A 72,089-nucleotide genomic window follows, 5' to 3' on the forward strand; every position below is an offset into this window, starting at 1 on the left:
GACCCATATAAAGGCGGGCCGGCCAATAACTTTACAAAATATATAATAAAAGATATTTATACTAAGTAGGAATAATAATATAAAACTAAACTCCCTAAATACTTCTATAAATTTATTAATATTTATATAAGAAATATAAAACCCAACGAACTACAAACCGCAATTATAACTACTATTATAATTCTCTTAGGACGCCTAAACAAGGATGCGACGGTCTACGAAGCCATCCTAGCCAAAATTACTAAAGGGGACGTATAAAAGTTCTACGAAAAAACGGACTATTTAACTAAAACCAATAAAGAAATTAAAATTAAACTTCTATAAAAGTATTAAAATAGGATTAAAGCTTTCTATAATTAGGACGCTAGAGAACTCCCCCCTTTATACATCTACAATTATAAAATCGAACTTACTCTAAAAGAACGGCCCCCCCATGCCTATTACCGAATAATATCTGTAAGCTCAGATTCGTAGAGGGTAGCCTGGAAGAGGGCGTCGAAAATCTGGGATTCCTTTTCTTGAGGAAAAACGAAGAGGAAAAAATGATCTAATCTTTCCGGGTGGAAAAAGATGGTGGCTTTGTACGAAATCGAATGCGTAGTTGACATGGGTGTATAGAGCGTTCAAAGACGAACAGAATGGTATTAGGTTTGTGTGCGTAGGTAGAAGAATGGTAGTAGTATTACTTAGTAATGAGATAGTTATAAAAATTCTATTCCTCGAAGGAAACCTTCCTTCTTATAGACTTTCTGGTCCTTCTGGTTGTTCAGTGAACAGTCCGTTTGTTCGGCTGGATTCTTTATCTTCTAAGGAATCTAAAGATAGTCTGTTCAGTACCATACGGTTCAGAACGACTAAGAAATCTATTTTAGAAGTTGGGGGTTTTTCAAGGTTAAAAGAACAAAGGGTTCCTTTGTTGACAAAGGTCCTTGTCTACCCTGGTCAAGCCACCACGGCAACCACGGCGCTAGTCTAAGCCACCCCGGGCCGTACCGGCCACCCCCCACACCCTCTACGAGGGTTAGGGTTATATATGGTAGAACCTCAACCACGTTTATTTATTTAAATAAAATTAAATAAATCCAACTAAAAATATAGGGTATATATATATAATAAATATTATTTATATATTAACCTCTTATACTAGTATAGTATAATGTGGACCCGTAAATCCGTTATATATATATAATATTATATAATATATAAGTAAGTCCAACACTCCCCCGTAAACTAGTTACGGTAGTAATTAGGTTATAGATATATAATATTATATAATATATATATATTTGAAAGTCTTTTATATAAGAGAAAAATTAAAAACTCTTATTAGATTATTTTAGGTAAAAAGTATAAATATTTATAATATTTATCAAAAACCTTTTTATAATAAAAGTTATTTTAATTTATATTTAATATTTTATTAAATAATAATATAAGGTAAAAAGGTAAATAATACCAAAAACCTTCAATATAGGAAAATCTTATTTATAAGATAAAAAACCTATAATTTTTCAATACCAATAATTTCCCGCCAGTTTGATAAATATTTATTATCCATTGGCTTAGTTAAATTATCAGCTAATTGATCTTTGGTTGGAATATATATAATTTTTGCCTTATTATCATTAATAGCTTCCCTTATAAAATGATACCTTATATCGATATGTTTAGACCGTTTATGAAATTCTGGATTATTAGCCAGTTTTAAAGCAGCCATATTATCTTCGTATATAGGAGGTATAAGGGTAGGAATATTTATTATATTAATAAATAATTTATTTATTAATTCTAAAGTAGACTTTAGATATAATAATTCCTTTATAGCTTCCGTTAAAGCCATATATTCAGCTTCACAAGTAGATAAAGCTACTGTTTTTTGAAGACTACTATTCCAAGAAATAATATTATTTCCTAAGGTAAAAATATACCCAGTAGTAGACCTTCTAGAGTCAAGGCAATTAGCATAATCGCTATCGCAATAACCTTTTAATATAAGGTTATTATTATATTTATTTTTATAGGTCATTCCTAAATCTGGAAATTTATTTAAATAACCAAATATTTGATCAACAGCTTTAAAGTGTTCAATACTAGGATTACTAGCATATTTAGCACAGTATTGTATTGGGAAAGCCAAATCTGGCCTTGTTTTTAAGGCTAGATATAATAAAGACCCTATATATTGTTGATATAGTTTTATTTCTTCTTTAGAAGCTTGGCCTTTATTTTTAACTAATTTTATTTTAGTTAATGGTATTGATACTGGATTAATATCCAATTTATTATATTTTTCAAGCATTTTTCTAGTGTATTTAGACTGGTGCAAATGAATAGAATTATTATTTCTATTTATTTTAATTTCTATACCTAAGAAGGTATTAACCTCCCCAAGGGATTGGAGTTTAATACTCTTAGTAGCTTCTTCTACTATTTTATTTATAGTAGATTTATTAGGGCCTATTATTATAAGGTCATCAACGTGACAGAGTATAATAATATTTAATTTAGTATTAATAAAAGCACCGTCGTCGAAGGGGAATACTTCGAATTCTAAGGAATTTAAAACCTTAGTTAAATATTTATACCAAAGTCTAGGGCTTTGCTTAAGGCCATATAAAGCCTTTTTTAATTTACAAACTTTATTATTTGGTAAATTATTATAATAACCAGTAGGGGGAATAACGAATATATCTTCATCAATATAAGCGTGAACGAATGCATTTTTTACATCGTATTGTAATAATTCCCAGCCATTAGTAATAGCTATAATAAAGAATATTCTATACGTTTCTGGCCTGCAAACAGTAGAAAACGTTTCTAGAAAATCTAAGCCTTCTACTTGGTTGAATCCTTGGACTACCCAACGGCTTTTGAATTTATATTCTTCTTTAGAAGAATTAATAATATTATTATTATTAATATTATTATTTTCTTTATTATTATTATTTTATTATTATTATTATTATTATTATTATTAATAATAATATTTTGGTTATTATTAATAGGTTTAATTTTATAAACCCATCTTCCGCCTAGAGCTTTTCTATTGGGTGGCAGATCTACTAATTCCCAAGTATTTTGTCTTTCCAATTCTTCTACTTCTATTTTCATAGAATTTATCCACTCTTGGCTATAAGGACTAGAAATAGCTTGTTTATATGTAGAAGGTTCTTCAATATTATTAATATTATTAATAATAGTTAATACAGAGTTATTTATATAATTTATCATTTGAAAGTCTTGGTAATATTCTCTGTCTTTCCTTGGTAGTAATACGCGTATATTATTTGATAAATTATTATTATTATTTGGAAAGTGATCACTAGAATCAATAATTCTAAGAGATCTGCGTAGACCTTGATTATTTGTATTATAATTATTCTTATTAGAATTACTATTATTATTACTATTATTATTAATATTTTCATTAATATTTTTATTAATATTGATTTCTAAATCATCTTCAGATTCAGATTCGGATTCTTTATAATTATTATCATAATTATTATTTTCAAAAAATTCTTCCGAAATATCTTTAATAGTAATTTTATTACTAGAATTATTATTACTAGTATTTATAGTGGATTTAAGGGTATTATTATTATTACCATTATAATATATCCCTTCCAATATTTTTAAATCTCTTACCCAGAAGGCTCTATTCTTCTGGAAATTATATATTTTATAATTATTATTATTTTCCCCAAAGCCTATTAATATGGCCCTTTCGGCTTGGGGGTCTAATTTAGAGATATTTGGTCCTTTTATTTTATAATATACGACTGATCCCCATATCCTAATATTATCAATATTAGGCTTTTGTTGATATTTTAATTCAAAGGGAGTTTTAAACCCTATAGAGCTATGGGGGGTTCTATTATATAAATATACAGCCGTATATAACGCTTCACCCCATAAATATTTAGGTAAATTAGCGTTAATTAATAAAGACCTTACTTTCTCTAGTAAAGTTCTATTAATTCTTTCAGGAAAGCCATTTTGTTCCTTAGTATAAGGAGCATTTAATTGCTGTACTATTCCTTTATTATTTAAAAGATTTTTAATTCTTTTATTAGTATATTCAGTACCATTATCAGACTGGAATATCTTAATCCTTTTATTATTAAGGTTTTCTTCCTTATTAATAAAATTATTAACGGCTTCAAATACTTCTTCCTTATCTTTTAATAAGGTTATTTCTAAATAACGAGTAGCCTTATCTATAAAGGTTATAAAGTATTTATAATTATTATAGGTTTTAGTAGCAAATGGACCACAAAGGTCACTACTAATTTTATCCAAATAATTATTATTATAATTTAAAGTATTACTTTTAATACTTTTATTCTTTTTATTCGTTATTTTAGCTTGGTAGCAAATAGGGCAGTCTTTTTCAATACCCTTTTTATACGTATAAGAAGTAATCGTATTTTTAATAATATTTTTAATATTATCATTACCACAGTGAGCAAATCGCTGATGTAATGTATTTAAATCAATTGATTTATTATTATTATTATTATTATTATTATTATTAATATTAATATTTTTATTAATATTTTTATTATTGATTTTTTCATCAATATTGTTTTCAAGAGTATTATTTTTAATACTCTTAATACGAGTCTTCTTAATACTACTAATACTAATCGTATTAATATCGCCAGTAAATGGTCGATTTTTAGGCTTAATAATTTCTACTGGTAGAAAATATAGGCCATTTATTTGCTCGCCAATACTAATAGTATTTGAACCATTTCTTAAATAAATATTATATTTATTTGTTATATTATAATAATCGCCTTCTAAGGCTGAATTACTTATAATATTAATACCCAGTTCTGGCATATAATAACAGTTTTTTAGAAGCATTTTCTTATTAGAATCTTTAAAATATACTAATACATTTCCAATCCCTAAAATAGACCTTTGAGTAGCCTTTCCCCAAGAAACTACTTTTTTAGTTTCTTTAAAAGTATAAAAGAAATCCTTATTACTAAATAACATGAACTGCAGACCCAGAATCAACTATGAAATTATTTTTATAGTTATTTTTATCGTTTTTATTAAACGTAGCCGAATAGTACAATTTAGGAAGGCTATTAAATAACCTTTTAATTCCTAGTCCTAAAACTTGGCTATAATTAGCTTCTGGTCCAGTATAAGGATTCTTATCAATAGTATTATTAATAGTATTAATATTTTTATTATTAATACTATTATTAATATTATTAATATTTGGGGTATTAGGGGTAATAGTATTTACCAATTTGATATCTTCAAAAATATCGTCAGCGAATTCGTCGTCTTCGACTTCGGAAATTCTAGAAGAATTATTAGATTTTTCTAAATTAGAAAAATCTATTAAATCTTCTTCTTCTTCTTGATCTAAAAGATCGTGGGGAGTATTCTTAATAAGAATATTATATTTTCTTCCCTTTCTTTTTCGCTGAGTTTTCTGGCTTTTCAAAATTCTTCCAATGCTTTGGAGCCTTTTCTGGGTGTAGAAAAGCACAATTTTCATGCTTATGCCCAGGCTTCTTGTAATAGGTACAGAAAATAACCTTTTTAGTTACTTTCCAAGGCTTCTTTCCTTTATAAGGCTTTGAATCCTTAAAAGGTTTAAAATTCTTATTAGAATTATAATTCTTTTTAGAATTAAAATTCTTATTAGAATTCTTAGAATTATTATTCTTATTATTAATAAAAAGAATATTATTCTGGTTAGAATCCTTTCTTTTAGATTCATCTAGTAAAGACGAAGCCAAAGTTTCTAGGGTATAAGCTTTAGAATCTTTTCTAAGCTCTTGGGTTATAGAAGAAACTAAGCCTTCATAACCTTCCCCTAGGTTAAATAAAATCCAGGATATAATAACCTGGTTGGGAAGTTCTATTTCCCTAGCTTTTAACTCGTTGGTTATAGCCTTTATTTTATTAAGGTAAACTTCCATATTCTCAAAAGAATTGGGAGTAGCCTCAAAAAATTCCTTAATAATAAGAAATTCGGAAGTAAAGCCTTGAGGGCTATATAAATCCTTTAATATATTCCAAGCCGAAAAAGCTGTTTTTTCGTGTTGAATATGAAGAAGAGGACCGTCCTCTACTATTAACTGTAGTTTAGCGAGGGCGTCTTGGTCGTTCTCAACTTCTTCTTGGAATTTATTCCAAATTTCTATAAGAGTAAAATAAGCTTTAGCTCTTATAGCCCAGAGGGTATAATTCTGGGTTCCCTTTAGTTTAGGGAGCTTATTGGTAGCAAGGCTAGCCATATTATATATATATATATATATATAATTATATATAAATATTTTATTATAATAAATATTTATTATAATATTTTATATTTATATATATAAAATTTCTTAAAGACTAAAGTCTTTAATATATATATATATATAGATATATATATATAATAATTATTTTTAAGAATAAAAATAATTCTAGGATCTTATAGATCTTTTAATCCTTATATATAAATAAGGATAAATATAAGACTTAATGTCTTAAAACCTTTAATAAGGTTAAAATAATTATTTTCTTTAAAAGAATATAATTATAAAAATCTTAAAGATTTTTAAATCCTTATTTATATATAGTATAAATAAGTATGAAAATCCACAAGAAAGACCCTATTCCTTTCACGATGGAAAAGATCCTTAAATATTTCTTAAAGAAATATATAAGTATATAGAAAAAGATTTTCAAAAGGGGTTTTTTATTTTCTGGTTTTTATATAGGTTTTTCTGGGTATAGTATAGTTATTTCTTTAAAGAATATAACTATAGCCTTTTAGGCTTGGGATTTTCTAAGCTCGTCGAACTTAGAGATAACCTCTTCGGTTTTTTCCCAACGTTCTGGATTAGTATATAGAGTTTTAAAAAACTCTGCTACTAGGTTATTATTTTCTTCTCCTTCTTCTGAGTAGCTAAAAAAGCTATCGTTATCCCAAAGAGAGGATTTATAGAAAAAATCCACGGCTTCCTTAATGGAATTATCAAGGCCTTCCCAAGAAGAAACGGTAGACTTGAGGACGCTTTTCGAAAATTGAGAATTAAAATAGAGATCCTCAATAAGGTTGGGGTAGGCTTCTGGATCCAAGGCTAAATCGAATTTATAGTAGGTGAAATTTGCTAAGTAAAAATCGGGACAATGGGATTTATTATCGAGGATGGTAGAAGGCTTTTGGTAGTTAGGAAGGATTACCGAAGTAAACCCGGGCTCATAACCTGTAAGCTTAGATTCGTAGAGGGTAGCCTGGAAGAGGGCGTCGAAAATCTGGGATTCCTTTTCTTGAGGAAAAACGAAGAGGAAAAAATGATCTAATCTTTCCGGGTGGAAAAAGATGGTGGCTTTGTACGAAATCGAATGCGTAGTTGATATGGGTGTATAGAGCGTTCAAAGACGAACAGAATGGTATTAGGTTTGTGTGCGTAGGTAGAAGAATGGTAGTAGTATTACTTAGTAATGAGATAGTTATAAAAATTCTATTCCTCGAAGGAAACCTTCCTTCTTATAGACTTTCTGGTCCTTCTGGTTGTTCAGTGAACAGTCCGTTTGTTCGGCTGGATTCTTTATCTTCTAAGGAATCTAAAGATAGTCTGTTCAGTACCATACGGTTCAGAACGACTAAGAAATCTATTTTAGAAGTTGGGGGTTTTTCAAGGTTAAAAGAACAAAGGGTTCCTTTGTTGACAAAGGTCCTTGTCTACCCTGGTCAAGCCACCACGGCAACCACGGCGCTAGTCTAAGCCACCCCGGGCCGTACCGGCCACCCCCCACACCCTCTACGAGGGTTAGGGTTATATATGGTAGAACCTCAACCACGTTTATTTATTTAAATAAAATTAAATAAATCCAACTAAAAATATAGGGTATATATATATAATAAATATTATTTATATATTAACCTCTTATACTAGTATAGTATAATGTGGACCCGTAAATCCGTTATATATATATAATATTATATAATATATAAGTAAGTCCAACAATATCCCTAATAGAAACCTCTATTATTAAAAAATAAATTAATAACTAATTTTAGAAGGGGTTTATCCGGCCCTCCCAATTAATAGCAGCCTCACTACTATTATTAATTAAAAAATTAGCCGACAGAGTCCGTATTTATTTTAATTACTATAATATTAATAATATAACTTTAAAAATTTACTACCCCCTCCTACTTATTAAAGAGATATTGGACGTAATTTACCGTACTAAGGTCTTTATAAAACTCAATATTATTATAGCGTTCAACCGCATCCGTATCTAGGAGGGCTACAAATAGCTTACTATTTTTATTATAAGGTTTAGCCTTTATAAATCCCTCGTTTTACCTTTCGATCTCTAAAACGCCCCGGGCACTTTCTAGAACTATATTAATAATATATTATATAATATTTTAAATATTTACACTACCACTTACTTTAATAATATTTTAATATATTCCGAAGACGAAATTAAATATATAATATATATAAATAAAGTATTTAAATATATAATCGACGTAAACTTCTCGCTAGATATTAATAAATACGAATTTAATATAAAATATATTAAATACCTTAGGCTAATTATTACGCTAGGCAATATTAAAATAGACCTAAAGAAAGTAAAGGCCGTCGCTAAATAGGAAATACCGCAATCGAAGTAGCAACTCCAACGTTTCTTAAACTTTACAAATTTCTATAGGCATTTCATTAACTATTTCTCTATTATCGCGGCCCCCTTATACAATTTAACTAAAAAATCAACTATATAATTTTAGGACAACGCCCAATAAACGGCTTTCGAGGAAATAAAAAAGGCGTTTACTATAGAACCAGTTCTCAAAATTTTCAACTAATTAAAATTAATAATCGTAGAAATAAACGCTTCAAATTAAACGTCGGGCGGTATACTATTATAATACAATAACAAAGGGGTCCTCTACCTAGTAGCCTACTTCTCCCAAAAGTATTCTATAACCGAATATAATTATAATATTTATAATAAGGAATTACTAACCATTATTAAAGTACTTAAAGAATAATCCCCGGAGTTCTAAAATACTTAGGACAGTTTCGAAATTCTAACGGATTATCAGAGTCTATAGACTTTTATAATGAATAAAAAACTCACGCCCTAATATATATACTAATTACACTTCCTCTCCTAATTCAATTTCACTATTAAATATCAACCGGGTACCCTCCAAATATAGCCCGATATATTTAATAATAAGCCGGAAAATATACTTAATAATATAAATAATAATCGACTACTAACTAGGAATAAAACCCTCCTCGACCCGTCTATATTTATAAATTATATTATTTCTTACAAATTTAATACTAAAGAAATATCTTCTAATAAATTGGTTAAAGTTAATTACCGCGGTTTTATATTCTACTAAAACATTATCGCTACTATTAATAATTTAGGCTACTATAAGTAGCCTAAAACTGTTTAATACGAAATAAGAAAAATAATATTTACTAAATATTATATTATTAATAAGCGGGTATATAAACGCTCAATAATTATCTTAAACCCTTCTAATATTGCCCTTTAATTATAATTAATCTAATACTATTATAAATCCGTATTAGTAAACTACTAAAAATAAAATAAAATATATATAATATTAAATAAGTCCTTTTATTAGCCGGGTATGAATAAGGTAGTATAATTATATTATAAAGCGTATTTACAATATATAAAGACGAAGTATTTTCATTTTTCCCTAATAGGCCTCTTAAAACTGTTATTAATATTATTCGTATTATAGAAGGATATTGCTATAAATTATATTATACTTATAATTCTATATAAGAGAAGGGGCCGGGAGTTTAAATATATTACTGTAATTATTAATAAATTAACTAAAATATAATACTATATTCTAATAGAAATATTAATAATTAATAAATTTATTAAATATTTTATAAATAAAATCTTTATTCTCTATAGTCTACCTAATACTATTATATTAAATAAAGGTTCCTAATTCGTATTACAATTCTAAAAAGCATTATCCGCAAAGTTAAGTATTATATTACAACCCTCCTCAATTTTCCACCAATAGACTAATAAATAGATAGAATATATTAATATAAAAATAGAACGCTACCTTTATACTTATATAAATTAGGCCTAGAATAATTAAATTAATTGGCTACTTCTCGTTAAATTTGTAAATAATAATACGAAATCGGATTTAATAAATATATTTTTTTTCTTCGCTAATTATAGTTTCTACCTACGAATAAGCGTCGAATTAGCGTAACCCTACCCCCTTAACCTCTTAGATTTACAACATACAGAATATTTTAAAGCCGGCGAAATTACTAAACGGTTTAGGAAAGTTCTTAATAAAATTACAGTAATAGTAAAATATATATAAACACATTACAAGGAAAATACTAATAATTATCGTTCTAACGTACTATAATACCGCCCTAGAAATAAAATACTTCTTAATACTACAAACCTTACTACCGGCCGCCCCTAAATAAAGCTATTGCTTCTATAGGAAGGACCTTTTAAAATAATTATAACTGACAATTACCGAATTATATTTAACCTATTATTAAATATAAAGTGTAGATATATTTTCTATATTAGTATAGTAAAGTTATAAATAAAAGTAAATATATTAAGATAGAATAATATATAAAACGTTTAGGCCAATTAAGGGAAGGTAATAAAATATAGAAATAATATTGAAAATATTATTAAATAATCCTTCGAAAGGATTAATACCTATTATTTCGAAAATAGTAGATAAAAGTATTATATTATTTAAAATAAGTTTTATATACTAATTTAAGAGCCAATGAATAATATAAAGTATTATATTAATATCCTCCGTAAATTTAATATTAATAACCTAAAATTGCTAATCCCCCTACAATAGTCTACTATAGAGAAAAGGCGTAAGTACGCCGCCTATAACCTAAATAAAGTTTATAATAACGTAGGACCGGGTTTATTAATAATAGTACTAACTATAAAACGGTCGCCCCGATACGCAATACCGGCCATAAATACCCTCGAAAAGGTTATAAACCTAGTAATAGAGAGCCTCGAATTCTTAAAGGAAGAGGATTAATAATTTTTCTTCCATATATTTTAATACCCAAAGGTATTTTAACCCCGGGGTAATATTATAGGGCTAACTTATAACTATTATTTAATTACAATATTACTATAGCTATAAGTACTAATTAATATACGCTCTCTAATTAGCTAACCCGTTTAACCTTACTACCGTTATAGCGGCTACTAGGCCTACGCGGGCCCTCCTAATTGGCTACACACTCCCGGAGGCTCCGGTCACGTGTGCCAAGGATGCGGCTTATCCTCGCCTATATAGGATGAGCCGCCACGTACAAATTCCATAGTTTTCCTTCTTCCTTGTGCAATTATATAAGTTATATTCTACCCCATGCGTTCAGTATCGCCTTGCCCCGTGACAATACCGGTATTATAATTAGTCTAATGGAACGTTAGGCCGTAAATTATTACGAAGGAGACGTTGAAGATACGACGGTTGATATAATTATCGGACTTATTCAAGAAGATATTAATAAAGCAGCTAGGTTCAATAATAGTATTTTTAAATTACTTTCTTATAGAATTATAAATCTTAAGTAACTACTCTTTATAAATTATTGCAGTATTTAGCGGAGTATATAGTAGGATTCGTAAGTAAAGAAATATCTTTATAGGATTGTTCTTAAAGAAGGTAAATCCCTGGCTATTAAGTAGGATTGCTTTAGTTGCGTAAAAGTCATCCCTCTCCTTTTATTCGTTAGTTAATTAAATAGCGTACTGGCGGATATTATTATAATAAGCGATTTATTATTAAATACAATAGATAGTATACCCCTTGTACTCTATCAAATATTAACGAAGGCGGGTAATATTCTAGGCGGTACAATAAGGATAGTAACGGTAGCTAATGATCTAGTTAACGTGACTTGCCTCTATTACGAAGTTGAATTCTTAATAGATGGCTTGATTCTGAGTTTGACGAACGGGGGCCATTATAGTAATTATAATAAGCAAATCGTTATTTAAGAATATAGTATTTCCAAAAGTTAACAAATAAAAGATTAACTAGAATTAACTACCATACTGTAGAATCTAGATCTAGTGTACAGACTGGTGCACGGACCCTGAAAGTGTAGTAAGACTCGTAAGTGGTAAGGTAAGGAAAAAATGCTATTTTTTCCGTATAGATCAAACACTAACGGTAGTAGTTTTGAGCCATTTTGAGCATTTTAGCCGTAGGCTGCAGAAGAATAACTAAGTATTACTATATATTATAAATCTAATAGAATTAATATGAATAAGTAAAGATATCTTTTATATAGAGTTTTCTACTCTGATTCTAATGGTAGTTTTCATTTTCTTATATAGCTAATATTTATCAAGATACAAAGCTTTAAACTTTAAAGCTTTTACACCCTCAAGGCTGTATTACCTTAATAGGTAGTCTATACTTTATAAAAATGGTACTATTAGAACCGCCTCATTGAGACCATTCTCTATATATAATTACTTTATTTATACAACTATTAATAAGGTTCGAAATGAAAAGAATCCAAAGGTGGAAAAATAGAATACTATTCCCCCAAGGTTATATTACTTTAATAGGTAGGCCGTATACTAAGAAAATTTTACTATTAAAATCGTTTCACTAAGGCTATCCTCTACGTACCATTTCGTTTATTATATAACTATTTTCAAACTTTAAATTAAAGAGTGTCTAAAAGTTCTTAAGCTATAGCTGCTAACGATGGTTTACCTTTAAAGTTGCATTACCATAATAGGTGGTCCGAGCTGTATGGAAAATATATATTTAGAAAGAACTCGAAAGGACTATCCTTCTAGTAATTTGTTTTATATTTTACTATTTTTCCTTACTTTATTATAAAAAGATATATAAAAAGTAAAATCTCTAGTTTATATAGGATCCACTGCGCTTGACCGTTGGAATGCTCAAAATTGATACAGACCTCCTCTCACAAAGTTTGAGGAGACCCACATTTGATGTGGGGCGGGGGTACGGAGGCAGAGGGGGTCAATGTAACAGAGACTAGACCAGGACGTCTAGTACAATACTGTGTTGGTGTACCGGATATTTCCCTACTTGTCCCTGCCCCTGCCCCTGCCCCTGTTGTCCCCGTTCGTCCACACATACGACATCCTATGATGCGTGTCGTCCGAAGTCAGTGTTACTACACTACTTGTGTATATGATAGAGGGAAGCTGCCTATGACAATGACCCCGTCGTCCTCCACCATGACTCGCAGTTCTTCCACCTTTGTTGTCTAGAGGTAGCTTTCCTCCACCCTGAATTCCGTGACAGCGTTCTGTTTTCTCCTTCCTCTCCTTCCGCCTGCCCGCGAATTCCTGGCGCCTCCAGCTCGCGACCACAAGTGCACACGCAGCCGCATCGTTGGCTTGAACCTAAAAAGCCCACATCCACTCGCGGCACCCACCTGCTCATCCACTCACATAGTCAACGAACTCCCTGACTCTCCGGCACCCGTCCGTCCGCCCGCCCTTCGACACAAAGTTCGACTTTCATCGCCAATCCCCCTTTTCCCTCCAAGTCACACATACGCTGCTGCAGCCAACCCCGCCATCGTTCACTTCTACACATCCCATACCAATCGACCAGACGTCATGGATTCTGCGCAGCAAAACAGTAGCGCAGCAGCAGGAGGAGGCAGCAGCTGGGGTGCCTTCCTCAAGGTCTGTCCTCTCCGTCGCAAACACACCGCGCATAAAATAATGGGTCGCTGACTCTTCCGGCCTTGACAGTCCATCGCTTCCTTCAACGGCGATCTCGCCAGCCTCACGGCACCCCCCTTCATTCTTTCTGGTACTAGTTTGACCGAGTTTAGCTCGTACTGGTGTGAGCACCCTCCCGTCTTCGCTGCTCCTGCCAAAGAATCGGATCCGGCAAAGAGAGCGCTCCTGGTTCTCAAGTGGTTCTTAACCACATTGAAGCAACAGTATGCCAGCCGAAGCGAGCAGTATGGCAACGAAAAGAAGCCTCTGAACCCCTTTTTGGGTGAGCTTTTCCTTGGCAAGTGGGAGGACGAGGCCGGCGTTACCGAGCTCATCAGCGAGCAAGTGAGGTGCGTGCATAATCAGCGTCACGAGTCCTTTGTGTTGACCAATGCTAATCACTCTGCATGTGTAGCCATCATCCACCCGCAACAGCCTACAACATTACCAACCTTCCGACCGGCGTCCGACTTGAGGGCTACAACGCCCAAAAGGCCTCATTTTCCAAGACAATCAACATCAAACAGATTGGCCACGCTGTTTTGACGGTCCCATCACCGACGTCGGACCAGCCCGACACCTTCCTTATTACCCTGCCATCTCTCCATATCGAGGGCTTGATCTTCGGCTCTCCCTTTATCGAGCTGGACGGTGCTTCTTACATCACTTCTTCTACTGGATATACCGCCAAGATTGATTACAGTGGCAAAGGTTGGCTGTCTGGCAAGAAGAACTCGTTTGTCGCCTCGCTGTACCCGACGGGCAAGGAGAAGGAGGTGCTTTACAATGTTTCGGGCCAGTGGACAAAGTCTTTCGAAATCCATTCTGGTGCGGCCAAGCACAACAGCAAGAGCACCCTCGTCGACTCCTGGGATCCCGAGAAACAGCATCATACTCCTCTCACCGTTGCCCCGATCGAAAAACAACACCCTCTTGAATCTAGACGAGCCTGGTCCAAGGTCGCCAACGCTATTCTCAAAGGAGACCTTGAAGCTGTGGGACAAGAGAAGAGCAGGATCGAAGTTGCGCAACGCGAGGCGCGTGCCAGAGAAAAGGCCGAGGGGCGTATGTGGCAACGACGATATTTCAGCGTCCACACAGATGCGCCTGATCGTGTATTGACCCTGCTTGGTCCTGCTATTGGACTAGCTGAGCATGGTGATGCGGATAAAACTGGTGGACTGTGGCGGTTTGACGCGACCAAAGCAGAGAAGGAACGTGAGCAACCGCAGCTTAGCGATGAGGAAGCCTCCAAGATCGCCAAGGAGCTCTTAGGGCAGTAAGGTTTTGTGACAACTGCGATCCTGGTGATTTCAGGACAGGGAGCTTTCAAACCCTATGGGGCGAGAAATCATTGGTTTGTTAATAAAATATATAGGGTCATGGGCATTGACATTTCTAGTAATTTGCAACAATTGTCTGTAGCTGTTCCTTCAGGGTTTTTCCCTTTTTCTTTTCTCTTTTTTTTTTTTTTTTTTTTTTTTTTCTTACTTTCTCCTTATTTTTGATCACTTGCAGCCGCAAACAGACTATCCCAGCCTCGAAGACAACGGAGATATGAACAAGTGAGCATGAGGTCATACATGAAAGGTCGGTACTCGCAATGGATGATAATCTATGTGGTTCACACCGAGTATGTTACGAAACGCGTGCGTACGTCTCGATGGGTACAAGTTCGCAACTCATGCTCCAACCCCGCGCTTTATTCATACACTTGATGTTTCCTCACTTGATAGAGGTCGTGATGCTAATAAACAGTCGCTCTGTTATCTGCTTACCGCTCATTGGCGCAGCTGGTATCCCGTGTCCTTAGGTTTGTGCGCTGAATTTAAATGAAAGGAGAATCAGATGTACAAACAGAATAAACGACACACAGGAGCCACACAGAGATCCAGCGTTCATTTTCATCGAGGCAGTGGAAGTTTATGAATTCTCTCGTTCAAGTTCATAGAACAGCAAGTAAACCTCTCGTTGCATGCCTAGTACGTCGCGAGTACTTGCTTCTTTGACTTTGTCGTCACTGATACGCCACCATCGGCTGCTTGATTTGTGCCGTTTGGATTTCACAGTTGTGTTTGGTGTCTTGCTGTGAGGTTTCGACCCGGTTATGTCCGGGCTGCCAGCGCGAGAGGATGGTTTTGAGGCAATCTTGATCAAGGTTGAGCGCGCACAGGCGGCCGCAGATCGAAGGCTGTTCGTGTCGGTATCTCTTTCCCGAGACGTAGATGTCGATCTAGGCTCGTTCGCAGGCGTGATACCGCCGTCTACTCCTGGTGTTGGAGCCTGTCCGGATCCTGGTTGAATGGCTTGTCCAGGATTAATGTTTGAAGGCGAACTGGTGTATATGTACGCCCCGGAAGGTTGAAAGGTACCGGGATTAGAGAAGGGTGGGTATATGTTTTGTCGTCTAAAGGATTCATAGTGCCCGCTATGGTGATTACCCTTGTGCGTCACAACGCCAAGAAGCTTGTATTTTCTCTGCTGCAGAAGGCCACCCAGGGGCAATAGTTCCGGAAATGTAACCTTCGCAAGATTTTTCTGAGAGAAATTGCTCATGTCGTATATCGACCGCGACAGATGGATGGCCAAGATCCTGGGAAATCCTGTCATACGGATGTGCCGAGCTATCTTCCGCTTGGGAGCATAGCGAGGATCCGGCAACTCGACACCCTCTGGTGCCTTCTCAGGATCCGTTTCGATAGCTAGCTCGAGACTGGCTAGAGCCGTGCGAGCTTTCTCCCTCGAGGACTCCGACGTTGACCGCTGAATATCTGCTTCGAGCACGGCCTTGGCATGTAACAACCGGCACTTTTCACATTTGAAATCCTCGATGTACTCGGTTTTGAACATGCCGTCGAAGCATGCGCTCAGAGTTGTTGTTGGGATATGTGGCACGTTTAGTGTTAGGGTGCAGAAGGTTGACTGAGTGGGCCTGGGTCTGAAACCACAAGTAAGGCATTCAATCTGAGATTCAAAGCTTCCTTCAAACGGAAACCCTTCTTCTGCTCTTTCTTCATCGGCGCCGTTCGGAACCGCGCTCGCGGCCGTTGCCGCCGGGTGGTCAGCGCCACTGACCTGCTCACTGGCCCTTAGAGGTAGAGGCCGATCCAGAGCTTCACTGTCTGATGTCTTGCTATCGAGAGACATCTTAGTAGTTGGTTGCTCGGCTCCACGCATAGCGTAGCTTCGCGCTCTCTGGCCAGCATGATACTCGTCGCAGAGCCTCTCAGCCACGACCTGAAGGAACTCCTGGGCGTCCTGTTGCTGTCTACTGATCCGCTGACCAAAGGCAATCTCCAGTGTCCTAACAAACGGCGAGGCCGAGATCGTCTTTTTGTAGATCGGTCTCTCGTTCAGGGCGTCAAGGATATCCTTTAAGCCCTTGGTGACGATACCCATCTGAAGTCCTTCGGCTTTCCACTCGGGAACACCACCACGGACTCGCCATTTGCTTGTCTCGTCGCCTTCGCCTTCGCCACCACTGCCCCAAACATCGCTCGGGACGGTCTGCGCATACACCCAGCCACCGTCCAGGCATCGACGATGAGTCTCCCGGATGAGGTATAAGCGGAGGTCCCCAAGGCCAGCGAGAGCCTGCAGAACTGAGTTGATGAAGCAATCGTTTGCCGGATTGATTAGGCCCACGGCACCATTCCTCTTGATCGAGAACACGCTGGTTGAGTTAGCCGATGGATCATGATCGAGAAAATAGGTGGGACCAAAAACGTAGATTAGCGTAATGGCGGCGAGAGAGGCACCAGCTGCGTAGGCGGCTACTGTGAGTGTCTTGTCAGGCATTATTTTGTGCGGAACGTAGTCCTTTACTGCCTTGCGGCAAGCGGTGGTAGGCTTAAGGCGATTTGTAAGTGCAGATTCGAGAAGCTGTTGTCATGCGTTAGACGGTAAGAAGTCGTGACCGGCCGGGGTGGGGCTAGTCTATCCAGGTCCCAAATTTTCCCACCCTAACGCCCAGTTCAGCTTAAACTAAGTATTTATAGAGCAGAATGGGATATTTAGTTACGTACCACCCCCCCCCCCCTCCTCCTCCCCCTCCTCCTCCTCCTAACAATTAAGAAAAAGAGTTAGATTAAGAAATTACTTACTAGCACTCCTTAAAAACTTACATGCACCTACTTCAGCCAGAAAAATAGTGCAGTTTAGTTAATAATAACTAATATAAGAAATCCTATTTTACTTACAAAACTTTTTCTTTTACAAAGTGCGTAGTATCCTCTTTAATTTAATTATTTCTTTTGGTCTTTTCTAGAGATAACCTCTCCACATGCACAAAAAACCTACATATACGCACCCCCACAAAGAAAAATGGGGCGGTTCAGCTAATGACACCTAACATTGAAATTCCCGTTTTTACCCGCAAAATTTCGTCTTTTCGATATTACACAACATCGCTCTAACTTAGTCATTTCTTTTCCCTTTCTTTCACACGGCCAATTACACTAACACTTTACATATAATTACACTAACTAACGCCAGTAAGTACTATAATTAATCTATATATATTTATACTAGTACTCTATATTTATTAACAATGCCTTTAACGTACGTAAAATTATTATATTTAATTAATTTTTATATTAATTAATTGCTATAAATATCTTCTACTAAACGCCCTTATCGTATATCGACCTCTTTAATTTCTAGTTTTGCTTCTAATACCTCTTCTATTACTTAGAATATAATATAGATTATACTAGCGGATAACCCCCTCTTTTGAATAACTACCGAAAATTATAATGAATTTTTTATTTACTTCGTTGCTTTTTACTATTACTATCGCTTTAGTATTGTAATTCAACGTGCTTAAAAGTTTAATAAACCTAACTACAAAGAGAACAGCTCTATTATTAAGATTATATACTGTTATAATTACGCCGACCCTCGTCCGCTACTAATATAAGATTTTAATATAAAGCGCCGGTCTATATTATGAAAGACTACCCGTTATTACCTATTTAAAATTATATGTTAAATTAAGAAGGCTACTAAGTGGAAGTAGATTGCCCGGGCAATAGATTTAATATACTAAGGCTATACTCCGTTACGCAAATTAGAAGGCTATATTATATTTTACTAAAAGGTATATAATAATAAGATTAATCCGGAAGTTAATACTTTCTTAAAGAATAACCCTCCGCACACCTACGCTATTCCCTATATATACCTAAAACCTAAAAATTATAGGACTATACAGCTAATGACACCTGATATTGTAAATTCCGTTTTCGGGTTATTTCTTTTACGCTTTTTTATATAGTTAATTATACCTATCACCGCCAGCTATTTACACGTCGCATACCAATAATATTGTATACCAATAGCGAACGTTGTATACTAATAACGAATATCGTATACTAACAACGAACGTTGCATACTAATAACGAACGTCGTATACTAATACCTATTACCATCCTTACCGTATCTAATCTCACTCAAATCATTCCCCCTTTACTTTACATCGTCTATAGAAGGCCTTAACTGCGTATAGAGAGCTAGAAATCTAATTAAAGTCCCTAAGGTAACCTACAATACGAGTAAGATTACACCCAAAATACGGTTATTTACATACCAGCTGCCTTGGGGATTTTTGGGTGTATGTAGGGAATAGGGTGGGTGTGCGGAGGGTTACTCTTCTTAAAGAACCTTCTTCTATAATAAAACCTTATAATATAAACCGTTCTTATTATAGTTAAAAGGAAATACCCTAAAATTCCCTAAACTTATAAAAACCTTTATTATATACGTTAGTATCAATACTACAATTTATAAAAGGGTTATAATAATACCTAAATATTTATTAAAAGAATTTATAATAATTATTAGAGTAGTAATCTAATATTTAAGTATAAGAAATTCAATAAGGATAATATATTACGCTATACGTTTTAGCTTACCAAATCCTAATATCGGATATAAATAAAATTCTTATATACTATTTTATTCGATGCAATATATAAAACCAACTATTATCATCTTCCCTTCGTATAAAGTATAGTCCTTATATTAGAAAAAACTTCTATACCTCTATTTTAATAGTATTTAATAATAAAAGAAATAAAGGATTTCCCTTTTTAGTTCAATTAATTAAGGACGCAACTAACGAGCTTGAACCCCCCTACCCTATAGTTGCTATAATTAATAGCGACCCCCAATTTACCTACGCTATAGATTAAACCTTCCCTAATATTTAAAAATAGCGGTATATATAGTATATTAATTATAACGTTATTAACTACTTGGGGGGTTCTGGGCGCCAAGCTTTCTTTCCCCCCTACATTCCATGTAGGGGGCGCCAAAAATTTGGGACAGTATTTTAATATGGGACAGTGCCCGAAATGACCCATGTAGATTTGCCTATTAACGCCGCGCAAAATCGTTCTTTTACATTGTAAATTTTATATAACAATAACGCTAACAATAGTGCCCAATTGCTATTTTTCGTCACATTACTTCGTGAAGCTATAAACCAATAAGATTTTAGTATATCTATAGATTAATCGAATTGCTAATTAACTCACTAATACTAGTGCCTATAAATTACTCCCTCGTCCCCTACGCTGGTGTGATTGGCGCTTAGTAGTATTTCAACGTACGCGATCGATACGGTTCTCTTGAATCTAGTAGTGGCTATAGGAAGCCGCCTTCTATAAAGGATATTATATATATAATTAGGCAATCTCGTAGCTCGATCGGTCCTTATACGAAGTCGCTACGGGAGATTAGTAAGCTAACGGTATTGTTATAATTACGAGGGCGCCCGCGGTTGCTAATATGTAGTAAGGAGGAGGCTATCGTTGCATATATAATCTTTTATTTTAGAGGTAGATTCCTTATATTGTAATCGATAGTAATAGTTACTACTAACCGTTTAAAATTAATAAGGGCGAACCTTCTAGCAATTAAATTTAATAGGTGTTAATTCAACCGGTTTATTACCGACTATCTAGAACTGCGCTCCATAACGTATTGTGCCGTAGATTTCACATACTGTTTTTAGGAATTGAATACTGAGTCTATAAATAACTAGTTCGGTAAGTATAAGGATATCGCCGTTGCCGTCCCTCTTTATGACTATTAGAATAGTAATAAGTATAGTGTCCGTATTGGCTGCGTATTAAATAGTCGTGTAAAGGTTATTGTATTGAGGGAGTTAATTAATGAAAGGAAGGTTAATAAAAGTATAAGAGATAGAGGGGGGGAGAAATACCCTTTGTTTAAGTAAAATCCCTTCTAATTATATAATATACCCTTTGATATTCACTATACTAATTATTAAATTAGTTAGAAATATTTAATTTAGCCAATAAGGAGTTATATACTCTAATTGTTAGAGTAATACTATTAGGCATTATATCCTTATTTACCTTATTTTTAAAACCGATTTAATAGAAGAATTTATTAAAAACGAGTTTCCCGGTAATGTACGCTTTATAAAGTTATTGACTAACTTCTCGAATATAGAGTTTACCTTCGATTAATTAAAGTACTTTAATATATATAGTTTTAAGGCGTTACTGATTTTTAAGAAGATAGAGTATAGTTTTATAAATTAGTTCGGTTATAATTAATATAGATATAATATTCATAATTATTAATTAGAGGATTATACTATTGGTATTGGTAAAAGACGGCTCCCTAATATAGACCCTATATATCGATTGCTTATAATTAATAAGTTTAGTAGCTATTGTAATATAGCGGTTAAATAGTATACTAAAGTATTTAATATTCAAATCCTTGCCTTACTGCTATATTCTATTTATATTATATAGCCGTTTAATATAAGAGTCTTCTCCTCATTTAAATCCTATTATTAGAAAGTTCTTTGTAAATTCGTATAGCGAGGGGAATATAATTTCAACCGTACAACGTTTATTGGAAAGTTTAACAAGATTGTAATTAATAGTTTTATAATTTATAATATAATGGATGGATTTGAGGATACTAGTTTTTAGCTAGTCAATAGATAAAGGTTATTATTATAAATTAAAGCTAAGTAACGCTCTTTTAAATTTGACCCTACTTATCCTTCTATAATACTATATAAGAACTGTTTTAAGAAGGTTATCGAGGTTGCTAACCGTATTACTGACCGTTTCTATTATATATTCAGCTCTCCTATTTGTAATAATTACTCTTATATATCTCAAATTATTAGAGAAGCTGTTCATAACTTTAATAAGATTCAATAATGCAATTAGTACGATTGTAAGAGGGAAGCTAACCTCGACCGTCGTATAAGGAAGAGAGTATATAAAGTCCCTACTAGTGGTCTATCTTTTTCCCTCTCTAAATATAATTTTAATACTATAATAATTGAGAGAGCTTAATACGGAATGTAAGAAGAGATTAGGCGGTAAGAGCGAATTATAAAGAAGATTAATAATATTATGTAAAAGTAGCTTAAAGAGTAATAGAAAGAGGATAAAGAGGGGGGGAAGCTAGCTAAAGTTATATAGAGTATATAGTTCGAAAAATATAAGAAGGATAATTAATAGGAGTATATCCCTATCTACAATAATAATATACTTAATATAGAGGAGAGTCTCCTTTATTAAATCGATAAGGAGGGTAAACCGCTAGTATATTAGTAAGCTTAATATTATATAGAATACCCCTTACTAATTATTTTTAATAATAAAAAGGATATTAAAATTATTATTAGTTGTTAGCTAGCCGCCTAGTTAATAATATAGCCCGCCGCCTAGTTAGAAACCTTCTCTCAAATTGTTAGAGACCCTTGTATATAAATACAATTCGAGGAGGATATAGATAAAATTCTTATTGAGGATTTCTATAAGGATAATATTATTATAGTAATGGGAGAAAAAGTTAATAATAAGGAGGAGGATAATGATAATAAGGATAAAGAAGATAGGGAGCTTCTACTTAGCGAGAGGAGGGGTAAGCCAATTAGTTAATTAATTGCCTAACTTAAACCTCCAATTATACTAATTCCTAAAAAATTTGAATAGTGTATACCCCCTACTATTAATATAACTTTATTACCTAAATTTAGTAGTCCCTCTTTAGTAGTTACCGCTATAATTCCCCTCTTTTTACAAGAACATAGATTTGAGGATACTATATAGGAAAGTACAATAAAGTTATTAATCGAAGGTATAGTCCGACTTAAAATAAAGTATTTAAACGGATAATAGCCGGGAGGAGCCTTAGTAAGGTAAGAAGAGGAAGTTTGAGGTATATACGAATAAGAAGGGGGTTTAATTCGCTACGTACAATACTATAATGTACTTCAATAAATAAAATAAATTATTAGATCTCTTATTATATATATATTCTTCCTTTTTAGATAATTTATTAGGCTTCCTAGTAATATTATATTAATAAATCTTAATTTGCAGTATGGGTGTTGAGTATGTAGATGGGTTACTTTGCTAGTAAATTTATATGTGGGGTGTCCTATATTAAAATACTGTCCCAAATTTTTGGCGCCCCCTACATGGAATGTAGGGGGGGAAGAAAGCTTGGCGTCCAGAACCCCCTAAGTATTTTAAGAAGGATTAAGCAAGTCTTCCCTCCTCTAATTAGAGCTAAGAAGTGGAGGAGCAGTGTAATAAAGAGGATTTCGAAAATTTAAAGCAATATTATACACGGATTTCAATAACTACTAAAGCTAAAGCTAAATTAGACCCCTTACTAAGGAAGGTCGCTAATATACAATTAGTACTATTATTGTTGTAGTGGTATATAATCTACTCTTCGAATATAGCAGATTTCAAACATACTTAATTTATTTTATAATATTAATTTAACTGTAACTAGGAGGATATCGTCTTATAAATTAGGGAGACGTTATTACTCTATAAGAAGGAATAGGCTAGTTATTTTACTAAATATTATTTTAATAAATAATAAAGAATTATATTACTAAATAAGGCTAACAACGGCTCCCTAAAGAATTATACACTTTTAATTCGTGATAGTTTAATTAAATTATATAAGGCTTGCCTCTAATATATAATTTACTATTATAAAGTTTATATAAACAAGTTAGTAAAGTTTAATACCTATTTACGTATTAAGTAGGTTAATTGTGAGTAGATGGGGGAGTACTTATATAAATTATTTATATAGGTACTTAATTTTTGGATTACTAGTATTATAAATTCAAAATTATACTACCCTCTAGTAATGTCCCTAGTACCCTTCTCGAACTTTATTTAATTAATTTTGGATTTTAATATAGGTTCCCTTATACTTATAAGATGGAGTTACTATTTAAAGAGGGTAAGATAGTGCTAGTGATCAAAACGGTTTATTACCCCTTTTAATATTTGTACTAACGTTGCGTAAATTACAATTACTATTTATAATCCGGTTACTCCTTATATTAATTCGTATATTAGGATATAGTAGATAAATATCTTAAATATAAATTAACTACCAAAGTAATATCAAAAGGCGGCCTATATAAGTAAGGGGAACTATTTAGTAACGAGCTAATATTTATAGTACTACCGCTCTTAATAAGGTCAAACAAATCTTCCTAACTAGTTAGGCTAAGGGATAAATTACGTAACCTAGCTACTATTCAAGCCTTAATGCACTACAACTATTCCCAGTATAAGAAGGGGCCTAGTATTAAGTAATTTAATATTTAGGATAAAGTACGGAACTATATTAAAGTAATTAATAATAAGGAGGAGGAGGAGGACGATAAATTAGGTAGATACTAGGAGATGAGGGCAGAGGAGTAGTTGGCGAGAGAGCAGGTGGCGGCTAGAGAGTTATTACTATCCTCCTCTAAACTCTCTGACCTACTAGACGTAAGCTTTGAGCTACTAGATATAAGTATTTTGAATAAAATAGAGTAGAGTATAATATAACCCCTCGATACTACGAGAGTATTACTAGATTAACACTATTAAATTTACTAATAAGACTAAGATTTATAGGGTATTAACTGGGTTGACCCAGCTCAAGATATGATAAATTGCGTTTTTTATAGCTAAAACCATCTAATTTACATAACAGCTGCTACCTGGACTTAAGTGCGTACCTCAAGGTTTTTGGTGCGTGTGGAGAGGTTATCTCCTTTTCTATACTATTATAGGGATACGTAGTATCTAAAATTAAAGATTGGGCTTTACTGAGCCTATTAAGCTAGGACCGCCCGTATTAGTAAGGATATAAGCTTTCTAGTTAGTTAGATCTATATATTTAGAGTTTACTTGCTGACACGCACCCAAAACTTACAGGCACGTACTTTTGAAATTAGATAACTAATATGTAAATATATCGTTTGAGTTGTAGGAATCGTGATTTTCAATGTTATAAGGTGGGTCAACCTAGTAAATCCCCTGTAAATCTTGATCTTCAGCGGGCGGGCAAGCAAATCTAACACTACCAATCTGATAGAGCTAATCTAGTAATACTTTCATGAAATTAATGGGTTTCTCTACTCTACTCTAGTCTAAATACTTATATTTAACAGTTTAAAGCTTACATTTAGTAGATTAGAGAATTCAAAGAGCTTGTTAAATAACTTATAGAGATAGGAGGAATCTAATAATAACTCAATAGCATTATCCTCCCTCTCCCTCTCTCCCTCCCTCTTCCTCTCTTCCTCTCCCTCTCTCGCTATTTACTCCCTTACCCTCACCTCTTAATATCTCCCCAACTCGTTATCCTTCTTCTCCTCATCGTCGTTAACTACTTCGATACAACTACGTACCTTATTTTAGGTATTAAGCTCCTCGATACTAGGCCCCTTCTCATATCGAGAATAGTTATAGCGCGCTAAAGCTCAAATAGTGCCTAGGTTACGTAATTTACCCTTTAACGCGGCTAGTATATATATATAGCCTTACTTAACCCAACTAGCGGGATAACGAATATAGGTTTATTAAGAGTTAACTTGCCGACACGCACCTAAAACTTACAAGCACACACCCCTACCAGAAAGCTGGGGCGGTTCAGCTGATAACACCTAACATCGTAATTTCCGTTTTTACCTGCAAAGTTTCGTCTTTTCAATGCACGCAACATCGCTCTACCTTAGTTATTTGTACCAACACTTTACACTACACTGCCACGTACGTTCAATCGTCACATTCGAGTTCTATCGCATTCAATTTAATTCTATCACATTTAATTGTAAAGTCTAATGCGAGTTGTTTTGAGCCCCTCAACACTACAGGAATATCACTATATTAGCGCTGTCAGATTAGCGCTATTAGATTGGCGCTATCAAGCTAGCGCTGTCAAACTAGCGCTATTAAACTTACTTGCCCGCTGAAGATTAAGATTTATAGGGGATTTACTAGGTTGACCCACCTCATATTATTGAAAATCACGATTTTTATAGCCAAAACGACATAATTTACATATCAGCTATCAGATCCCAAAAGGGCGTGCCTGTAAGTTTTTGGTGCGTGTTGTCACGGCGGTGGCAGACCACTACGCTAGCCAACTCGTGTTCCCAGCAAAAGGATACAAGTAACCGAAGCTGGTAGTTCGGTTACTCAAGTGGTCTTATATTGTTGCGACGGCGCATTCCGCTTCAACCGTCACACGTGTCGGCAAGTAAACTCTTTATTAAATAGCCCCCCTTACTTACGTAGATAGCCTTTAAGCATTACTCTAGCAGCTAACTTAAATTTTAGATATATATCTACCGCATTCTAATATAACAGTCAATATAAAAATTACTCGGAGTGTAAATAATAGCTTACACATCGTTAACGCAAGTGCTAGAATAGATAGTAAGCTTCCTTAATTACTAAGGCCGTTTTACCCTCCTCTTTTAATAATACTTCGATCTTATAGGTACAAGGCAATCCGTACTATGCTCTGAAACTCTCTATATAAGTGTCACAGGGTTTACTCAACCGTAACATCGCTATATAAGCGTGCATTAGATATTCTGTTCAGCGAATAGAATATTCTTTCATCTTTTGGTGGTTTAGCCTAGAAGTATTGTACACTTCTAGTCCGTGACACTATGTTCTGTTCCAGGGTGCGGATACCGTGGGTTTAATTCCGCGCAAATGACAATATTGGAAACGGTTTTCGAGCACACCGTCGCGACTGATATGTGTCAAGGACTGTCGCATTCGAAAGTGCATTACTTTGAGGTAGTGTTATATAGCCTTAGCGACCGCAAGAAGGCGGGAAGATAGCTAAGTCCTTTCCTTCCCAAGACGGGCCCCAGAGCGGGAAGGTCCCTAGAGCGGGATTTTAAGGGAAGGTAGTGTCATAGGGTTTGCTCAACCGTAACATCGCTATATAAGCGTGTATTAGATGTTCTGTCCAGCGAACAGAACATTCTTCCATCTTTTGGTAGTTTGGCCTAGAAACATTGCACGCCTCTAGTCTGTGACAATAAGGCTCGAGAGGGGTGCTAGGGAGCCTCAACCGTATAGAAGGTAGTAATATATTAAAATTATAGTATTAATAATCTATAAAACTAAATACCTATATAAATAACGTATATGGGTGGTTACCAATCTACTCGCGATTAACTCACTTTATACGTATATAACTATTAGACTTCGTTAATAGATCGATATACACCTTATAATAGTAAGAGTTAACTTACCCACACGCACCAAGAACTTACACGTACGCACCCCCACTAGAAAACTGGGGCGGTTCAGCTGATGATACCTGACATCGTAAATCCCGTTTTCGCCCGCAAAATTTCGTCTTTTCAATGCACGCAACATCACCGGCCATTTGCACCAGCACTTTGCACTGCACTGCACTACACTGCACTACACGCAATTACACTACACCCATCCAAACTATCTACATCTACTATATCCACTACATTAATGTACGTTTAATCGTCGTATTTAATTGTAAAGTGTAATACGAGATATTTTAAGCCCCCGGCCTCAATACTATGGGAGTATCGCCAGATTGGCGCTATTAGGTTGGCGCTGTTAGGTTGGCGCTATTAAATTAGCGTTATTAGATTAACGCTGTTGGATTGGCGCTGTTAGATTTGGTTGCCCGCTAAAGATCAAGATTTATAGGGGATTTACTAGGCTGGCCCACCTTATGACGATGAAAATCACGATTTTTACAGCCAAAACGACATAATTTACATGTCAGCTATCAAGTCCCAAAAGTGCGTGCCTATAAGTTTTTAGTGCGTGTCGGCAAGTAAACTCAATAGTAATTGATATACTAGAGATAAGCCTTATAGAACTTAATTAACCTACTACGAACTAATGAACTATAACTCTCAAAGGAGCTATTATTGAATTTGAATGGTAACGTTGTCCTTTGCTCTTAATTAAAATAATTCTCAATAAAGTAGCTACCCACTGTCACAGGCATTGCTGCCATGTTCCTGTATATAGATAGAGGGTGCTGTACTACATTAGTGCAGTCAGCTATGCAGCTGCCTAAGTGCAGTACAGCAGTTACGTGCACGTATTGGTGCAGTAGTTACGTGCACGTATGCTACGGTCCCCGGATCCACAGTATGCCCTATATAGTTCTCGTACGTACAGGATTCTCTTCCTGTTCCTCGTACAATAATTAAAGTCTTACCTTAGTATTTGCTCGCGCTCCGTAATACTTTATTATATTTAACCTTCGTATTAAAGTGTAGTAAGTAGTTTCGGTTAAACTAAGTTTAGTAGAGGTTAATGTAGTAAAATAGTTCTTACGAAATTCACTCTTTAGCGAATTGTATAATTATTAATAGTAAGTCGGAGATTCTAGCAACGTCGATATTATCGGCCTAGAATAATAAGTAAGTATTTAGAACAACGAGGGCGTATTTATTTTATTGCGTAATATAGTAAAGAATATCTCTTTTTCTATTCTAGTTATTGATAAACTATTAATTTAATTATTATATATATATATTGTCTTATCACGCTAACTAGTTATACTAGTCTACCCAAGGGGTATGCGGTACTGCTTCGTTCGTAATCTAAGGGAAAAACTGTATTATTGAAATTCGGATAAAAACCCTCAGCTTTTCTATATTCAACCCTAACCCTAACCCGAACCCTTCGTCCTACCTTACCGTAGGGGGCCCGGGGAGCCTTAGCTACTTTAATTTTTATTTTCTTTCGGTATATTTCTTTTAGTCTTAGGGACTTTCGTTACTTCTAATTAATCCTTTAAACCCTACTTCCCTACCTAATACTTTAATAATATTCTTTGTTCCGGAAGTAGGTATTCTTCTTTTATTCTATTTTTAGGGTAGGGGTAGAAAAGTAGGGTTTTACTTTCTTAATTGGAATCTTCGATTTTATTAGGATTGGTAAAATAATATAATTAGTTAATTATTATATTACCGGACGGGTTCTATCCGAGCGGAACTGTAGTTCTAGAATAGATTTTGAAGGTAGGGTTCCAATTCCTAAAACCCTATTAGCGGAGCGGGGGAGGCCGGCGCATCTTTAATTAGAATAAGATTTTTAATACGTGCCTAATTACGTACACTTAGGGTTTTAAATTAGGGTAGGCCCCTATATTTAATTTCGTTGTAAATGTTCTTCTTTTCTTAAGAGCGTTTAGTAGAGCGATAGCGGGGAAGATCTTTTATCCGATCCGGCCGAAAAACCGGATAAAAGAGGGGGGGGGAGCGGGATTCGAACCTACGACCTTTCGGATGAAACCGAAAGGGGGCCAAGCTCAGATCTTCCCAACTGAGCTATCCCCCCTAATTATTATATAGATAAAATATTTAGTAACCTAGATTATAATAGCGATAATTAAATCGACCTTACTATAGTATTCCCTTTATTACTTAAAGGTTTTAATATATTATTCGTAGTATATAGCAATAATTCTAATATTAGCCTTCGGGTTTTACTTAAATTTACAGAATAAATTAGGGGGTATAAGGAAGTTATAAAACTTCTATACTACTTTAATAAGAAAATTAAATTATTTAATAAGAATATTATAATTAAGTAGGAGAAGTTTAGAAACTACGAATACGATGCCGAGGCGTATATTAAGAAGACTAGTTAGGATATAAAAGTAATCATTAATTCTATGAATAAATTCGAGAATACTAAAAAATAGTTCGTAGATTAATTAAAGGTCCTCTAGGGCTAGTATAATTAAATTTTAAGAAATAATATTTCCTTAAAATATAAATTAATAATCGCTGAAAAGGAAAAGGTTATTTATAAAAATAATATAGTAAAAGTTATTAAGAGTAAGAAAATAGATTATTAAAATATGTTCGATTTATTCGATACGGTTAACGCTACGTTTAACGAAGTTAGAAAGGAATGTAATAACGTCCGTATTGTAACTAAAATTGCGTAGGAGGAGTTAATTAAAGTATAGAAGGAAAATAAGACCTTCTATAAGGACCTTCGCTTTGTAGAAGAAATAATTTTTATTATTAAAAATAATTTAAAGGAGGCCGAAATTGGAAGTAAAGCCAAATTCTAAGCTATAATCGAAAATAAAGTCGAGGAAATTATCTATAAAGTAGGCGGCGTTCCTAATAATAATAACCTTAGAGGATTGGGTAAGGGAATTGGCTTTAGCTTTAGTAGTATAAGTAGCAATCCTAATAATAGCGGTCTTAAAAGATTAAATAAGGGAACTAACTTTAATTCCGGAGAAGTAAATAGCAGTCCTAGTAGTAGAGGATTTCCGGGTAATAGAGGCAGAGGATTCCTTAGTAGTCCTAGAAACCCCGGCAATAAAGGTTCTAGCGGATTTAGAGGTCCTAGCGGCGCCCCTTTCCAACCTAACCCCTCGGATAATTATTATTATAAAGTACTTTATAAGGATTCCAAATATTTTAATAGTAAAGAGATAGATATAATTAAATACTATAATACTTATAGCGCTTAGAATTTAATTATTTATAATTATTGATTAATAAATAGATATAAATTCCCTAACGAGCTATCCAAATTCCTTTATACTATAGCCTACCTTAATAGTAAGGCTAAAATTAATATTAGTAATTATTATTAATTTATTTTAGAAAACCCTTACTATTCTATCTATTAGACGTGGAAAACGGGCGAAGAATTTTTGGTATACTTAAACGAGCGTTATAAGTAAGGAGATTTAGTAATTATTATAGAAAAGGAACTGTTAAACCTTAAGTAAGTTGGAAAGTATTTAAATTATAAGGATTTTGAAGTTCGGTTTATTTTATTAATAAATTACTATAATTATAATACAATTATTAAAATCCGTTTTTTATATTAGAAGGTGTTTAAATCCTTAGTAAACTTAGTCTCCTACTATTTTATCTAATCCGAACGTAACAATTGGAAGGGATGGTCGACCCTATTCTGCGGTATTATAAAAGTTTACGCTAAAGTATTATTTTGTAATAATATTATCTAAGTTACTACGAGCGGCGGTAGTGATAATAGTAATAATAATAGGGGCGGCTATAGTAATAATAATAAGTAGAAGGACCCCGACTTTATAAATATCGACCGTGTAAAGTTTATAAAAATTTATAGGGACGTCCTTTAAGAGTATTATAATAAGGGTAATTATATAAACTATAGTAAAGGAAAAAATTTAGTTAAGGATTGTAAAAATAATACTAATTATAGTAATTAAGGTAAGTAATCTAATTATTTAAGTTTAAATATTATTATATATTAAAGGTCTAGCGTAGGCGGTACCCCCGTTACTAATTGTACAATAGTAAATACGGTTAACCCGGCCTTGGCGGCCCTAGTAGCCCCGGTCTAAATTTTAATAGCTATTACGGCTGTAGCCCCTACCTAATAGGGAAATAGCGAACCCTAGGGCTAAATTGTACCCCGGGGTATTTAGGGATATAAAGAAGGAAGATGGGAATAAATAGATTTAACGTCTGTACTTTCAATTATTAGAGGATAGAACCGTTTAGATTAAGTAGTTTAGATGTGAGATCACCAACGAGATCAAGCGGTTGAATGCGATTGATTGAGTGTGTGCTATGGAGAGAGAGAGAGAGAGGGAGACTGGCAAAGTCTGGAAGGCTAGATGTGGTGCGGTCTGGGCAGGGCACAGAGTGGGGACTGGGCTGTGCCCAGCCCAGTGAATGCCCGGGACCCACCAACATTAGAACTTTATAAGTAGAATATAACCCTTTTTTCTATATACCTTTAATATTCCTAATATAATAATAAAATAGAATACGTATTACTAGTAGATTTAGGATATTTAAGTAAGGCTTTTATCGACTAATTATTTACCGAGAAAGTATATCTGGAATTTAAACCTTTAAAAAATTTACGATTACTATATTTAATAGACGGTGCTTTTCAATTCTTTATAGTTAATTTAATAGTAGACTACCCGGTTATTTTAGGATAGTTATAGATATAGTTTTATAATCTAAATATCAATTGGGTGGCTAATAGAATCGTCTAAAATGTCGGATATATAGGGATGTATATAAACTAACTTCTAAAAGTAGCAGCGCTCTAAAAAATTTAAAAGATAGAAGAATCCGAAGAATCCGAAGATAAATTCTGTAATTCTAGAAACGAATTTAAAGATGAAGACGGGTTTATAGAAGGATTTAATAAGGAGGATCTTTTTAATTAGATAACTAATATTATAAAGGCCCCTAAAAGAAGTTAAGTTATAATAATAGAATCCCTATCCCTACTAATATACGTAAGTGAATTTAAAGAACTATTAAATCTAAAAAGGAAGTTTGTATTAAAGAAAATAAAAATACAAATTAAAATTATTAACGGACGGAGGATTTAGATAATATTATAACTAAAAAGAATTAAATGTACAATATTCTACCCTTTTAAAGTTATAATTAATATAGTAATACGAAACCTCTTAGACTTTAAAATTATTAATACAAGAATATTTATATTTAATATAAAGTTGAGGGGGGTCTAAATAAGTTTAATTATTTAGGTAGAATTTCAAAAAGTATAAAAAGAGAAGAAAATAGTTATTTCAATATCAACTCTATTAAAAAACGTTTGGAAGGATATTATATAAAATAAGGGCGAACTTTACAAATATTACTTTAAGGATATTAGAATTTATAAATTTATTAACCTATATAAAAAAGAAACTGTAAGCGAAAATATAGGCGAATAATCCCTCTAATCCGGTAAAGCGGCCTGAGGCTTTATTAACCGTATCTATAAGATGGGGCTGAAGGAGGAGGGGTAGGAAGAAAAAGAAATTAGATAATTTACGTTATTGATTAAAACCGATAGAATTTGCGGTATTATAGAGGAGGACGTGCAGAAATTTATAGAAAAGTTTATAAAATCGAAATATATATTAGAATAGGTAAAGGCACGTTTCCTTAACGAATATAAGGACTTATCTTATATTGTAAATTTAATAGATGTTAAGGTGATTCCCGAATATTGGTTGTATGATTATAAAATAGAATTGAAGTTTGGGGTAGAGTTGTTACCTTATTTTCATGTAAGATTAATATTACTTTAGGAATTGAAAGTTATTAAATAATAGTTGGATAATAATTTAGTAAAAGGATTTATTCGATTGTCGATTTCGGATGTAACTTTCTTAGTGCTATTGGTAAGGAAGTTAGGTAGCGGTGTAAGAATTTATATTGATTATTAGGGTATTAATAATATTTCTTTAAAGAATAAATATCCGTTACTATTAATTAAAGAAACGTTGGACGCTATTTATAGAATAAAATAGTTTACAAAGGTCGATATAATTACGGTTTTTAACCGGTTGCGTATAGCGGAAGGATACGAATAGTTAACGGTATTTATTATACGTTTTAGGCTTTACGAATTATTAATGTGCCTATTCGGATTATTGGGAGTACCGGTATCCTTTTAGAATTTTATTAACGATATACTATATAATATCCTTAATATTTATATAATAGTTTATTTTAATAATATATTTGTATTTTCGGTTATAAAGACTATATTAAGTATGTACGAGAGGTGCTCCAACGCTTGATTAATGCGGGTTTGCAAATCGATATTGATAAATACGAATTTTATATGTAAAGAACTAAATATTTGGGCCTAATTATCACCCTAGGCGGTATTAAAATAGACCCCGAGAAGGTAGAAATAGTTATTGAATAGTAAATACTAATAAGTAGGCGCTAATTGTAAAGGTTCCTAGGATTTGCAAATTTCTATAGAAGATTTATTATTGGCTTTTTTTATATAAGTAAACCGTTCTATAAATTTATGAAATGGATAGTTGATTAGAAGTGGGAAGAAGAATATAATAATATTCTCGAAGTTTTAAAGATAGTGTTTACTTTTGTACTAGTATTGAAGATCTACGATTAGGAGAAGTTAATAATTGTTAAAATTAATACTTCGGATTGGTTATTAGGAGGTACGCTCTTTTAAATATACGAGGGTAAATTCTATCTAGTAGTTTACTTTTCCATAAAGTATTTAATAGTAGAATATAATTATAATATATATAATAAGGAATTGTTAGTAATTATTAAGGCGTTGGAAGAGTAGAGGTTAGAATTAGAAGGCTTTGTGTAACCTTTTAAGATTATTACGGATTATAAGAACTTTAAGATGTTCGGTACTACGAAGAAATTTACCCTTTAGTATATATGGTAATTAGAATTTCTATTAAGATTTAACTTTATAATTAAATATAGGCTAGGATTAACTAACGTTAGACCTAATACGTTAAGGGCGCGTTCGGCAAACCAGTAAATGCCGCCAGTAAACCTTACTGGCCGTTTTTACTGAACCCTGTTCGAAGCGGTCAGTAACAGATTTGCTAGTAAATTGCTGCAAAATCAGTTCCAATAAATTTTTTGCTCCACAACTCACAAATGACCAATTAAATCTATGTATTTCTCTGGAAATACTGTACTTCATTTTCTCTCCTCGAAATGGCTGGAAATGCTTAGAAATCCACTTTTTAACACTCAACGCAGCCATACCCCATATTTTAACGTATATCAACAACAACACTAGCAATCTACTATAATGCAGTCTACCGCACTGGAAGCTCGTCGTCGTTATTGTTTAGTACGAAGGAAGGTCGTAATTTTAGTGACGGCGCTTCTGATTAGCCTCCTTATTCTATAGAGACAACCAGTCCCTATAAATCTGTGCGGTTGGCGAGGTATCTTTGTAATAAAGTAGCTTCTCCATGGCCACCGGGGTCGATTTAAAGATCTGATCCGCATGGGACCTCGTACGTTCTATACCCTAGCCGAATAGCTTCATTACTATATTAGATTATATTCGTTGCGATATGTATCCGCCCATGAGAAAGTGTTGATCTTCTTGTTTATAATAGTTCAAGGCGTGACCTTCCGGATGGGATTTTACTTGCTCGGTCATAGTATTGATACTATTAGTAGGTTAGTTAATGAAGGTTATAAAAACTATTATAGCCTATTACTTACTAGTAAAGTAGGGCGTTTTATAAGGTCTTTAATACCTGCGTTGTCTTTGGGAACTATAAAATTAAATTACCCCCCGTATAGACTTCTAGTATTATAGAGGGTAACCTGAAGACCTTCCCTTACTTTCGTAAGGTTCTGGGTATACTCGATGGATCATACTTCGAAGTACGACCTAGTACTGGCACAGCGAGACCGTGGCGTAACCGTAAAGGTACGTACTTAACCAACGTACTAATTGCGTATGATTTTAGTAGTTGTATTATATATATCCTCCCTAGTTGGGAGGGTTCTACTAACGATATAAGGGTTCTTAATAGTGCCTTCATACAGTAGGGAGTAAGTAGGTTTTATATCCCTTAAGGCTAGTACTACTTCGCCGACGCGGGGTATACCCTTAATAACCGCCTGCTCGTACTGTATTATAGTGTTTAATATTACTTCTAAGAAACTGTAAGGGCGGGGCTCAGACCGGTAATAATAGAAGAGCTTTTTAACCTTCGTTATAATTAGATGTGTATTATCGTAGAGAAGGTTATTGGTAAATTGAAAGGTACATTCCGCATTTACCGATGTTCGCTTAACTTTAATATTAATATACAAGTGAAAGTCATCTTCGCGACCGCGGCAGTATTGAACTAGCTTCTTAAATACAACGAGCTCTTCGATAAGTACTACGATTTGGTAATAAATAAGAGGGTGAAATTCTATAACGTAATCGGTAAAGAAAGCGAGTTGTTTAGTAGAGTTAGTATATACTAGGATGATTAAGGGGATTAGAACTGGGATAACCGTACTGATAAGGCGTAGAGGGGAGGCGCGAATAGGTATATAGTTTAATTGTGTGATTGTATCGCGAGATAGATGTGGAGGAGTTATTACGACGAGTTTAATAGAAGGGGAGAGAGGTAGAGATTTAGATTGTGTAAGAGAGGGGGTTAAGTTTGGTAGTGGAAAGAGGAGGAGAGTTAATTTACTAGTGTAAATGAGGGTTTGGGAATAAATAGTTCAATCTAGTACCAACCGTTTAAATTACCCTTCAAAGTGCTTAAATTGATTATTATTATATATATTGAGCTATAAATTCAAATTACTAGATTACCCCCCCAAAGTGCCAGAGTGTGGCCTTCTTGAATCGAGTGCGTACAAGTGTAAAAAGTGTTAAAATATTTCAAATTTCAGATAAATATATTTAATATATTAAGTAATACTAGTACGGTCTTAGTTTCTCGACTTCCCTACTAACTGAGATCCTAAAATTATTAATAATATTTGCATCTCCCGCAATACTGCCTCAAATTTAATGCAAAGTAGATGCATTAATTCGGTTTATTCTAGCGATTATAACGGTATATTTTTTTCGTAGATGCGATTTTTTGTAGTGGTTTTGCTTAATTGTAGAAAAAGTACATCAAAAAGATAAAATATAAAAATCCAGGGTTGACCTACTTCCCGCTCCCTCCCGCCTGTACCCTACTAGTAAATATATTTCCAAATTTACTACAATTCAAGATCGATAAGATCAGAGTATTTAGAGTAAAAACTTCCTCTTCCAACAACTATACCGTTACCCCCCTTAATTCTCTCTTTCAATAATTAAAAGTATACCTCCTTCTTTTTATTAAATATCTTTATAAAATAGTACGCCTTTTTATTAAACTCCTCCCATTTACGAAACGCAATTTTAGCAATAATATTATTAATTCTATCCTCCTACTTCTTATAGAAGAGTTTAAACGCCTTATCGAACTATACGTTAAATTGCGGGACGGGGGCGGGCTCTTGAGTAGTCTCTCTTACTACTTCGGTTAATACTCGTATATATTTAGCGATTATTTCGCTAATAGTCTTTTTCTTTTTCTTCTTAGGATTATTATTAGAAGCGGTAACCTTCCTTTTACTATCGCGGACGTAGGTAGGGACGGGTAGGGGGGACTCCTTATTATCGTTATTAAATTCAAATAGGGGGGCAAGCGCCTAACTTTCTCTAATAATTAGCAATACGCCTAGAATCTTAATATACTTACCGGTAATACCCTGGTTATTAGTGAAAGCTTCCTCTATAAGTTTATAGTGCGGGAAAGGTTTATTCTTAAATTAGCCGACCTTTTTATTCTTCTATTAGTTAGGGTTAGTATACATAATCCAAATCCATGCCCGGTCAGTACAATATACTAACCTCGATTAATAGATCCTATACTTCGTCGGGAGTAGTCGCAGTACCGGTATTAAGATTAAATCCGAACCCTAATTACGAGTAATTCTTTAAAATTAGCTACGTATACTATTTACAATGAAATTAATCGACTTTATTACGGATCTAGTTATTACTCAATCTAATACTAAACCGCTCAACTATATCCCTTACAAGATTATTATATACTTAGTCTTTATAACTATTCTAACTAATCACCCTATTGTTCGCAATATCTTTCAAAAGGGTAAATAAGTAAACCTCCTATTCGCTATTCTATATCCAATTCTTAGTAACCGTACGGTTCCTCTTCTTACCTCTAATTTGAAACTAGGACTGGCTAGAAGGGGGGGTAGACTAGCTATAGGGAAATGGGCTGAGTTAGCTTGGGGGAAGCTGGCTGCCTTGTGACAACAGTTGAGACCCCATTGTCTGGGATTCCTCCTGTGTCACTTGCGAAACTTGGCTGTCACTCATTTGGGTGTAAAAACAAGCGGATTTCGTTCTTCAACAGACATAAAGAAGGGTGGTGACGAACGGGGAGCAACGAGAAAGAAAAAGACCCATATCGTTCAACAACAACACCAAGATTATATACAGATGACCAGATACGACCGCTTCCATATTTCCAGCGATTCGAACAGATTTTGGAAATCCCCTCAAGAAAGCACCAAAAGTGGGTCAACGCCAAGGCGGAGCTCACCGCCATACATATTTACGATCTGGCCAGTGCGTTACCCTGTAAAAGGCATTTACTGGAAGCCTTTACTGGTGCATTTACTGGTTTACCGAACGCGCCCTAAGCCGGAAATTAGAATACGTTCTTAGGGATGAAATAAATAATAGATTGAAAGTTAAGTAGAAATTATTTATCGATTTCAATTGCTTTAATTAGTTTTTCGAGGACGGCCTACTATTGGATACTAATGGTGAAGGATTTATAATAAATGTTATATCTAACGAAGGGGCTCCCTTTGCTATTTATATTTTAGAAAATAGTTTTAAGGAGGATAACGACGGGTTGGGTATTTATATAGACGATTTAGTAGACTGGGTTTATATTAATTCCCCTATAATAGCCGATATCCGGGAAGCAATCCGGTTAGGAATTCGATAGTTAAAATATTTTAAGAAGAAATTGAAGATTCTTTTCGTTGAATGCTATATAGTTAACGATAGGGTAATATTCTGGGATAGGTTAATAATTCCCCCGGACAATGAGAAAGTTTAACTGGAATTAATTTATTATACCTATTCGTCGGTATAAGGAGGATATTTAAGAAGAGATAAAACGGTAGTATTAATATATTGATATTTCTAATTAGGAATAATTATTATAGTAAATTCTTATTACTATGCGTAGATTCCTTATAGTAAACATAAGATTATTAAAATATTACTAGCGGGTTTCTTCAAGCTTTTGCAAATTTTATATATTTTCTAGAAGGATATTTCTATTAATTATATAACCTTATTTCTGAAGTTTAAATAAGTAGGTAGAGGCGTCGAATATTAATATATATTAATTGTAGTTGATAAATTAATAAAGATAAGGTATTTTATCTTAATAGAAGGATTGTTAATAAAAGAATTAGTAGAGAAATTCATTAACTATATTTATATGTTCTACGGTTTACTAAATACTATTATATCTAATAGAGGTATATAATTCGTATTAGTATTATAGAAATAGTTATTATAATAATTAGGTATTAAATTAAAACTTTTTACCCTCTACTATGAAGAGATAAACGGCTAAACCGAAAAGATTAATACAAAAATAGAGTAATACCTACGGACGTTTATTAATTAAGTATAAAATAATTGAATAAATTGGTTACCTTTAGCTGAATTTTAAAGGAATAACTTTGAATTAGTATTAACGGGGGTTATTTTATTCTTCGCTAATTACGGCTTTTACTCCTAGATAAGTATAAAACTAACTATACTGTTACTCTTAAATATTATAAATATATAATAGAAGTAAATCTTTAATACTAATTAGTTAATTATACGTTTTAAGGAAATTTAGGATTTTATTAAAACTTCCTCTTTATAAGTATAGGAGCGTTATAAGGCGGCTGTAAATAAGAAACGTATAGATGCCCCTAAGTATAAAGTAGGCGACGAAGTGATATTTAATATAGTTAACTATACGATAGGGTAGTTGTATAATAAATTGGCGCTACGATTTAAGGGCTCCTTCTATATTATAAAGGCTAATTTGTATATAGTAGAATTAGTTTTACCTTAGAATATAAGGGTTACCTATATTGTTAATATATTCTGTATTAAGCTTTATATAGTAGAATTCCCTAGTTAAAAAGAATTGATAATAGACGTTAGGGTAAATAAATGTATGCTTATTACTAGAATAGACGATTTTAAGGAAGATAGGCAGTGGGAGTTCGAAGAATTATTAAATTATTAGAAGATTGATAGATTTTAGAAATATTTAGTAAAATAATTGTATTACTTACTAAATTAATAACCTGCTAAGAACCTTAACGGCTATTAAGAATTGGTCTAGGAATTTTATAATTAGTACCTAGAATTAGGCCCTCCGTACCTAAATTTTAGAAAAGGATGGAAAATATAGTAAAAGACAAAAATACTCTTAAAATCGATAATGAAATTCTTGGTACTATCCCTGCTATAGTAGTTTTAACAATAGACAACCGGTAAATAAGGAGAAGCGCGAGATTAAATGATAAGTAAAAAAATAATAAGTATTAGTAAAAAAGAAAGGAATTTAATTTAATTTATTCCGCGTACCCTAATTAAATATTTTATAGCATATTTTTTATAGGGTAACTATTAATAGTACTGAGAGATAATATATTTTATAGCGGTCTTACGTCTCCTATACCCCTAAATAGCCTACTCCCACTACGGATAAAGATTAGATAAATTAGAATTAGTAGAAATAATAATTGGGAGAGTTAAAGGGGGGAAAATTAGTAAAAATAATTATAAATAATTATTAACAAAATTCAAATTAGAAATTCCTATACTATTTATATTAGTAACGGCTATAGGCGTCCGACGTAAACTGCTATACTACGGGCGTCCCTATAATACCCCCGGGGGGCTAGTAATAGTAAGGGTTATTAAGGTTCTCTATATACGATAATTAGGCCGGTCTATAGTATATAGATGGATTATTAAGGGTAATAATAGTTCTTATAGTAGAAAGGTTAAATTTAGCGATATTTTAACTAGTATTTTACCCCTGAGTAGGAATTCAAGTACCGACGAGCGCTAAGTAATTTCCCGTTTTAGTAAAAATTTTGCCGATATTTAATTGGCTGTAATTATAGGGAGACCGGGGGAGCCCCACTTTATTTATAATAAACGAAATATTAAAATTTCGAATAGGAGTATCAATTTGAGAAGGGGGTAGTATTACAGGCATTATTGCTATATTCCTATATATAGATAGAGGGTACTATATTGCATTAGTATAGTCAGTTGTGTAGCTGCCTAAGTGTAGTACAGTAATTACGTATACGTATTAGTATAGTAGTTACGTACACGTATACTGCGGTCCCCGGATCCACAGCATGCCCTACATAGTTCTTGTGCGTATAGGATTCTCTTCCTATTCCTCGCACAACAATCAAAGTCTTACTTTAGTGCTTGCTCGCGCCCCGTGACACCTACTCCTCTTTGTAAGGTAAAATTTTCTCTTTAATCTACGAAACTATATCTTCTTATATACTCCCAAATTGGCGATATAGAATAGATTAGGTATAGGTAAATTCTGTAATATTAGAGGAGTAGATTATATACTATTATATAAAGAATTGTACGGATTTTATATTAGCGACCTTATTTAATAAGGAATCGAATTCCGCCTTAGCTTTAGTAGTTATTATAATTCGGGTATTGAGTCGTTTAAAATCTTTAAAATCCTCTTTATTACGTTACTCTATATTGTAACTAGGGGAGGATATACTAGGAGAGGTAGACCGTTTATATACTACTTAGGTTTTTTTAAGATAGTTAATAACGTTGCGATTAATATACTATATACAATATTGCTGTTATATATTAAGGTAGGTCTTATTAGTCACTTTAGTAAGCTGGGGGTTACCGTCGGTTATAATTACCATGGGGTAAGGGATTCTAAACTTATTAACTACTTCTTTAATATACTAGGTTAAAAAGCTAAACCCCTCCTCTCTCTCGTTATTAAAGACTATTTGAAAAATTAGTACAAAAATTCTCTCTAGGGTAAAAATTACTCCGTAAATATAGGGGAGATAGTAACGGTTAATCTTATATATAGTATTGATTAGGATAGTATATAGGAACCTTATCTATGTTCGGCGCTACCGATTGACTATCTGGAATACGTACCGTAATATATCCTTATCCTTATCCTCGCCCTTAAAGCTCAAATGAATATAATAGAGGGCTTTACCATCGTAATTATTATTGTACTACTTAATAAATAATTATATATAATTGTGTCCCTACTTTATATTATAACGTACCGCTTAACGTATATTATCGAGGTCGCTATAAATCCAAGGGATCTTAGGGTGTCTTTCTATAACTATAGCGAGGATTATCCGTATTATACGGTCCTATTATAATAGGAAGTTACTAAAAAAGCGATTCGCTTCTAAGTTAACCTCACAATCCTATTGTCACAGGGCTAGCCTGTGATTGTCATCTGGTCGCGGCATTACTACGGCTATAATTGCCGGTTAATATACGCTCTCTAATTGGCTGATCCGTTTAGCCTTACTACCGCTATAGTAACTATTAGGCCAACGCAGGCCTCCTAATTGGCTATACGCTCCCGGAGGCTCCAGTTATATATACTAAGGATACGGCTCACCCTCGCCTATATAGAATAAGCCGCTACGTACAAATTCTATAATTTCCCTTCTTCCTTATATAACTATAGAAATTATATTTTACCGCATATATTTAATATCGCCTTACCCTATGACAATTAATTGTACTTTACTATTATACTACGAATATACTTTATTGTAAGGAAGATGTACGTAATTTCATACTATTCTACAATATTATTGATTGCCGGAAATCCTACTACCTATTGAATTGAATAGAACCTAGAAGTCTTAATAGTAATATTATTATTACCGACGAAGCTATTCTACTAAAGGTACTAAACGAAGATATTAACGTCCTAAATATTTTTCAGAATAGTGAATCCGAGAGCTCCGATCCGCTAATAAATAAAGACGTTTATCTGATTATCTTAGAAAGTATATTATATAGCCGAATGATTACATATTTTACTATTATTATTATAGAGGATAAGTTTAGATTTCTTCGAACCTTTAAAGGATCCTTCGTTAATACTACTATCCTTACAGATAATAGTACCTTTTATTTTTTAATTTCCCCGATTGTTTGAATAGTTTAAATATTTATTTTTTCTTAGCGATGGCTTTATAAATTAGTTTAGGGAATTCGAAGGTTAGTTTTATATTGAAAGAACAAGGAATAAAGAGTTCAGAATGAAATTCAATAAAGTTTTATTGAAATTAAGTATTACTATAATTAATTAGGGTATTAATAGGGGCGAAAATAACCGTACCAGCGGAGGATTTAGTACGGGAGGCGGAAGTTTATTAGGAAATAATTTGGAGGTTGTTTATATAATTAGTACTTTTGGGGCTCTTTTCGAAATTACAACCGTTTTTAAGAAAGCGTTATTTTCCGACCCTAACCCGTTTATAATTAATTAAAAGAACCCCGTTCTGTATAAAAAGGTATATATTACTAAGAAGAGTAGGATTTTAATAGTATAGGAATTAGATTATCTCCGGTTTCCCGACGAGCGTAATAAGATTTTCTATATTAATCACCTATTAGGCTCCGAGGTAGCCGTTATTTTTAAAAAGGACTTTATAATTATTTTACTCCAGTCTGGTATATTTAGTAAATGGAAATAGTAAAGAAGTACGCAATTAATTAAATTCTTAGACTTTTACTTTAATAATATCAATTTAAAATTCGATATTAAGAAGTATTTTAACGAACTTAAGTAAGGTAATATATATTTCGCTAGTTTCGAGATTGAATTTATTGAAACGGCCGATTGTAGTTACTTTAATAAACCTACAAAAATCTATTACTTTCGAAACAAAGTCTTAACTAAACTCCGCGCCATAATTTCTAATCAATATTTATATTTGAATAACGACGATTTTGAAGGTTGGCTATCTATTTATAAAGATTTAATATATTACTTAGAGGATAATGAATATTATATTAAGGTTAATTAGTTATAAATTAGTAAATTTAGTAGAAGTAGTAATTCTAATTCTATTAAAGGAGGAAACGGTCTTTAAAACCGTACTATTAATTAGGGCAGCAATATTATAAATTTCAAGGCGATTTATATATCCTAAGTCATTTATTCCAATTTCATTAATCAATGAATAAAAGAAGGCTTTTATAGGAAGTGTAATAAGGAGGGTTGTATTATATGTAATTGTAAGAATAATATTAATTATAATAGTAAACCTCTGTGATTTACTAGATTTCGCAGTAATCGTATTAACCGAGGCCGTGGAGGCTGGGGCGGCCGTAGAAAGTATAATACTTACTTTAATATTAACCGACCTTCTTCTAATTAATAAGCCTATAGTAATATTAATTTATACGCCGCCGGTACCAAGGAAGGCAAGGGTAAAAAAGACCAGTACGATGTACCTAGTATTAATAATTAGGGAAATACTTCAATTCTAAAAATAAATTATTAATAGAGGCAATAAAGGTTTATATAGGAGAAACCCCGGGATAGTATTAAAGCGTTAGAGATAGTAGTTATTAATTTACTAAATAGTTTCATTTAAGATTTAATACACCTTTCTTTTTACTTCCTACTTAGACTGTATAAAATACCGTATACCGTACTTATAGATAATAATGGTTTAGCCCTAGCCTTTTTTAACCGTACTTTTATAAAATGAAATAGTTTTGTTATATTTAGGTTTAGTCGACTAAAGAAGTTTAATTGGCTAATAGTATTGTAAAGGGTTTTATTACTAAAGGGTTGGCCGCGAATTTTCTTATTAAGTATCAGATAGAAAATATTATTTTCTTAATATATAACCTCTCCTTAATTTACCTGGTAATTTGAGGCCTACCCTAATTAAAATGTTACGAATTATCTATTTTGTAGACCGATAGAACGGTTATATTCTCTAATAGATATGACGCTAAGTACTTTCTAACTAGGTTGCCGGCGTTCTTGAAAGTTGTATCAAATGTTAGTTACTATATTTTCTTTCTCTGATATTATTGGGCTAATAATCTATAAGACGGTATAATAAATAATGATAGCTTTATTTCTTTAGGACTTTAAACGAACACAATGAATTATATTGTAAGGATAACAATATTTTTTGACCTTTAACTCCCGAGAATAGTGACTAAATGAAGGTATTTCATATACTTTACTATTAAGTCCGATTTTAACCTGTTCAAACGACCTATTATATAAGATATTATTTAGAATTAATCCTAATAGGTTATTCTCCCCGTAAACTCATATAAACTTTAAATAGAAATAGTACATTATATTAAGAAAATACGTAAAATTCCTGTTAATTTAATTAGTAGGGCTGGAAATCTAAATGATATTCAAAATTCAATTATAAATCCGACGGGACTATATGCGGTATAAAGACTAACCCAAAAGTTATTTAATTAGACGTAAGATTAGAAGGCCGACGAATATAGATGCCGGATATCGATTAGTAGGAATTTAGAAGAATAAAATAGGACTTACAATATTTGGGAAGCCCTGTCACAAGCCTAGTAAAGTTATTAGGCTAGAGGAGACGGATTGGAAGTATGTAATTACTATTATCATATCCCTTAAAGGATTTAATAGAATTATTGAACCTGGAGAGTTCGATTAGGAGAACATAGTAAGTCTCCTACCCTTAATTAGAATTAGGAATTATACGGCCGGGCCGGCCGCTAATACTAAGAGAGTAACTATAAACCTATTTAATTATTTAAGAGGGACAAAAGGCACCTTACTAACCAAGATTAAGAGTATAACTATAGTATTTCCTAATTGCTTAGGACGTTCGAAAACTCTTTTACTAACTCTCCGGACGCTATTCTCCTATAGAATATAATAAATAGTATTTAGGTTCTTAAGTACAACTATATTATTATTTAAGAATATTAGCCCCAGCGGGTTCTAATTACTTTATTTAAAATTGTACTACGGAAGTAGCCCCTATATTATAAGAATACTTACCAAGAGGTATTTTTAGGAAATTATAAGGTATATTGATCCTATGAATATTATAAATATTAATATTACAATATTTAATTAATTATATTAATACCGTTGAGAGGGTACTGTAAAAAGCACAGTAATATGTAATTTTTAAATGTATGTAAATCTATAAATCGAAAGAAGAATCGAGAGTAAGAAGCTCGCGTACGGTTAATAACCAAGAGTAACCCTCCGCACACCCACCCCATCCCCTACATACACCCAAAAACCCCCAAGGCAGCTAGTATATAAATAACCGTATTTTGTATGTAATTTTACTCGTTTTACATATCTGGGACCTTAGTCAGATTTTTGGGACACCCAGTTATCTCAAATCTAGTAATATCCTTATAGTGTTTACAGCAAATTGATAGTAATAAAACGCTCTATTCAATCAATATTAATTACACACGATCAGACTCGATTGCACTCCATTATTAAATATTGATATTTAACAGCTCAGATAGCTCAGAGAGCTCGTCAGACGAAGAAATTAATAATACCTTAATAACTCCCTACTCTTTTACTCTCTACTCTCACACTCTTACGACTTAATACCTCCCTAACTTATTATTACTATTATTATCGTTAATAACCTCAATACAGCTACGTACTTCATCTTGGGTATCAAACTACTCGATACTAAACCCCGCCTTATACTAGGAATAATTGCGCCGTACTAATATTCGTATAAGTTGGGTATTCTTTAATTTACCGCGGGGTACCGCTACCTTCTTACTAACTTTCTTACTTCAAACTATTTTAATTAATAAAGTACTTAATAGAATAACTTCATTTCTAAATAGACTACTCTATTTAGAAGGGCGACTTTTAGGTATACCCTTAGCGGCTTACTAAAAACGTAAATATCTATTTACTATATTTTAATATAGTAATTAGTATAAATGTAGCCCGGGGGAAGGATAATAGTAATCTTACCCATTATTAAACTAAATACTAGAATGAACAATAATTATCCTTTATAATTAAAACTATTCTACTAATTTCCTTCTTTACTACTAATTTATAGGCGCAAGGGAGGCTATACTACACTTTAAATTACTTAATATATAATGTAAAAAGTATACCGGAATAATTCGTAATAGGGAAGGTAGCTTTTAACTAGTTACATTAATATATAAGTAATTTATATACCTATAATATGATATTAAGAGGAGTATTACCCACCTATAGGCGCCCAATCTAGTCCATACGCACACGAGACGATAACTTAGCAACAACCTCTTTAAAGTAGGTGTAACGGCGTATAATATACTAGTTGCTAATTCGATAAAGATTAATTAGACCGCTACAAATAAATAGCCTATACGACTTTAAAGAACTATTATTAGATTTATTCGGCGATATAATCTACTACCTATAATTAAAGTAGTACCTAGTATAGTAATTAGCCTACTCAATCTTATAAGGGAGTAAATTATTTGTAATTTAATTAATAATAGCTTCCTAGGCATCCTTAAATTAATGATGTAGAAGTAATAAGGCGCTTTCAAACTCTAATTAATAGGGTGTAAATTATATACTACTATATATAAAAGAACCCTACTCTTATATTAACAACCTTATTAGGAAGCAAACCAAATTTAGCCTACATTCTAGTAACTATCTTAACTTTTTAATACATACAGCGTAATTAATCAAGGTTATTTTAATTACATTGGTTATATAATTCTTAATAAAGCCGTTATATACGTAAAATTAAATTATTAGAATTATTCCTACTATCCTCCTCCTCTTTAAACTCCTTATTACCCTCCTTATTATCTCTATTTTACTTATTATTAGATTCTATATATTACTAATTATCTTTGAGGTATTTAATTATATCATAATTAATATACTATATATAATATTAACGTTAAATAATTAGGAAAATTCGATTAATAGCTCTAATAAATTAATTATTACTATTAATAATAATAATTAGCGGCTTAGGGATTAATAACTCTTCTATTACCTTCCTACTATAGTTAATAAATTAACTAAATCCTTCGTCCTTCTTATTACTAATAACTATTTAAAAGACTAGTATAAATGATTTTTTAGGGGTAATTACAATACCCTATATATTTGGCATATAGTAATAGTTCGTCTTATACGTAGTATTAAGTAATAAAATATATAAATATTACTTCTACATTTTCTCTTACTTCCTTAAATATTAGAAACCGTATTATAGTATATTAGGTTTTTCTTCTTATTAGCCTTTATTATCCTTGTAGTAATTAAAGAGGTAATACCGGAGTGTAATAAGTTTATTACTTTCGAGATTGTATACGAATGCTTATATATTAGTATAACCCCCGTTATTTTATTGGTATATCCTTTATTGTATATTTTTAAAATCTTTATACGTAAGTATTAATTCAGGGTATCGCTCTTTAATTATTATATATATAATACGTATAATTAATTCCTATTAGTAAAGAAAATTCGTAATATCTTTATAATTATCGGTATTTAAAAATTATTATTTAAAAATTAAGTAGTTTAATAAATTCCGTAATAGAAGGTAGCCTTTATATATACGGTCGAACGCCCGGATAGTATATTCATAATTATTCTTCTTTAAATATTGTATTATATTACGGAAGGGATATTTATTGGCAATTTTTCGAATAATTATATATTATTCTTTATAAGGGTTGGCGTTTATATTAGATATAGGTTCGGCGTGGTCGTATTAAAAGATTTTGCGGTAGAGCTTACTAATATATAGTCGCTTCTTAAAATAATTAGTCCGAAGTATAAATACCCTAAGTTTATATTAACAATATATTTTAATAACCTTAATTATTATAAAATTTAAATTATTAATAATAATCTTGTTCCCTATACTATATAACCATAGTGCCATCTTAGCATAGGGTCCTTCTCTAGTTCCCTAAAGGGGAAAACCGTACGGCGTTAAGCGCCGCCGCATAAAAACCCCTAACTATATTTTAATTATAGATTTTACACCGCTCCTACTTTATTTACAATTATAACGGTTCTTACTTATTATTATAGCGAACTAATTTTATTTCTCCTATTATTATATTATTCTAATATTATAATAATAAGAATAATAAGAATAAAATTTAAATTTAGAGCGCCGTTTCCCTTTACCCTCCTTCCGTTCTAATATTTACCGCCCTTTCCTCCGCCTTCTCCCCGCTATTCTATCCTATCTTCCTATCTATTATTCTACTTCCCCGCTTCCTTATTCTATTTATTATTACTTCCGCCCCGGCCTTTTATTTTTTATTTTATAGTTCTACCTTTATTTATAATAGTATAAGGGCTTTTTCCTTCTTTTATATAATCTTCCCTACAACGCCCCTTCTTAATTCCTATCCTCCTTCTTCCCTATTACAATTTTTACTTAAAATAATTTCCTCTAGCCGTTATCGCCCTAGTCTAATCGATTTAACTTCTAATATAGAGGTTTCCTCCCCTAAATTATCCCCTAACCCTATATTTCCGGTATATTTAGAGTCTATAGCCCTCGCCCGCTTCCTTCGTAATTTTCCTAACTTTATAATTTTTTAAAATTAGTATAATTTCTTCCCTATTCTTCTAATCTATATACTAACCCGACTAATATTATTCGTAAAATTCCTTACCTATACTACACCTTAGATTTGGCTACCTATCCGAAGACCGGTAATAAACTTGCTTCCCCCGACGCCTTCTATATAATTATTATTAGTAAGGTCTATTATATTTTAGCGTCCGGTAGGTTCTTTATTTTCTTATTCCTTTCCTTATTACTATTTAATTCTTATATTATAATTGCCGGTTCTTAGAATATAACCTATATCTATACTACTAATAAATATATATTAAATATCCCTACTAGTCTTTACAACGCTTATAACGCTATTTAAGCGGTAGTTGTTACTATATTGTCGGGTAGTTAATTTAGTTTTAATTAAAAATTCGAATCCTTTATTTATATTATTAATGATTTTATTAATTATATATATACGCGCCTAGAATATAACGACCTCCCTACTAATATTCGCACTCTTCCCCGGCCCCTATATTCTAGTATTGCCGACTTCCTACGGAAGGGTTACTATAAATTAATTATAAGGGATATTCGTTATAGCCGTACCCCCTCCCTCTCCGGTAGTAACGCTATAAATTTAGTCCGGATTATTTCTAATTCTAATAGTAGTACTATTACTCCTATATATATTATATCCGGTAGTAGTATTATTACTACTCCTATTTATATAGTTTCTAGTATTAATATAGTGGTTTTACTTTTGGCAGTCTGATAGCCGTCGATACCCCCGGCCGCTACGCCCTAAATAAGGATTGGGCTTAGTGGCGTTGTAAGGTTATTGCGAATTAAGCCCGTATAATAGCGCTATTCGAATAGCTCCTTAGGCGCAACTAGGCGCTTCGTTAGGTAGCACTTTAATTCTTACTATAATTATAATTTAGGTAATACCCGTAATTAGCGCAATTATCCCCTCCTCGCCCCTATGTCTTATTGTTCTAGTATTGCCAATGTTTTATTCCCTTTTTAGGAGTGTTTTGCGAGTTCCTCGCGCTACTCCTCTTCTAATTCGATTGCTAGACGGTATTCTTTTAACCTTCCTAGCCTTAACGCCCAAGAAAGAATCCTCTCGGCTTTGATTCCGTCGTGTAGATATTCTTGGAGTTCTTCCTTTGTTAGTGGCAATTTAAATTATTAGGTAGTAGAATAAAGGCGCTATTATTGGGAGGGTTAATCTATTTAGCATCGCTATCGAAAGAAGTATAATTATTTATAAAGGTAGACGACGAAGAGGTCGAGTCACAATAATAGTAAGGTTGCGTTGAGGAGGGAGCATTCCGGGAAGTTAGAAATAGTATCTATTAATTATTAGTAATTGTACACGATTAATACTATTTGCAAATAATTAAAAGCAATTAATTTAAGTGAGATTATATACGTTGAGGGTATCATATAATTGTATTACGACGTACGATAGCTGGCGGTATAAAATGGGTATAATTAACAGTATAAAAGAGCGCGAAAGAAATGACCAAATTAAAGGGGATATTGCGTATATTAAAAAGACGAAATTTAGCGGGTAAAAACGGGATTTACAATGTCAGGTGTTATCGGCTGTCTGGGCCCACTATTTTGGGTTTTTGGGTGTATGTAGGGAATGGGGTGGGTGTGCGGAGGGTTACTCATAACCAAATAGAGTGCGCGCAAGCCTTACTCGTCTGGGCTAGAAGCGCCTCAGACCCTATGCGCCAGCATGGGTTCTGGTTCAGCGGTTAGTAAAATTACTAGCGATTAGTAAAAAAAATTGAGGGACTTACTCCACCACCCAAATTACAAGCAAATCAAAGTACCACCGTTTTGTCGCATAACTACATCATAGCCAGAAAATCCCCCTTTTCTATCCTAACTATCGCGCTACATTACCAACTATAGCCATAGTATTCTAGTAATCTAAAATATCATAATTACTCGTAACTATACTCAATATTACTAACAAATCCCTCCTATTGCTCTTCATCTTATTGGCTAGCTCATTAATACTATCATCTTTAACCTTAATCACTTAGCTAACGGGTAGGTTAAATACTATAAGGAATGTAGTAATTACCTCCTCTACTAGTGCCTCTCTCTCCTTATTAGAAATATATAGTAATAGTAAGGGTCCTTCTAATACCTTACTATATAGAAGCCGTATATTATCAATGTTACAGCGTTCTTATATTACTTGTACTATAATTACCTCTTCTTTATTATTATTAAACTTCTTCCAATGTATTCTCCTAAACTCTCAATACTAAATAAAAAAATATTCTTCATCTTTCAACTACTCTAGTAATAATTTTATAGTAATACTCTATTTAGTACAATTCTTACCTTCTATTCTTAACCGTACTTTAATAGTCTTTACCTATTCTTTATAATCCTTCTTAAAAGCAGTAATCCACTTATATAGAGCAATTCTTTAATGTTGATAATCTTCTTTTTAATACGGTTAATCTCCTTCTAGTATATAGGGATACGGCCGTTATTATTAACTACCAATCGAAGACGAGTATTACTAATAATAGCTAGGCTAATTCTCATAATTAACCGGTTAATTGTAGAGCGGGCATCCTTTTTGAAAGTATCTTCAACCTCCTTTCTTCTCTTCCTTCTATTAGCCTCCATACTAGATACCACTTTTCATAAAAGACTAAATTGTACCTTATCTCACTTAGTCATTATATACTCAGTTATTAGGCTCAATAGTATATCATTGAATTTAGTACATTAAATACTATTATTAACGTACGTAGAGTAACCTTTAATAACTAATAGTATAAGAAGGAGGGTAACTATATTAGCTTAATTATCTTTACTAACTAACTTCCTTAGTAGTATTATAAAGTTGTATAATTCGTATAATAGAATATCATATCATACATCTATAGATTAAACATTATAGCTATTATCTTTCTTCTCTTTTTACTAAAAAAGCATCGATTATCTCTAATAAATAGATACTCTTACCAATTATAACCGTCTCTCATATCCTTATAATCTCTATTAAGAAAAACATACCCTCTCTTCTTAAAAATAACGACTAGGTTAATTACTAATATAAAGGATTAACCAACTTTAATAGTACTATATTAAAATTAATTAAATATAGACTAATCTTCTTCCAAATAAATATAATAATCTACTTTTTAAAAGACTTACTACGTATCTTATATAAATTATAAAAAAAATTAAATTTGATATATTCTATTATAATACATAATTCTTTTACGTATATCCTTCTAATAACTATACTTATAAACTTAAAATACACTAATATCGAAAGGCTATAAGAAATAAATAGAGTAAGGAAGTAAAAAGAAAAAAATAATATTATTCTTATAATAACGCTTATAGAATTCGATAGTATAATAACTACTATAATTATCTAATAAGAGAAGGCGCTTTTCTTACTTCTTAATAGACATAGAGTATTAATTCTGAGAATTTAAAGTAGTATAACGTAAACTGGTTGTTAATATACCCGTTTAGTAAAGTAAATAGAACTGTTTTATTGTAGAGGCAATTACTCGTTAAGTCTTTAAAGTCGACCGTTTAACTAGCGGGCGGGCTACTAGTCAGGACCAGCGACTCGTATATAACCAGCGACTCGTACCGGAAACTGGGAGTACCTCCCCACACCGCCATTTTACTAACAAATCAATATAAATCTAGTCAACAGCATATTTTTTTAGTTGCATACAGTCCAATTCCCCCGCACTACCTTACACTCTAAATGTATACTGCCTATTTGTATTTATTTATACTCCTTTACGCCCAAAATCGTTTACCCTCTAAAGCGCCTATTTAAATAAATAATATTAATTATTATACTTATATTTACGTACAATCGGTCTTCATTGTAATTAATTCCCCTTAGTTAATCCCTCTCTCTCCCTACTATATTACCTCCCTTTATCTCTCTATCGGACTACCCTCCCGTTATTATATCCCCTATCTATCGCACTATACTTTATCGACCTTATAAATCTAATGGCGGCTCCTTACGCCCTAACTCTAAGCTTATCGATTTGACCGCTAATACTAAGGATTTTATTAGTAATATATAAAGTATACTTCCTATAGAAGGGCGAATCTAAACTACTCTAACGGCATTTTAAGACGGGGGTTTTAAAACTATAGTAAATATAGCGAAGGTATTTCGAATTCTGTATAGATAGGTTATTAATTACTATAAGGCAGTAGGCCTAATATCGGAGAATAGTAGTTTTAATAAATTATTAATAGGAGAGGAGGACTTTACAATATAAACCTAAATTAATATATAAATATCTATTAGTAAGTGAGGCTACCTTTATATTATGAATTCAATTAACTATTATAGGTATCGAAATAACTCCTCGGCGGTTATTATTAACTATGACTACCCTAATAAGACTAAACCGTAATAATAGTAATACTACTATCCCTCGCACTAACAGTAAATAAGCATATCGTTATATAAAAAGGGGAGGCTTCTACAATATTGGAACTAAATTAATAGTTTAGGTTAAGAAAGCATCCTAAGTATAAATAAATATTAGGGTTATCTTCTATCGCTTCTATAATACTATTACAAAGTACAAAATATAATGGGATAACATCTAAAATAGTAATAAATTTAATTTTAGGGTTAGCGTCTTAAATAAGGCCAATTTTATATAGACTTATACTAAAAGACTAGAAGTATAGTCTATTAACCCTAATTAGAGGGTTATTATTACAATACTCGAATCTATTTCTATATTTAACCGTACAATACTACCCTTTATCTTACTTCCTAATATTAATATTACATACAAATATATCAATAACTCCCTTAATAATAGAATAGTTATTGCAATATCCCCGCGAGGTTATACAAATAAGCAATATACCTTAGACTAATTTAAATATTAAGAAAAGTATTTACGACCTATAAATAAAGAGGAGAGGAGAATTTCAATACTAAATAATTATAATAATTATTATACTATCGAATTTTACAAAGAATGCCAGAAATATAATATATCCTTCTTCCTTTTACCTCCCTATTTAATATATTTTCTCTAACCGCTTAATATTAGAATATTCCAAATTTACAAATACTTCTACTAAGTTAATATACGTAAAAATGTTATTTAAAATAATATAGATTATAATAAACTAGACTTTCTTAATAGCTTGAAAAAATATATAAAAAGGTATTTAAAATTAAAAATACCCTATTAGTATAGAAATATATTAACTTACAACCGTTTAACTCCGACTTGATTCTTTTCAACCTCCCTAATCCATTAACATTATTAATAAATAAGGATTATATTAAATAAAGAAGGGGGTATATTACTCGTGTTATAGAATAGGGGATTATTAATCTTAGGAATAATAAACCGACTACGGTATTGTATTTACTAAGGGAAACAACAATCAATATACTAAACAGTCCTTCGATAGTAGATAACGCCTATACAACTAAGGAGCTTCCTACCTTAATAGAGCCTTCTACACTAAAATATAAGGCCTTATCCCAATCACATATAAATTAGAGTAACGTAATAATACCTAATTTTAACTTCCCTTCTATTAGAGAATATAGTATTTACATCGGTTAACGTATTTTATTTATGATTAAGGGTAATTATCCTCCGTTACTAATAATTAAGCATATACTATTTAAGTAGAATAAAGCTAGTTGTCATAGCACTAGCGGGTGCCATGCCCAGTCACATGCCCAGAGGGATGCATTCCCCTTATCGCTTATTGGACAGGTTGGCTATTTATATACCAACCTGCCCAAGGCGGTAAAGACCGGCAGAACTGTCTATAAAAGGCGTTGTATCTCTGCCGGCCTTCGGCCCTCTCTTTTTCCTACTCTTCAGCTTTATTAACTTATTCAAATCGGCTTCTTTGGCCCAGCCCTGCCTGTACCTAGAATCCTATTATTATACTTCAATAAAGTTAAATTCTATAACGGGGACGTTATTGAAGCGCAGCTGTTATGGTCAGAGAATGAAGTGTTTACACGAAGTGAGCGAGCATAGCGGAGCTTCTTTCCAATGGGGCTACCCCCCCTGTAAGTTCTTCGTGTTGTGAGTGGTTCGTCAATTTGGGAATCCGTTCCTTGGATTGGTTAGGATAATTGAAGCCCGTACACCCGACGGGGGTCCCCGGGGGTGTCCCCCGGGTTTCTTTCTCTTAACTCTAACTCTTTCAATGGGGGGTCCCGGGGGGCGAAGCCCCCTGGTTGGAATAAATATAATGAGTAGAAAAAAAAAAGAATTAAAAAAATTAGGTAGTAAAATTGTTAAAAAAAATAGGGAGTAAAATTGTTAAAAAAAACCTATTCTAATAATAATAGTAATAAAAATGAAAATAATAAGAATAATAGGAATAATATGAATAATAATAATAATAATAATAAAGCTCAATAAATAAAAATTTAATATTATACTTAAATAGGTAATTAAAATATAGAGTTTTTACTTAGAGTTTTCCAGCTTTACATTCATAGTATAGAATAATCTAGCTTTACATTTATAGTAAGCTACTAAATAATCAAGTTTTTACTTAGAGTAATCCAGCCTTGCATTTATTGTAGGCTGCCAAATTATTAAGTTTTTACTTAGAGTAATCCAGCCTTACATTTATAGTAGGCTGCCAAATTATTAAGTTTTTACTTAGAGTAATCCAGCATTACATTTATAGTAGACTGCCAAAATATCAAATTTTTACTTAGAATAATCCAACCTTACATTTATAGTAGGCTGCCAAATTATTAAGTTTTTACTTAAAGTAATCCAGCCTTATATTTATAGTAAGCTACCAAATTATTAAGTTTTTACTTAGGGTAATCCAGCTATACATTTACTGTAGGCCGCCAAATTGTTAAAATTTACTTAGAATAATCCAGCTCTAGACCTCTAACAGCTGCGCTTTAGTAAATTCTGCCGGGCTACCCGGAAGACGATGTTAAAATATCCCACCCAGAATAACCCCGTTGCGAATTTACTCTCCGGCATTGCGAGACTTGTACGAATTTTAAGTTCGATAGACGAAAATAACTTCGATGATCATACGATAAGTATACGACTCGTACTTTAAACCTACCCGAGCGACGCTTACTCCGCTCTTTTTTAATTACTTTTTAATTAACCCTATTTTAAGTCCCTATAGCGCAATCTCCTATACGTAAGGCTACGGCCGGCGCTAATAAACTATCCCCCAAATTTAATAATGATTCCCCTATTAATAATAATAATTATAAAGAATCGATTTATTTTTCCAATAATAATAATAATTCCGACTAAAATTTCAATCCTCTACCTACACTTACAGTATTTTGCGTAAAGAAGACACCCCCCAATATAATACCGGCCTAGCCGAGAAACAAGTAAATTTATTTATCCCCGGGCCTTTATTCTTATTCAATTAAATTTATAAATGATATTAAAGCTGTTTTTAATTATCAGAAAAACTAGTTTGATAATATATATTTACGCTATATATTTATTAAAAGTATAGAATTTGCATTCAAACTCTCTCCCCCAAATAAGGACGCGCCTTTAGAAAGAGTAACCCTCCGCACACCCACCCCATTCCCTACATACACCCAAAAATCCCCAAGGCAGCTGGCATGTAAATAACCGTATTTTAAGTGTAATCTTACTCGTATTGCAGGTTACCTTAAGGACCTTGGTTAGATTTCTGGCTCTCTATACGCAATTAAGGCCTTCTATAGACGATTTAAAGTAAAGGGGGAATAATTTGAGCGAGATTAAATATAATAGGGATAGTAATAGGTGTTAATATACAACGTTCGTTATTGGTATGCGATATTATTAGTATGTGATATGTAAATGGCTGGCGGTAATAAGTGTGATTGACTGTGTAAAAAAGCGTAAAAGAAATAATTCGAAAACAGGATTTACAATATCAGGTATTATCAACTATATAGTCCCACAATTTTTAGGTTTTGGGTGTATATAGGGAATGGGGTAGGTGTGCGGAGGGTTACTCTTTAGAAATTATCGGCCGAAATCCTAAATATTATATTAAACCCAACTTTAATTACCCTCCGTTTGGATATCATTTGATCTAAGACTTCAAATATATTTATATACGTAATATTTATTCCTATATTAAGATTTTCAAATATAAAGAAGCTATAAATAGTATTTAGGACGACGTTATTATTAAAATAAATTAATTTATATGAACCTTTAATAATTTCAAAATAGGTATTTTTTACTTTAAACCTATTACCGATACTAGTAAGAAGTTTAAATTTTATAAGGATTATAGAATTATAAATTTTGATTTATTTCGTTAAACCTTTAAGAAGGATTCTATTAATATTATTACAAGTATTACTACTATATTCCTATATATAGATAGAGCGTACTACACTTTATTAGTATAATTAATTTACAATTACCTAAATATAGTATATTATATATATACGTACTATAGTCCGTATATAAGACCTATAGCGTACCCCATATAATTCTCGTACATATATAGGATTTTTTTCCTATTCTTCGTATAATAATTAAAATCTTACTTTGATATTTATTTACACTCTATAATACTTATTATATTTAACCTTCGTATTAAAATACAATAAATAATTTCGGTTGAATTAAATTTAGTAGAAGTTAATATAGTAAAGTAATTCTTGCGAAATTTACTCTTTAGCGAATTATATAATTATTATTAATAAATTAAAGATTTCAATAATATTAATATTATCAGCTTAGAATATCAAATACATATTTAGAGTAATAAGGACGTATTTATTATACTACGTAATATAATAAAGAATATTTCTTTTTCTACTCTAATTATTAATAAACTATTAAATTAATTATTATATAGATAAAATATTTAGTAATTAAAATTAAAAAAGTTAAATCGATTTCGCTATAATATTCCTTTTATTATTTAAAGTCTTCGATATATTATTTATAATTTACAATAATAATTTTAATATTAACCTTCGGATTTTATTTAATTTTATAGAATAAGTTAAAGAATATAAGGAAGTTATAAAATTCTTATACTATTTTAATAAGAAAATTAAATTACTTAATAAGAATATTACGGTTAAATAGGAAAAGTTCAAAGATTATATACGTAATGCCGAAGTTTATATTAAGAAAATTAGTTAAAAAATAAGAATTATTAATAACTAGATTAATGAATTTAAGAATACTAAAAAGTAATTTATAAATCAATTAAAGGTTTTTTAGGGTTAATATAATTAAATCTTTAAAAATTATACTTCTTAAGAATATAAATTAACTATCGCCGAAAGGAAGAAAGCAACCTACAAAAACAATATAATTAAAATTATTAAGGGTGAAAAAATTAATTATTAAATTATTTTCAATTTATTAAATATAATTAATATTACATTTAACAAAGTTAGGAAGGAGTATAATAATATCTATATCGTAACTAAAATTATATAGGAAAAATTAATTAAAATTATCACGACACTATATAACATAGTCCCGTCCCTCTCGGCGTTCCGCCACCGCAACCTAACCGTCCTTTAGTCAACTCTATCGAATCTCCACTTAGTTTATATATATAGTCTAGGAGTAGAGTTTTCGCTGCTCTCTTCTAATCTTCTCCTCTTCGTACAATATTATATCTTCTCCAAATCCTTCCTAATCGGCATCGTAATAATATATTATACCTTTTCTACTAAATTAACAGTCCGACGACCTCTTTATCATTTCGCCTCGACTTATTTTAGAATTAATACCGACCTCTCTTAATCCCTTAGTCCCAACCCTATTACATTATATATACAATTTAATTATACTTTACTAAAACTCCCCCTTAGAAAACGCCTTAAATTAATAACTTTACTTTTACTATTATATTCCGCTACTATTATACTACGTACCCCAATTACCTATAAAGCTTCGCCTCCTTTTCCTTATGCGACGTACTACTAATATTCTATTATTGAAACTCCTATACTAAATTATAAGTAATTCTACAAATTTATTAAATATGCCCACCCCCGGTTCTAATACTATACCTACCTACGAAGCTACTATTCGGACCCTCTTCTACTTAAATACCCTCCCTTTTTAAAACGCCTATAACTTCAGAGAGCGATGTCCGGGGCCCAAAAGTGTCATAGCAGTCGAAGATTCCACACTAGAGGTCGTAGTGCTATGGGCCCCATATCGTCGCGAGGAAGGCGCGGCGGTTCTATCTATAATAGTCCAAATACTATTAATTACGGAGCCCCAAATCCGAAAGAGGAAATTCGAAATATTTACCAAACTCGAAGCCCGTACTTTCAGTTACAAAAAGCCACTCTTTCCTTTGCAATTGAAATTGCTCCTCGACTATTATATACATCAAAGTGCATAGGGTATTAAAATGACGAGAAAAATAAGGCGGTCATTTTGGTGCTGGTCGCATTGTGGTGTACGCTCTGGTCATCGAGGAAAAGGCAAAAGAAGATAAAAGAAAAGATTTTAGTTGCAATAACGCCTCTAACCCTAATATTTTAGAAGGGGTTAGGGTTAGTTAGGATTAGGGTTAATTAGGGTTAGGGTTAGCGGCCGGGGATATAGGGGGCCGGCGAGGCCCCTATATTTAAAAGGAAAAAATAATTATTTATAATAAATAATTATTGATAATGTTTATAGTATTTTAGAGTTCTTAAAAAGAATATTTAATTTAAATCAAAACTTTTTTCTCCTTTAAAGTAGAGTATATCTATAGGCGTTTCACTGTCTTCGTTGGCCATATCTAGCTCCGGCCAAGGAACGACTATTTTATTTATAAAGCGGTTAAAGGCCTACCGGAGGACCTCTTTAATTTCGCTTCCGCTTTAAAGGCGGACTCCAATATCTTTATTCAATTCTAATTCTACTTTACTATTATTAAAGATTATTTCGGCCGGACTTATAGCGAATTTCGCACTATTTAACGGGAAGCTTTAAAGATTTAGTAAACGACTAATTAAGCCTAATAGGCTACTACCTAAAACTTTATTATAATTTCCTAAACGTAATAGGATTTTATTAGAATTATAGCCGAAGCCGCCGCTATAGTTATATAGGCCTAATAAGTATAATAGTAATTCGCTATAACCGAAGACCGGGCCCAGTAATAGAATATTAATATAATAGTAGTACCAATTATAATTACCCTAATTACTAATATTACCCGTCTATACGGTATTAAACCTCCTATATTTAATAGCGCCGAAATATCCCTATTTAAATACTAAAAAGAATATACTAATTAATAATCTTAATTAATTATTAAATTAATATTCAATTTTATTACGTACTTAACTCCGGCTAACCGCATCCTTTATATTTTTCAACGCCTTTTTAATAATATTTATACGTATATTTAGGCTAAAGTCGATATTATTACTTTTAACCTCTATAATACTTCGGCCTAACCGACCGGATTCTTCGATTTTTAAAATATCCTTATTTACTTCAACCCTTATTATATTACTTTAAATATTTATATTAAAGCGGTATAGGAAATAGATTATCTTAAATAGGGTAGTACCCCCTTCGCCAATTTTATTACTACTTTTATTAAATTAGCCGATTAGTATAAATTCGATAGACGGCGCTATATCGATACCTTTAAATTTAAAATTAGTAGTACCCTTTAAAATACTTTAATTAACGTTATTATACAATTAATAACCAACGATTTTAATACGTAGGTTAACTTCCTCCGGGTTTTAATTAATAACATTAATAATTACTACTACTAGAATAATAATTCCTCAACCCCGTTCCGCCCGCCGCCCCCAATTAATAATATTAGCGACCCTATAGTTTTTAATAAAGTTAGCGCCCCTTAGAAGGGATTAATTTCCTAAACCGAGAAAGATTACCATTAGAAATTTAATCTATATATATATTACAGTACCTTTAATTATTATATAATAATCTATATAGCGAAGGCTAAATTAAAACGCGTTAGCCTCGCTACTATTTTAATACCTCTTTAAAATATAAGAAAAGTCTAACTTCTAATATAAATCGCCGTTAGAGGCGAAATTTAAGGGAATTAGAGGACCTATATCTATATTCTATAAAATTTAATACTAATTTCTCTTTTTTAAATTCCCTTTATTTTAACGCCAATTTATTAATTCTTTATTCTACTATAATTAATTCCGGCTACTCCCTAATAAATTTTATTAATTTTTCATTCGTATACTATTATAATATTCCTATTACATTACTCTCTCGGCTATATACCTTTTACTTAATTAATAATTGGAAAGGTAGTGAAGTTTTATACATTTATATTCTATTTTACTTTATAAATTTATTTACAGACTATTTAGCCCTATTCGTATAATTATTTAGTAGCCCGAATATAATTTTTAGCCTCCTTTAATTATAAAAGTATAATCTAAAAATTAATTATAAAATTCCCGGGTTTTATTACTATTAAAATTCTAACCTTTATTAAACCCGATTAACGGATATTTAAAAACGTCCCCCTTAATCCTAACCCGGCCGGAATTAAACCCCTAATTACTATACTAATTATTAAACCCGCCCCTCAGAATAAGTCTAAACTTATTATAAAACCTAAAACGTCCTACTACTATTCAATAGTAATAGGAAATTACAATTACTAATAAATACGCGCCTAAATAGTTATACCTAACCCTAGGACACTTCTATCCGGATATTATCCACCCCTAACTTTATTTTCGTATATAAGGAATCCGGTATTAAAATTTATAAATATATATCGGATTAATTCTATCATTTTACCGAACCCTTAACATTAGGACCCCCTAATACTATAAATAACGCTTAAATACCCAATAACTTAACTAACCCTAACCAATTTTTCTATAACTTTAATAATATTATACTTTAAATAATTCTTTAAAATTAATTTACCGAATAGCCCTTCTCCTAACTAATTATTAATTATAAAGATTAAATAGTAGAGAGGCTATAGTTTAAAATTATTTTAGTAGAGGATATTTAAAAGTATATTAATAGTAAATTATTATTAACGTAATAAAAAATCTTCAATACCCTCCTAAATTATTTTTAGCCGAAATAAAAGGCTTTCGATTTTAGTATTATTAAAACAATACTACCCTACCGCCCTTTTAATTATAAGATTGATTTAATTTCCAATTAAAACCCCCCTTATTACCGCCTACGGCCTATATTTTAAAAAGAATTCCGTACTATCTATAAATATTCAAACAACTATTTCGCTACCGGTTTTATCCATCCGAATTCCTTACTAGCGGCCGCCCCAATCCTATTTATTAAAAAGCCTAGCAGGGGCATCTATATCTATATCAATTATAAAAATTAAAATAATACTACTATTAAAAATAAATATTCTATCCCCTTTATTAAAGAAATTATTAATACCCTCCGGAAGGTAAAATAATTTAATAAATTTAATATTATAACGGCCTTTAACCGGCTATAAATTATTCCTAAGGACGAATGGAAGACAGCATTTATTATTAAATTCAGCCTCTTCGAATACCTTATAACGAATTTCAATATAATAAACACACCCACTTCCTTCTAATACTATATTAATTATATTTTATTCAACATTCTTAATAAATATACTATAGCCTACCTTAATAATATACTTATTTATAGCAAAACTAAAGCGGAATATAAATATTACTTCAAGGATATTATTTTATACTTCTATAAAGCGGACCTCACAATCGATATTCGGAAATACAAATTCTATAAGTACAAAACTAAATATTTAAACCTAATTATCTCCTAAGACGGCCTCCGTATAAATCCGGAAAAAATTAATATTATACTAAATTAGGGCGTCCCCGAAATACTAAAAAACTTCTAATATTTTATTAATTTTATAAATTTCTACCGCCATTTTATTAAAAATTTTTTAAAGATTGTCCAACCCTTAACCGTATTAATATTTAAAGATAAATAGACCTTGCCTATACTCCTAACTATTATAATTATATTTAAATAATTAAAAGTCGCCTTTACTTTAACATCGGTCCTTATTTACTATAACCCTAATTAAAAAATTATTATTAAAGTAGATATTTTAAATTAAATTTCTAAGGGTATTTTATTATAAATTAATAAAGAAGGGAAACATTACTTTATTACCTTCCTTTTATTAAAATACTCCGTAGTAAAATATAATTATAAAATTTATAATACAAAATTATTTACTATTATTATAACTTTTAAAGAATAACGCCCCGAATTCTAAAGCGTAAAAGAACCAGTTAAAATCATTATAAACTATAAAAACTTATAATATTTTACTTCTATAAAATTCCTTAATTAGCAATAAATATAATAGTCCGAATTCCTTAACAATTTCCGCTACTAAATTATCTACCGCCTAGGTATTTACGCTATAATCCTGAATATATTATTCTACCTCCCCGGTAGTACCCTAATTAATAAATAGAATATTAGCAATAACCGAATTATTAACTATATATATACGTTTTTACCTAAGGAGAATTAAATTAAAGAATTAGATTTTAACGAAGCCGAAACGATACTAGCGAAGTTGCTCGTTTTTAATACCAAATCCCCTATTAATAATTATATCAATATAATTTATCTCGCCTCCCTAGAATCCTTAACGGCCCTTATAACACTCTAGAACCTTAATTATAAAGCCTTCCCGAAATAACTACGAAAGATTATTAATATAATTATAATTAATTATATAATAGTTAATAATAGGATTTTAATTAATAATAGGATTTTTATTCCCCCCTACTTTAAAATTAGGCTTTAGGTCCTATAGTATACCTATAATTTAACCCTAGGCAATTACCCCGGACGGTTTAAAATTTACGACCTTATTCGGCGGATTTATATTTAACCGAACTTCTCCCATAATATAACCATTTTTATTTAGGGCTATTACTTTTATATTAGGATTAAGAATTCCCACCTTATACTATTTAATTTCCTCGAACTATTATGAATCCCCTTTCGCAATTAGTTTAATATTTCCATCGACCTTATTAATCCTTTCCCGGAAATAAAATCGGGCGGCTGTACTTATATTTATATTATAATTATTATTAATAAATAAATAAAAATATACTACTATATTACTATTTATAGCCTATTAATTAAAGAAATTATAACCGCTTTCCTTCGCAAAGTTTACTACCTTTATAGTACGCCGGACTCTATCGTTTCCGACCGTAGTACTTAATTCATCGCCGCCTTCTAATAGGAATTCTATTACTTATTTAGTATTAAGTAAAGGCTATCCTCCTCCGTCTATCCTAAAACGGACGGTTAAATAGAAATTATTAATATTTATATTAAATAGTACCTCCGTACCTTCTATTCCTATTATTAGGATAATTAATTATAATAGCTCCTCCTCGCTAAATTTATAATTAATAATTATATTTCCAAAACTACCGGCCTTTTACTATTCTTTACTAATTATAAATAGTACCCGAAGATAGGCATTAAGCCTCTCAACTACTAGACCAGCCCTATATTAGTAGTATAATACTAGGAATTCCTTAATATATGTAATATTAAAGAGCAGGTCGATAGGGTTACTTCTAAAATTCAATTATTTATAAAGGAGGCTTAAGAATATTACTATTATTATACTAATTTATATCAGTCTAACGCCCCCTATTATATTATAAGTAATAAAGTTTGGGTAAATATATAATATTTGAATTAAAGCTACCTAACCCCTAAGTTCTTTAATAAATAAACAGGCCCTTTCACTATTAAAAAAATATACCGCCGGGCTATTACTATTATTATAAATCCTTTATATAAGGTTTTCCAGGTTTTTTATACTTCTTTTATCCGCCCCTACTAAAAAGGCCTCCTAAATTGAGCCGCGTTTAATAAAGCCCTAAACTAATAGGCCCTTAGTACTATTACTTTATTAATTAATTCTAGGGAGGAAGAATAGTACTTTAAACGTATCCTAAATTTATAATAGGATAAGGGTAGTAATTTCGAATATTAGATTAAGTAATTAAAGCCCTACCGCCCCAATTAGCAACCTATTAAAAACTTTTAAATAAATACTAACGATATCGAGGATTTTTATATTGAAAACCTAGGGAAGCCCGGCCCCCAATTGTATAAGGACGGTATTAAAACGTTTATTTATTATAGGAATATTAAATTAATAATTAATATACTGCTAGAGTAATTATTATTATAAATTACCCTTTCCCGCTCCTAATTAAATTAAATAATTAAGGTAATTATACTTAATTCTAAGTATCCAGTAAAATCTCTATAGTTTTTTCTTTATAGTTATTCTATAATAGTTTTATAATTTTTATAATTTTAAAGATATAGGACTACTTTATTCAATATATTTAACAACAAATCACTACGGCTATACCGCCTTTCTAATTATATTATTTAAATATTCTACTATAGTCACCCCAGCCAATTATATCCTTAAAATACTAATAAAAAACCTAATCTCTAGTTTCGGTAATATAGTACTTTTAATATAAGGACGCTAGTACACCGCAAATAAGGCGGCTACTTTATATCTCGGTCTAATTTAGATAATTAAATATAATTTAATTAATAAATTCCTTAATATTTTTAAGAGTCGTATCCTCAACGCCGGTAACTACGTCAAATACTTTAACTTTAATATTGGAATAGAATTAGAACTTCGCCAAAGTCGACTATATATAACTAGTATCTCCCTCTATAAGACGGGGCTTAATATCTTCGGCCTAAATATAGTACTCAATTATAAATATATTAAAAGTAGGGCGAAGACTATTAATAATTATAAATATATTGCGATATAAATTAGTAGTAGCGTAAATATCGGCGTACTAATATAATATTAGTAATTCGTTTAAATACTCCTATTAATACCCCGCTAGTATATTATTACTTATGATTTTCTTAATAGCCTTTTTAATACTAATAAAACCCTAGTCACTATAAATATCCTCTTTAATTATTGCGAAATTCTTAAGGAATTTCTATATTTTAATAGTAATACTTATACGAATAGCCTCGTTCTAAATAAATTTACTATCCTCCTTCTTTTAGAAAGAAGTAACCTAAACAATTAAAGTAGTAATATTAGAAGTGTCCCTAATTATTAATAGAACAGCCTTATTTCGTTAGTAAAGTTTTAAATTTAAAATTTTTAAGAATATTTACAAGGTCGCAATTATCCTTAAACGTACAGTAATAGTAATACTTCTTCTTCTTCTATATAGGGAAAAGGTAGGGAATTTTTAGCGGAATAGTACCGTCGATTTTAGTATTTAAATTATAATAATAAAAGTAAGGTATATAATTAAATTTAAGTACGAGGATCGATATTATAGCCTCGTAAGTAGTAGTACGTCCTTTAGCTATTTTAGTAATATAACGTATATTTCCTTTTAGGATTTTCCTTATTTATAACGATAATAGGAAAGTAATAGAAGGATAAGAACGAGGTATAAGTATTTTAGTAGCGATATACTATTATAGAGGAAAGTAATAATATATTATTATCAAAAAAAAAAGAAGGAGTAAAAGTAGGAGAAAGGAACGAGAGAAGAAGTAGGGGAAATACGTAACGTATAGTATCTATATTATTAAAACTAAATTAGGATTAGTATAGTATTATTTCTATTATTAAGGGTAACAGGCTTTCGGTAGGTAATGTACAACTAGTAACGTATTTTAGCGAATGTAAATGTATAGTAATACTATTATAGTAAGGGAGTAGGGAATTTGTTGTACTTTTATTTTGTTTATAATTAAGGTTAACTACGTTTTAAAGCCGGGGATATTATTACAATACTATATAATATAATCCCATCCCTCTCAGTATTCCGCTACCGCAACCCAACCATCCTTTAGTTAACTCTATTGAATCTCTACTTAGTTCATATATATAGTCTAGGAGCAGAGTTTTCGCTACTCTCTTCTGATCTTCTCCTCTTCGTACAATATTACGTCTTCTCCAAGTCCTTCCTAGTCGGCATTGTAACAAAAATATAAAAGGAGAATAATACCCTCTATAAAAACCTTCACTTTATAAAGGAAATTATTTTTATTACTAAGAGTAATATAAAGGAAATTGAGGTAGAGAATAAGCTCTAAATTATTATTGAAAATAGAATAGAAGAGGTCTTATATAATATAAGTAATATCCTTAGTAGCCCTAGAGGATTGGGTATAGGAACCGGTTTTAATTTTAGTAATATAAATAGTAATCTTAGCGATAAAGGCCTTAGAGAATCGGGTAAGGGGATTAATTTTAGTTCTAAGAGTATAAGTAGCAATTTTAGTAATAATAATCTTAGAGGATTAGATATAGGTTTCCTTAATATAGGTAGCGGTTTTAGAGGTAAAAGATTCCTTGGTAGAGGAGGTCCCGGCGGTTTTAAAAATTCTAGCGGTAGAAGTCCTAGTAATAGAGGTCTTAACGGCCCCTTTTGTTTTATTCCTTTAGGTAATTATTATTATAAAATATTTTATAAGGATTTTAAATATTTTAATAATAAGGAGACGGATACGATTAAATATTATCTAAAATTCGGTTATTAATAATTACTAATTAATAAATAGGTACGAATTCCCTAATAAATTATTTAAATTTCTTTACGCTATAGTTTACTTTAGTAGCGAAGTTAAAATTAATATTAGTAAGTATTATTAATTCATTTGAAATAACTTATATTATTTAATCTATTAGAAATAGTAGACGGACAAGGAATTTTTAATATATTTGAATAAATAATATAAGTAAGGAGATTTAGTAGCTATTATAGAAAAGGAATTATTAAACTTTAAATAGGTTAGAAAATATTTAAATTACGAAGACTTCGAAGCTAGATTCGTTTCTTTAGTAAATTACTACAATTATAATATAATTACTAAGGTCCATTTATTATACTAAAAATATCTAAATCCTCAACTAATTTAATTTTATATTATTCTATTTAATTAAAATATAACAATTGGAAAGGATAGTCGGCCCTATTCTATAGTATTACTAAAATATATATTAAAGCATTACTTTACAATAATACTATTTAAACTATTATAGGTAATAGTAGTAATAATAATAATTATAATAATAGTAGAAATAATAGTAATTATAGGAATAATAATAGATAGAGGAACCCTGATACTATAGATATCAATTATATAAAATTTATAGAAATTTATAGAAATATCTTTTAAAAATATTATAGTAAGGGTAACTATATAAACTATAGTGAAGGAAGGTATTTAATTAAAGATTATAGAAGTAATATTAATTATAGTACCTAAAGTAAATAATCTAACCGTTTAAATTTAAATATTACTATACGTTAAAGGACTAGCGCCGGCGTACTAGTTACTAATTGTACTATAGTAAATATAGTTAATCCGGCCCCGGTAGCCCTAATAATCCTAACTTAAATTCTAGCAATTACCGTAATTATAATTCCTATTTAATAGGGAAATAGAAAGCCCTAGGGTTGAATTATATTCTAGGGTATTTAAGGATATAAAAAACAAAGGAAGGAATAGATAAATTCAATATTTATATTTTTAATTATTAGAGAATAGAGTTATTTAGATTAGGTAATTTAGAATTCTATAAATAAAATATAACCTTCCTTTCTATATATATTTAATATTTCCAATATAATAGCGAAGTAGAATATATATTACTAATTATTTCCGGATATTTAAATAAAGCCTTTATTAACTATTTATTTACGGAAAAAGTGTATTTAAAATTCAAAATATTACAGAGATTAAGATTATTATATTTAGTTGATTGTATATTTAAAGAATAGGTAGATTAATATATTGAGGTTACTATATATATTAATAATTATAAGGAAGTTATTCGCTTCTTTATAGTTAACTTAATAGTAAATTATCCGGTTATTTTAGGATAATTATAACTATAATTCTATAACTCAAATATTGATTAAGAGTAACCCTCCGTATACTTACCCTATTCCCTATATATACCCAAAAATCCTTAAGGTAATTAGTATATAAATAATTGTATTTTGGGTATAGTCTTACTTATATTATAAGTTACTTTAGGGATTTTAGTTAGATTTCTAGCTTTCTATACGTAATTAAGGCCTTCTATAAACGATTTAAAGTAAAAGGGGAATAATTTGAGCGAGATTAGATATAGTAGGGATGGTAATAGTTGTTGGTATACGACGTTCGTTGTTGGTATGCGACGTTATTAGTATACGATATGTAAATGGCTGGCGGTAATAGGTATGATTGACTGTGTGAAAAAGTGTGAAAGAAATAATTCGAAAATGGGATTTACGATGTTAGCTGTTATCAATTGTATAGTCCTACAATTTTTGGGTTTTGGGTATATATAGGGAATGGGGTGGGTGTGCGGAGGGTTACTCTTAATTAAATAGCTAATAAAATTATTTGGAATGTTAGATATATAGAAATATATATTAATTAATTATTAGAGGTAGTAGTACTTCCGGAGAATATTTAGGAGATGGAAAAACCCGAAGACGAATACTATAGTTCCGAGGATGAATTTAAAAGGGGATTGGAGGACGAGGAAGAAGGGCATAAAAACCTTTCTCATTAAATAATTAATGTTATAAAAACCGTTAAGGGAAATTAGGTTATAATATTGGAATCCCCGTCCTCATTAAATTATATAAGTAAATTCGAAGAATTATTTGAATTAGAAAGGAAATTAGTATTAAAGAAAATAAAGATGTAGGTTAGGATTGTTGGCGGATGGAGGGTTTAAATAATATTTCAATTGAAGAAAGTTAAATATATTATGCTCTAACTATTTAAATTTATAACTTATAGGGCGGTATTGAATTTATTAAACTTTAAAACTATTAATATAAGGACTTTTATATTTATTATAAGGTTAAGGGGAATTTAAATAAGCTTTACTATATAAGCTGAGTTTTAAAAAATTTAGAGAGAGAAAAAAGAGTCCGTTTTAATATCAACTTTATTAGAGAGAATTTAGAAGGATATTATATAGGGTAAGGGAGAATCTTATAAGTGATACTTTAAACATACTAGGGTATACGATTTTATTGATTTTTATAAGAAAGAAGTTACGGGAGAGAATATTAACGAGTAATTTCTCTAATTAGGCGAGGAGGTTAAGGATTTTATTAATTGTATTTATAGATTAATAATAATAATAATCTTGTTCCCTTTACTATATAACTATAATACCTTTTTAGCATAGGGTCCTTCTCCAATTCCCTAGAGGGGAAAACCGTACAACGTTAAGCACCGCCGGATAAAAACCCCTAACTATATTTCGGTCGTAGATTTTATACCGCTCCTACTTTATTTATAATTATAACGGTTCTTATCTACTATTATAATAAACTAATTTCGTTTCTCCTACCGCTACGTTATCCTAATATTAAAATAATAAGAATAATAGGAATAAAATCCAAATCTAAAGCGCTACTTCCCTTCACCGTCCCTTTATTTTAATATCTACCGCCCCTTCCTCCACCTTCTCCCCGCTACCTTATTCTATCTTCCTATCTATTATTCTACTTCCCCGCCTTTTTATCCTATTTATAATTACTTCCGCCCCGGCCCTTTACTTCCTACCCTACAATTCTACCTCTATTTATAATAATATAAGGGCCTTTTTTTTCTTTTATATAATCCTCTTTATAACGCCCTTTCCTAATTCCTATCCTTCTTCTTTCCTATTATAATTCTTACTTAAGATAGCTTCCTCTAACTGTTATTACCCTAGCCCGATTAATTTGACTTCCGATGTAGAAGTCTCCTTTCCTAATTATCTCTTAGCTCTACATTCTTAGCGTATTTGGAGTCCGTAGCCTTCGCCCGCTTCCTTCGTAGTCTTTTTAACTTTGTAATTCCTTAGAACCGGTATAATTTCCTACCCGTCCTTCCAATCCATACGCTAACCCGACTAGTATTATTCGTAAGATTCCTTACTATCACGGGGCGAGTCGGGCACCGTTGGGGGTAGGGTAGGATATGCGTTATTGTACGAGGGAGGAGAAGGGAGGTGTGCGTGGAGGATTAGCTATATAGGCGAGAGCCCAGTCTGAGCCAGTCCGTGCGCGTATACACGCGTGGGGCTACACGTAATTAGAACCGTCAATGGCTCTAGATTGGAGGCGTGCAGTATGACTATATTATAGGCTAACCCTATAATACTATCCCCCCTTAAAAGAAGTTCGTAGAATTGAAATTATATATATATATTATAAGAGATCCTATTTTAAAAATAATTGTAATTTATTAACTACGTTAGAAGTAGCTTCCTAGACTAAATATTTATTAACCTTCGTATAACTTTACTAAATATTAAATATAATTTATCCTCTATATTTCTACTAATTATTATATTAATTAGTTTTATTATTATTATATTTAGGAGAGGCCTTATATTAATTACAGAAACTATTTCTTATTAGAAGTACGTAGAATAATAGTATAGGGGTTTTAGTATAGGAGTAAGGGCGGTTGAAGAGGCGAGGCGTTAGAGGATTCTTTAAACTCCTAGCAATATTAGCTTATTTAAATTTTTATAATAGAAATATTAAAAATAATATTCGCAATCAATAATATTAGTAACGGGTTCCTAAATAGGATTTCTAATCTTCTATTTAATATAATAGTATTAATATATATTACTATTTAATTGGATATAGTTAATAAATTTTTTAAAAGCCTATTTTTTATATTTTTCCTAATTATTTATTTAAATTATTACTTATTCTTTATTCGCTTTTATATTTATTATAATATTTTAACCGGATAGTCCTATACTTAATTAGAATTATACTATAGAAATGTAGAATATAGGTAAATATTTTATATTAGTAAGTAGGGAGAGGTAAATTATATATAAATTAGTATAAACGATTTTAAAGGGACCTTTCTAGCGGGGGGAAAAT

The 72,089-nt window shown here is 31.8% G+C and overlaps 6 protein-coding genes and 1 pseudogene across 7 annotated transcripts; 3 read left to right on the plus strand and 4 right to left on the minus strand.

Moving 5' to 3' along the window:
* Positions 1–13,677: 13,677 nt before the first annotated feature.
* On the plus strand, positions 13,678–15,068 carry B0T23DRAFT_408669 (uncharacterized protein; the record flags this gene model as incomplete). Its single annotated transcript, XM_062839319.1, has 3 exons — positions 13,678–13,746; positions 13,816–14,135; positions 14,201–15,068. 3 exons carry the CDS (start codon positions 13,678–13,680, stop codon positions 15,066–15,068), a joined length of 1,257 nt encoding a protein of 418 aa, XP_062688040.1.
* A 177-nt stretch (positions 15,069–15,245) lies between these two features.
* On the minus strand, positions 15,246–17,755 carry B0T23DRAFT_390749 (uncharacterized protein). Its single transcript, XM_062837896.1, has one exon. It carries the CDS (start codon positions 17,581–17,583, stop codon positions 15,709–15,711), a length of 1,875 nt encoding a protein of 624 aa, XP_062688041.1. The 5' UTR covers positions 17,584–17,755; the 3' UTR covers positions 15,246–15,708.
* B0T23DRAFT_408670 (uncharacterized protein) lies at positions 15,389–15,598 on the plus strand (the record flags this gene model as incomplete). Its single annotated transcript, XM_062839320.1, has 1 exon — positions 15,389–15,598. The coding sequence occupies one exon, from the start codon at positions 15,389–15,391 to the stop codon at positions 15,596–15,598; it is 210 nt and encodes a 69-aa protein (XP_062688042.1).
* A 9,568-nt stretch (positions 17,756–27,323) lies between the features above and the next one.
* Positions 27,324–27,494, minus strand: B0T23DRAFT_327457 (uncharacterized protein; the record flags this gene model as incomplete). Its single annotated transcript, XM_062835620.1, has 1 exon — positions 27,324–27,494. The coding sequence occupies one exon, from the start codon at positions 27,492–27,494 to the stop codon at positions 27,324–27,326; it is 171 nt and encodes a 56-aa protein (XP_062688043.1).
* A 1,875-nt stretch (positions 27,495–29,369) lies between these two features.
* B0T23DRAFT_t426 lies at positions 29,370–29,456 on the minus strand (annotated as a pseudogene). Its single transcript has one exon. The product of its transcript is annotated as a tRNA-OTHER (tRNA).
* A 12,026-nt stretch (positions 29,457–41,482) lies between these two features.
* Positions 41,483–41,644, minus strand: B0T23DRAFT_327428 (uncharacterized protein; the record flags this gene model as incomplete). Its single annotated transcript, XM_062835615.1, has 1 exon — positions 41,483–41,644. A coding segment is annotated over one exon (162 nt), but the record flags the coding sequence as incomplete, so codon positions are not given.
* A 9,006-nt stretch (positions 41,645–50,650) lies between these two features.
* On the plus strand, positions 50,651–50,806 carry B0T23DRAFT_299060 (uncharacterized protein; the record flags this gene model as incomplete). Its single annotated transcript, XM_062834302.1, has 1 exon — positions 50,651–50,806. A coding segment is annotated over one exon (156 nt), but the record flags the coding sequence as incomplete, so codon positions are not given.
* Between the last annotated feature and the right edge of the window lie 21,283 nt (positions 50,807–72,089).

Source organism: Neurospora hispaniola (assembly GCF_033458365.1).
Source record: "Neurospora hispaniola strain FGSC 10403 chromosome Unknown B0T23scaffold_11, whole genome shotgun sequence".
Classification (NCBI taxonomy): Eukaryota; Fungi; Ascomycota; class Sordariomycetes; order Sordariales; family Sordariaceae; genus Neurospora; species Neurospora hispaniola.

Coding starts and splice junctions, on each gene's coding strand:
- B0T23DRAFT_390749 (XM_062837896.1), bottom strand. CDS start 17,583: ATGCCTGACAAGACACTCACAGTAGCCGCCTACGCAGCTGGTGCCTCT.